Source organism: Acromyrmex echinatior, chromosome 18 (genome assembly GCF_024713525.1).
Source record: "Acromyrmex echinatior isolate Ae372 chromosome 18, ASM2471352v2, whole genome shotgun sequence".
In the NCBI taxonomy this organism is placed as follows: domain Eukaryota; kingdom Metazoa; phylum Arthropoda; class Insecta; order Hymenoptera; family Formicidae; genus Acromyrmex; species Acromyrmex echinatior.
Window position 1 is genome coordinate 5,282,786 of NC_141869.1, and position 72,089 is coordinate 5,354,874.

General features: G+C 30.0%; 3 protein-coding genes and 2 pseudogenes across 3 annotated transcripts in view; all 5 read left to right on the forward strand.

Annotated features, from left to right (window-relative positions):
- Positions 1 to 5,829: 5,829 nt before the first annotated feature.
- Positions 5,830 to 11,512, forward strand: LOC147906773 (uncharacterized; annotated as a pseudogene).
- Positions 11,513 to 13,612: 2,100 nt separating this feature from the next.
- On the forward strand, positions 13,613 to 24,017 carry LOC147906774 (luciferin 4-monooxygenase-like; annotated as a pseudogene).
- Positions 24,018 to 24,147: 130 nt separating this feature from the next.
- Positions 24,148 to 29,581, forward strand: LOC105144853 (luciferin 4-monooxygenase). The gene is made up of 8 exons (XM_011054064.2): positions 24,148 to 25,297; positions 25,824 to 25,970; positions 26,097 to 26,304; positions 26,691 to 27,184; positions 27,277 to 27,454; positions 27,934 to 28,155; positions 28,865 to 29,094; positions 29,216 to 29,581. The coding sequence occupies exons 1-8, from the start codon at positions 25,262 to 25,264 to the stop codon at positions 29,363 to 29,365; spliced, it is 1,665 nt and encodes a 554-aa protein (XP_011052366.2). The 5' UTR covers positions 24,148 to 25,261; the 3' UTR covers positions 29,366 to 29,581.
- An 889-nt stretch (positions 29,582 to 30,470) lies between these two features.
- LOC105144852 (luciferin 4-monooxygenase) lies at positions 30,471 to 35,273 on the forward strand. The gene is made up of 8 exons (XM_011054063.2): positions 30,471 to 30,659; positions 31,088 to 31,225; positions 31,311 to 31,518; positions 31,930 to 32,420; positions 32,528 to 32,705; positions 32,982 to 33,203; positions 34,280 to 34,509; positions 34,646 to 35,273. The coding sequence occupies exons 1-8, from the start codon at positions 30,624 to 30,626 to the stop codon at positions 34,793 to 34,795; spliced, it is 1,653 nt and encodes a 550-aa protein (XP_011052365.1). The 5' UTR covers positions 30,471 to 30,623; the 3' UTR covers positions 34,796 to 35,273.
- Positions 35,274 to 68,093: 32,820 nt separating this feature from the next.
- Positions 68,094 to 72,089, forward strand: part of LOC105144851 (nephrin) — a 275,992-nt gene continuing 271,996 nt past the window's right edge. The window contains exons 1-2 of the mRNA XM_087415783.1: positions 68,094 to 68,227; positions 68,757 to 68,796. The gene's annotated coding sequence lies outside the window, so the exon portion shown is untranslated. The remainder of the gene's footprint in view (positions 68,228 to 68,756; positions 68,797 to 72,089) is intronic.

The window sequence follows — 72,089 nt, forward strand, 5'->3', positions numbered from 1 at the left end:
GTCACAGACATCGCAAGCTTTCGAATCTTCGATTACTTTGTAGTCGATTCTGTTTCAATGACAAATTGTAATATGTATAATTTCTTCTTACAAGTATCTAATTTTATTAAAATAATTTTAATATTAAAATAATATTAACTCTAATAAAATAATAATAAAATATTAATATTAATTAAAGTATTATTAATTCTAAATATTTCTATTAATTATAGTTGTCATATATATATGTGTATATATATATATATATATATATATATATATACATATATATGTATATGACAACTATAATTAACAGAAATACTTAGTATTAATAATATTTTAATTTTAATATTTAATGTTATTTTTAATGTTAATATTTTATTATTAATATTATTTTAGTATTAAAATTATTTTAAAATTATATATATATATATATATTTCAAAGTTATATTAAAACTCTAATTTCTTCAATTAATTTCTTTGATGTAAAGATGTGCACAATTATAATAATAATACGCAAAAGAATTAATATCAATTTTTCAAATGAATTCTTATTTCATGTTTATAATCAAAAGCGCGTGACGATATTCAGAATACTTCGTCAGGATATCCTGATCCATCCCATAGTCGACAGTATTTCCATTATATCGATTACTCGTTGCAATTTAAAATTCGATTTATGTTACCGAGAGCATTGCTTGTTCGCCGACAAAGCGCGGCCGCGATAAACGAAACAGCAGCTTGATGAGACGAGGCGCTTGTGTAATCAAGAAAACGATTGAATTATAGCTGCTCGAAAAGTTGATTGCTCGCTCATAGAGAAATTACTTTTTCTTCGTTCGGTTGATACTTGGCGGCTTGGATCTTTAATTGATACTCGTATAATTAAGCGGTTCTATTTTTTCATTCGAATATACGCGATCATTTCTGAACGGCGTATATTGTGAAACAAAATAGAGATACAATTCTCAATATTTGCTTAAAAGAGATAATTCGCAACTTGGATTAAACAGGATCAAGACGTTGATTTATTGTGATATGTGGAGAAACACAATCTTATCTCAAATATCTCGTGAATCCACTGTCATCTTATTTACCAGAGCAAATCTTACTGTATCTCATATTTCATTATTGCTTCATATCAGAAGGAAAGCAGAAGTATCTATTTCAATAAATCAGTACATATTATCTTTAGCAAAATTAATGTGTTCTATAACGAAATATTTAGATATATATTTCTATCAGCATTTTCAGTATCTTAAATTTTATAATAATGCATTCAGGGAAATGAAGTTAATAGCGTGAAATAGTAAAGAACACAAAAAGAATTTCTATGAATTTGATACACTTATTAGTATACTATATATTATCGCGTCGTATTAATGAGTATGATATTTTCATGATATATAGTTAAAAGAAATGAAAGAATCTCGTTTCCAATTTCGCCTTACTGTTTCCGCTGTTATTTCGACTGTCGTCAGCCACAGACTGAATCTTTAAATTTATAGACGAGATCAATCAAAATTAATGATAATAAAGAGAAATTACAAAGACACAAGAGGAACTGATCAGAGATGACAAAGTTGAGAAATAGCATCGTCGCATTTCGTAAACAAATTCTAAAAGTATCCGAAAATTCCAAGTTTTCAATACGAATTATGCGTCATCCTCCAGTTACTTAGCAAATTGAACCATATGAATTCGAAGTTTAGGAAACATTTGATCAAGAGACGAACGAGACCATAAACTGGGTAAAGTGGTGCGGAGAATTTTATTTCTGGTCGTTTCTTTCAAATCAAACTGACGCATGTTCGCACTTCGTATATTAAAAATACTGTGTGGTTCGCGTAGATAACTACATGAAAATCAATAGTAGCGCAGCACTTTTAAGTATTGATAATTTAAAATCATATAGATAAAATTCATATAGATATAATTATCAATAAAAAATAATTCTTTTTGATTTTTCGTTCCAGTAATGCAGTATACAAAGTAATTTGAAAAAAAGTGAAAGAGAACATTTAGGAAACTTTAAATTTTTTAAATCTTTCTTTAAATCACTCCGTAAATATTTTAAAATTACGGTTATTACATTATATAATCATATTCATTCACGTTATCAACAGTTATCTTCTTATCTTTCTTTTTCCAACAAAATACATCCTACAATTTGCTTTCCGATAATCGACCAAACAATCACCGTCTATTCTGGACGAAAGGAAATTCTGTAGACATTGATTAGATAGATGTTAGTACGATAGAGCATCTATTTTCAGCTGCATGAATTATCGAATTTAACAGCGCAGAGCCTAAGTACATCCTCGTCTAATTAGCTGTCGTTGCGCGCGTCGCGTTGTCGTGTAAACATCTGAACATGCTTGTGTCGAACGAAGCGTGTCGCGACGATTAACAGCCTCGAATTGAATTCCGCCCTATCGCAGAGCTTCGAGGTAGGGACACGAATCAACTTGGATGGCCGCGGGATACGCAAGGACCATAATTACGGACCACGTAAGCGTACCGAAAGGGGCTGCGTATCGATAACAAGAGGAGAGGAAAGGGACGCGGAAGCAATTCCACGACCGTCAGCAAGCAGTAGTCCTAAGGCGGGTCAACTATTGGGCGGAAACGCATTTGATCGAAGGGAAATCCTAGATTTCCCCCGAGGACTTCTTCGGGAAACACCGATAGTCGGACAGATGCCTTGCACGAATCCCTTCCTCCTCGCTGCTTTCATGTCGCACCACATATACTATCCAATACTCAAATTCAATTTGAACCTGCGATAGTTTGCTTTGCTGCTTGCGCCGCTTGAAAATGATTCAAAGCAAGCGACTTATTTTCAAGGGTTAAAATTTAAAGGTATAGTGAATATAAAAGTCTCTACTTTTACGATACGTATTATTATATAATACGATATTATTATATAATATTATTATACATGTCTTGAGTGTGTTTTACATATAATTTAAATTTAAATTTAAACGTTTAAATTTATCGCGATTAAATTTTAGATATTGCTAATGTAACCAGCATTGCTTAGTTTATTGTTTTAGTATAGCTGCAATACGATTGTAGACAATAAAAAAATAAAGGAAAAAGCATGCTCTTTCCTTAAGTGCACTTAACAGATTTTTTAGTATAAAATTTTAACGTAAAATTTTAAGCGTAACATGTTAATTTATTAATTTATGAAGTACAGTAAGAGAAAACATTTGTATAAGAAAGTTTACATTTGTGTAAGAGTAAGTAATATAGGATGTACATGCATGGGTAATTCTGCCTGGAATTTTTTATTTCTCCGAGAAACGACCAAGTGCCGAATTTTCGTATCAGGAAAGTTTCCTCTACTGCAGAATGGGAGTTCGAGGCGCAGTATGATTATATAATAATGACAGCAAACAGGAAGGAAGTTTAAATGTGCAGCGCTGTATCATCAAGTTTTTGATTAAGCTTCAGAAATTTTATAAGTTTGCGCTTACAACCAAAACTTAATGAGAATATGCTTTTCAAATCTTAAATGTACATTCTAAAAAATATCGCATAGCTTTAACCATACGATGTCTATATGTTACAGTCAAAGTATATATTGTTAACTTTAAAATAAATGTATACACTTAATAGTCAATGTATATATTTACATAGTATATATATATATATATATATATATATATATATGTATAAATATATACATTGACTACAGTATAATAATATTATAAGACTACAATAAATGTATACATTTACCAAGTTAACACTTTGATTGTGACATATAATTATATGTATACATATAATTCTCACTGTGTTATTAATATTAACATTAATAAGTGAATTTAACACATGGATTTAAAATCCATGTGTTAAATTCATACCATAATGATGTTGACATAACCATTAAAAGTTATAAATCCACACTATTGGTGTTAATATCAACAACAATACAGTGAGAATTATATAAACACCGTTTAGTGTTAAATTCACAGATAGATATTTTTTAGAGTATGAATGGTGCAGAAGCCAGAAATGAGTCGGTAACTTTCATTAAACGATGGTTCTGCCAAAACTTCTTTGTTGCTCGTTAAATTCTTACTAGTAATTTAAATTACATGGAATATAAAAGCTCGAATGATTGTTGAAAGTGAAATCAATATTATCAAAGTTTTCAGTGAACGCAATAAATTCGCGCCGTTTTCTTGTTTGTTCTTCTTCAATATTGAAGAGTTGAAGCTTTTATCTTCCCACGAAGAACAGTTTGAAAATGCTTAGAAAAATTATTAAATGCGATTATATTGTTCTATAATCACACACCCAGAGAAAAGGTTGCTTCGATTTAAAGAAATTTCGGTTAAAGAAAAAAATTTCTTTGATTTAAAAATAAATTTTATTTGATTTAAAAAAATAATTTTTAAATCAAAGCAATTTTTTCACAAATCAAAGAAATTTTTTTCTTTAACCGAAATTTCTTTAAATCGAAGCGACTTTTTCTCTGGGTGCATACTGCATAGTTATCATAACACAGACACACTTATGGCGAATCAAGCAATGTTTACGCAAACACGATGTAGGTATAGCAGAATTACAGATTGTTACATACATTGACTTCTACCTGTAAGTTAATTTGCGTGTCGGAAAATATACTACGTATGTAAATTAAATATATTTATAGTATAAATACATTTATTGATTGTTGACAATCTTACTGCGTCATAAAATGTAAATTGATAAAGTTGATAAATGTTTTATAATATTTAATCATAAAAAAATTAATATTAGATAGAATATATTATTAAATTTTATTGCACACACTTATATAGTTAGAATGTTGATTTTAATTAATATAAGCGTTTTTGTTCCTTTCAAACAGTTGAATTATTTAATACAGCGTGCTTTTAATGCTGTTTAGAATTGTAAGGCGCATTAGCTTGTGCATAACTTAAATATAATAGCTTATACTTGTAAATACTGTTTTGCGTTAAAATATGTATAAATAGTTTATCTCTGAAACATTTTCCGATATCTAAATGAAACAGTACGAAGAATGAATTTGAATAATTAAATGGCTGTTCGTGAATTCGCAATATAATATTTTATTAAAAATACTATTCATCATAGGTAATAAAAATTATATTGAACACACAATTACAACGATGAATTATAATTTTCTGTTTAAATTATTTAAAAGACTGCAATCAACTCAATATTTTATAATATTAAAAATATTACAAAATTTTGATTAATTTACGAAAAAAAAATTATTTGTAAAAGATCATTATTATTATATTTTATCGTTATTAATTGTATAATGTATTATTATATGTATATATAATTTCTTTTAAGCTAAGAATTTTTAATTTTCCAGAAAATTTTTGCAAAATTGCCTGATTTTTCCTGATTTCTCCGACTTCCCGTTTTTAATATTCTTAACAATTCTCTAATTTTCCTAATTTCCAGTTTTGTAGCAACTCTGTACTGAGACCAACTATTGATGCAAAATTTTGATTACTTTTATGATCAAGCAGAGTAATTCGCAATATTCGTACCAAACAAAAATTGTAGCCATCAACTATTTTATTTAATTGTTGTTTGCTAAATAAAAATTTATTTAATACAATCAATCGATAAGAGCTGATCTTTCGTTCGATAAACATATTCATATTAGGATAACTAAATTTATATCTCTATCGCACGATTGGCATAAATTGAAATTTTATTATATTCTGAATGAGTTGTAATAATTAGCATCGAAATACTACTGTGTCTCCCGATATCTTTAAATATATATGGAAAAATATTTTCAACGACCGTCTCGAAATTGTGGGAATAGTTAAAGATTAATAGTAATGCCACGGATAAATGGACGAGAACTGGCAGAAGGACAATGATAAGATCAAGTGAGAACGAGAGATCGTCGATACCAAAGGAAAGTTCGAGAAACAGGAACATTCTCACCACCTTGAGTCGGTGACCGAATAGTGCACTCTCGTGTCACGCTGCCGCATTCATAAATTGGTTAGAACTTAGTGGAACTGACAACTAGTGCCATCCAATTAGTCCTCCAATGCCGTTCAATGTAATAATAAACTACGCTAAACTAATAAGTGAAAGAAAACAGAAGTGGATGATACGTAATTATTTAAAGCTTATATTAAATATATTTTAAACCTTATATGATCTAATTTTTGCCTCGTAATATATTGATCTAATTCTTATCAACATTTTGATTAATTAAATATAAATTTTAATTTTTGTAATAATTTTACAGTCAAGTGAGAAATTATATATTTAAGAGATAAATATATTCTTGAAATGTTTTTAAAAAATATTTAAATTATAAAGTAAAATAAATGTGATAGCGAGATTTAAATTCGTAAGTTCGTTAATAACAGCCCTTTAATGAATTTTTATCTTATATTGTTTATCTGTGTTTTATTATAATGATATTTTTTTAAAATACAGAATTTTTTCTAGAAATTTTAGAAAAAATAAAACTAGTTACATTAAATCAAAACTAGTTACATTAAATCTAACTGGTTAAGAGATGATTCAAATTCAGTATAAAGAGAGTAAACATTTGAGGATGACATTGTGTATTTGAGTTTGCATACAAATATTTGTCTTTTCCTAGTGACCATCACGACCGCGTTGTTTCACAATACAAACGAAGAATTCGCCTGCAATTTTTCACCTTAATAATATCAATTATAAGCTTATAAAAATATCAAATAATGACATTGAATATTTATCAATATGTTTGTATACCTATATAAATTTTTTATCAAATAACATAATAAGAATAAAAATAAATAATTTTGTATTTTAGGTTATCTTCAGTATATAAAATGAAATAATGATATTTCATAAGATTACCGTTGTATATGAGAATTTAAATTTTAATAATAAAATCGGAAAATTGAGGTGAAATGATTAATCAAATAATTAAAACTGTTGTGATAGATTATCCAATCGATCGTAAAATCATTGATATTTTTATATACTTATAATTTATATTATTTAGAGTCTGAACTTTTTCATATTACTTAATAATATTAACAGTACATAGACAGATGACCCACAGGTATAAAATTCATGACACGTGTAAAATTCTTTTTTGGCGGAGCCATTTATCTCTTTCTATCTACATGTAAGAATTGGATTTTTCCGTTATACGTTTTGCACATGTCTGGTATGTTATCGTAACTCATAATTGTATTAATAAATCATTGCAATCATTTCAGTAGTTCGCTGGATAACAAAACGATCAAAGTGAAAATTGATGGCTTAATTGGATTCACCTCAAACTTTACGCTATTAATTTTTCATGTGTATTAAATAAATTTCAACAATGGTAAACCTTGGAAGAACCAATGGAAATAAGGATATATTTGACGAGGTACATACATACAGTTGTAATAAATGTTGCTTTTAAAGATTTAGTATTTGTTCGTATTAAATTTAAATTCAAGATGCATTTAAAAATTTTTTAGACATTAATTAAAGCATGTTTATCGAAGCCTATTATTGCAATTAAAATAACACAGAAGAGAATCAAGTTTATTATCTTTCATTTATATTTGCATGCAATTTATTATCTGTAGAGCTTAAATTATCAATTTCCACTAGTCTTAGACTTATGCACTCGTCATACAATTTTCAGAAGAGCATGGTTCAAGATAGAGAACGACATTTTGATCGGCGAGGAGGTACCGATTTACAGGGAATGCACAAACGTCGGCGCGTTGGTACTGGAGAAGATGCGAAGTAGACCGGAGTTCGTCGCTCAAGTAAGTAGATACAGTCAATTTCGAAGATGTCGATAGAGACATCATCGAATCGATTTTAACATAAATGTCACCATGATTCGCCATTTAACCCTCGCTCGTTCGATCGTATAATCCTGTAGGTGGAGGCGGTTACTGGTACGGAGACCACTTTTGCAGAAATGATGGAGAAAAGTGTGAAGTGCACGCTGTGGCTAAAAGAGCAAGCTGTTCAGCCGGGCGATAACATAATCGACATTTGCACTCACTTGAAATCATACATACCATTGCTAGCGGCACTTTACATCGACGCCATTAGCAATCCCTGGGACAACGAACTTTCCCCAAGTATGTTACTTATCCTCCCGCTTTTCCAGCTTGTTTCTTTTTTTTTCGCGTCAAGCCACCGAACAAAATCGGATTTCCATTCACCGAGAGCTGTGTCGTTGCAAAGCATTCTGTTTTTATTTTCTATTTTTCTTACAATTTTTTTTAATCAACCAAAAAAAAGCATAATGGAAAAAGTATTTGTCGCAAAGTAGTAACGTTTTTCGGCTTTTGTCTTTTGCGAATCCAAAACGCCGTTGCAATTAATTCGCGTAAATATATTATAACAATCAACTCTCTAAATCTGAATCAGTGAATAGTCACTAATTACCCATGCAGTGGCATACTTGGCACTGATAATCAGTGAAGTTCAACTAAAAAAGAAAGAATGCTTGAGCATTATATAACTAAAATACTTTGCATGTTACTTTCAATCTTCCAACATCATATTTATTGAATTTAAGCACTAAAACAAGATTAGTTAAATCACATAAAATTAGCTAGGTTAGAAATCTCACATTTAATTCATTGATTACCAGTGGCACTGATATCAGTGATTATCCACTGATTCAGATTTAGAGAGAAGATAAGCACCGTTGAGTTTTTCATATACGAGAAATATTTGCGAATGTTTCCGTCGTTTCAGTGATCGCATGTTACTTCCTATTAACGAGGCCAAAAATAGTGAATGCCGAGTAGCCAAAATGTCTAGAGCAAGTTTATCAAAGAAAACAATTTAAACACCAAGCTGGTGATGTTCGGTAAATTGGCAGGATTTGAAAACGCGTCTCTGATGAGCATTCTGCGTTCTCAGAATATGGGGATCAACGAATTTGAGTGTTTAAAATTGTTAGCCCTGATCATGTCGCCACAATCATTTGCTTATCCGGTACCAGCGGTCTTCCGATACCGGGATCAGCCACGCGTTCATGACCAATTACATGGCTCATGTCAAGATTCACAACTTCCGAGGACACGTGTCATGTGGACGCCTCCCATGCGATGATCTATTCATCATTATTAAGGCTATCTTGATTGCTCAAAAAGGATCATAGTCCCAGATTGCGATGAAATCGAGGAGATATAATTTATGTCGTTTCATCAAAAAATACGAGGCGAGTGTCGACATAAATTAGCGGACATACATATATCGCTTAATTACATATTAATAACAAATCGGAATATCGTCTCTCTAACACGCATTGATAATAATAATAAATTAATTAATAATCGTCAGATATACACTCGTGATAGCAACAATTTTACGCGTATTTTTAGAGAACGATAGTTCAATAGCATGTATCGATTATTTAAAACTCTTTATAAAGCATTCATTTTTAATGACGTGCGCAGATATAGTTCTCGATGTAGAAATTAATTACGAGTTTATGCGATGGAGATAAAATTTAATATTTGGCGATATCACCTGATTTACCATGCATTTTTCATCACGTAGCATCCACGTTATTATTTTCATTTCGGAATTCTGCAACGGGAGTATTTTATACAATATTACGCTCGCGCGTTTGCGTTAATTTATGTTAATTTATGTCGCGCAGCGAATTTGCTAAAGGATAACACGGGCTTGAATTGAGGCGCATCTACAAACGGGCGTGATAGTTGTACCGCATGATTTATTGCTTCGCGCAGGTAATACCGCGGGAGTGTTCGAGTTTAACGGCGTCGTTTTGCATTCAGGTATCCTGGTTTAGATGCGATTCCTGCTTCCCTATTCGACTGGTAAAGTTCGGCATATTAAGCAAGTACTCACTACCAACATTGAAAATCCTTTTGTTTGGCGACGCGCATTTCCGGGAAGAGCTGCAGCAGAGTCTAGTAAAACTTTTGCCGCATACCAATGTCACATTCAACTACGATAGGTCCAATTTATTGAAATGATAAAATCGTGATTGCAGTCTTGTTATCATATTGATAATAATTAGTTATATGAGTTAATTATATTAATATTGTATAAGATTAACCATATTAATAATACAATGCTAGCTAATGTTTCAATTTAAAATACATACATTGACATGCAATGTGAAGAAAACCGATTTTTAAACTGCCCGTATTATAGGAATGACAGATTACGGTGGATTATGCCCGTCAAACGAAACACAGTAAACCGGGCAGTTGCGGATTTGTGTGCGAAACAGGAAGGCTGGAAGTAGTCGATCCTGATATGGGAAAGGTCTTGGGGGTCAATAAAACCGGAGAAATATGGGCCAAATCGTTGTACATGATGAATGAATACTACAACAACTCTGAGGCCACAAAGAACGCTATCGATTCGGATGGTAAGTATATGAAATATTTCGACATTTGCCGTCGTTTAGAGCAGACATAGAGATTTCAAATAATAGAATATAATAAAAAGATTTGTAACAATTGATAAATACTTTGTAGCATATTTTTTAAGACTGTAGAAATGAATGTTATAATTATTAATGATGCCATTATTTCGATTATTAATACAATTTTATAAACATTTAATAATTGATTTTAATATTAGAATTTACGTTAATTTGTATATATATAAAGAATTACGAAACTTCAATATGATCAATATGGCGCATTTTAGGATGATTGCATACTGGCGATCTTGGTTACTATGATGACGATGGCAAAATCTTCCTCGTCGACAGAATGTTGAAATTCATGAACTACAGAGCTATCAAGATATCGCCCGCGGAAATCGAAGTTTTGATTCAGCAGTCCTCGAAGTCGCCGTAATGGCGGTGCCACATGATGTTGGGGAGGAACACGCCATGGCTTTTATCGCGAAAGTACCCGGGAAAGAGGTAATCACTCTAACAAACATTCGTAATGCCTATTTAAACATTTGTCAATTGTTCTTATCTTATTTAATCTTAATTTGTTTATACAATTTTTGGACTGCTAAAAACAATACCTTTTTTCCAAATCCAACTAATATTAAAAACTATTTCCATCAAACTTAAATTTTTCTACATTAAACTATTAGCGAAATAACATTAAATACAACATTTTGTGAGCACAGTAACAAATTTAACATGATACTTTTTAAAGCGTATCTTTTTAAATTTTCTGTAAAGTTACTGAATATTTTATATAATATCCAAAGTAATTCACATATTGTTCTTTTTTTTCTAGGAAATTATACCATATAATTTCTTCATATTTATTTACATTCTACTAAAAAAATGAATTGACTTGCTTTTGTACGCGCAGCGTAATTTACTGCAGACCCTAAGTTTCACCGTCTTGCCCTACATACGTTACATTACAATTCCTCACGTAAATTTCAAGCGACGGAGCTCGACATAACCAACTTGGTTGAGCAGAACATGCCGTGGTACTGCAGGTTGCATGCGGGAGTTAAATTCATGCAGAGGCTTCCTCGTACAACCATGGGAAAGATCGCTAAGAAGGAACTCAAGCAAATCGCAAAGAATTACTTGACGAATTAAAATATTGTAATTATTGTCAAATTTAAAATATATATATGTATATAGTATTATAATAGTTATTGTTTTTTAAATCAATGCTTTAATTTCAATACTTTAAAAATGTCTAATAATGTTTCTGTAATAATTCCTTATAATATGTAACACAATATTATATAATGTATTACAAAATATCACGTAAAAAAATCTCTTTATACATATTACACTTTTAATAAATTAATTTGATATATAACCAGTGATATAGAATTATCCTTTATCAAATTTATAGAGCGGAGTATCGTTTTATCGCATACTCGTGGCTCATTTGTATTTGTTAGGTGATTATCGATAAAATATGATATTATGATAGTGTCATGATACATTAGGATATGTATCGCTATATACAGATTTATAATGAACCAATTGATAAAGCGATATCAGATAAACGATTTCAATAGAAATAAACAATTTCCTATGGGGATATATCTACATAAATCGATTACTATTGGCATATATAGGTAGGTATGGTATGATATACAACAAGATTTGATGAATGTTATGTGAAAATAAATATCACTTAATTAATATATAAATGACCTTATTGTCTTTCAAAATAATCTATATCAAAGATGACTTTTCGCACGAAATTTTTTTCAGGAAATTTTGTTTCCGAAAATTGTATGAACGTTGTCAGAAGTGTATTGTCTCTAGGAATGATTATGTTGAAGGACAATAAAAGTATACTAATTAAATAGTGTTTGTTTTGTCACATAAGATTAACAAATTTTATTGCCACACCACGTATATACATAATAAACAAAACGCTATTATCAAATGCGAATGTCAAATACAGTGGAATTAAAAAAATAGCTTTTACTCGTTTTTATTACTCATTGCAAAACACAAATGATCATTATAAAACGCCATTAGAAAATGCCAGATAAAATATCGTTACGTTCTTACAGTTCGAAGTAACGGTAAAAATCTTCGTGAAAACATTAAAACGAAACTCAAGAGATTTTTCCAAACGTCCTGCTCATCTATTTCGCTTGTCATTGTTGAGAGCGGATTTTCCTGTCGCAGGACATTCATGTTTGTCGTCCTTATTACGTACGTCTGAGTACCACGGTGTAGCTCGGTATATGCATTAAAAAGAGAAATTCGAACGAATCAAGAGGAGCTCCATGCACAATACTACAAAATACGTTGACTCTGATTGCTTCTAGTGTAAAGGGAAGAAAGAAATAAAATCAAAGTAAAGTTTCTTATTCGCGATGAGAAGTGGCAGTGTAAACATAGCTGATATAATTTTCAATTGCATAATAAATACATAAAGAATTACATTGTATTATAATTATACAAGCAATATAAAAATTTATATCGAGATACGATTAAAAGTCGAGAAATTATATTTACTATCACGCGCTTTTATAAACATAAATAGCTGAAAAACGTGGATTAAAGATCTTTATTAATGTATTTATAAAATTATTATCGGTCGAACATATTAAATAATTTGTTATTATATGTTTTAAAATATACATATATGAATTTAATTATCGTAATATCAAATTCACAATAATAAATAATATAATTAAAATAATTCATAGCTATGTGACGAAATTATGTGTAAGATAAAAATAATAAAAATTATGTATTCACAAAGATATAAGATTCATGTAAAATTAATTAGTCGAGATTGAAAAGATTGCTGAACTAATATATATATTTTAAGATCATAAATGAAATTAAATTATTTGAAATAATTTAATTTAATTTGAATATGATTAAGCAACATAAAAAATTATTATCACATTTCAAAATAAAAATCCGTAAAAAGAATAATTAAATTGAAATAATTTTATAATTCGTAATTTAGAAAGAGATTCTAATTATAATATAAAAAATTATATTTAAAATATATCTTATCAATATCGATACTGAATATCGATAATTGACTTCAATAACAGTACATATACTTCAGTGCATTTAACTTCTCGAGAAATATTCGAGAGAAAAATGCACGCAAAAAACGCAGAATGGCGATTTCTGTGGTTATACTTCCAGTAATCGTCTTCAAACGTAAAGTGCGCAAAACTGCAGCGAAATTTTAATATTTGCTTTATGACGTATTTAGTCCAACCACGTTTTCTCTACTTGAAGAAAACTCAACCAAGTGTTCGCAAGTAAGTAAATGCGCGAAGCTAAAAAAGTCGCGCGCTGAGATAATTTCGTTCTCTCGCGTAATCGCCAAGCTTTAAAATCAAAGTGATTCAGCGCACCGCAGCCGGATTAAATAGGTCGGATTTAATTAAGTTATTGCGTCCCGCGCGGAACTAAAACAACCGTAAAATAAGCTTCACGTCGCACAGTGGTCGTTCGTGATTAAGAGCAAAACGATTACAGGTACCGCGATTACGGCAAGAACGTGACACTTCGCGCAAAGAAATTGCACTGGTCGATCTTCTTTAAGATAAATTTATCGTTTGCAAATGACGGCCAAAGAATTGATGGAGCCGGTGCAAGGAAATCGGGAGAATTTTTCTGCAGACTTCGCGAGAACGTTAAATTCGTCAAGACATCAAATACGAAAAAATTGTTAAGAGAGATTTAAACAGCTTGCGGAAGGTTCATTGTCAAATTCAATAATCGTGCAAAGATATTACTATTATTAATTTTTTATAAGATCATATTTAAACAATGTGCAAAATGTTCAATTTTATTAATATAAAACTGCTATTATAATATCAATACTCGTAATTATGCAATAGGTATTCATTTATACAACAAAATACTCTTTCATATGCACAATATTCGTTTATACAAAATATCTGTTTATTATTAATTAATAAAGATGAGTGTCACCGGATATTTAGTAATATTTTTATCTTCATTCTTATAAATAATTAAAATATTCCGAATTTTATATATTATTGAATTAAATTGATATAATTTTTTTATTTCAATTAGAATTAATTTTAATTATACTGGAATAAAACAGATACATATATATTCAGAAATTTTTACTTTTATTTAATTGTTAATTCTTTTAAATGTATCTAAAACTCTTTAGAGAAAAATCAGAGTTTCTTCACTTATATTTTGAAAATGAGATGCTAAGTTCACAAAAATGTCATATAAAATATTAAATTAAAACGAACAGTTCAAATTATTTTAAAAATGTTATACATTTTGAGTAACGATGCTGCTATCGTAAAATTATGAGGAATTGCAATATATGCTTTATCTCCATTTAATATCGCTATTTAATTTAAGACAAATATTGATAATAAAATAATGCGATCGTTTAGTCGAGTGATCGAAATATTTGATACATGCAACGATAAATACATTGCCGCTTAAGAGTATTTATCTATTCTGTTTCTTAATAAAATGAAAAAGAGTGAACTTTAATCTTCTTCATTTCCTAATCTTCTAATAAATATTAAATTTAATAATAACGTTCAATTTATTCAAAGTTTTATATTTTATATAAAAAGAATAGTAGAATTATAACAGAATATAAAAAAGGCACATACACAAAAATCGGATAGACAAATACTTTTGAGCGGTAGTATATGTGACATCTGGTCTAAAAATTATCCGTTTCCTTGTCGCCGGATAGGAGGAAGAAGAAAGGAACGTTACAACTGTGCGAAGTAAGAAGAAGAAACTACGTCAACTACATAAGAATGAAGTTGAGGGAGGATGTGGTCACGAGAAACATGACATTTTACGGCAGTGCCATCAAGAAGAGATCCACGTCCAGCTGAACAAGAGACTCTTGCGAAATCGACTTTTTATGATCTCAGTGGAAATTTTACCAAATTATCTCAACAATACACATCGTACGAATCTATACCGACGATGACAAAAACAAACTAATTGTAAGATAAGATGTGAAAGAAATAATGATGAGGAAATGCAAACAGATAACTTGTCGATGTGTTCCATACATAAAAAGTGCATAGTGCCATATCAAAAACATTTGATAAAAATAAGATGTCTGATCATCGTCTATATATAATTTGCCAATCTATAATTAACATATGTAATTTCATGAATCATCAATAAAATATTAATTCAGAGTTCTTAAATTTTTTTGAAAAATAATATCATTTATAAAATAATTACAATGATAATGATATACAAATGTTATATAATGCGTTAAGAAAAGATATTCACACAAATATAAGCATAAAAGTAAAAGCATAATCATAAATCTTATTTGACCATGAGCGTCAAAAATTTTTACTTCTGACGTCACAGTAAATACATAATGTAATGTAAAGAAACATAACTCTATCAGATTAAAAATAAAATTTCATAAAAGAGAATGAGTGCGTTCAATAAAGTTGAGTGAATGCTACTGATAAATCCTTTTAAATATCATATGGATCTACTCCAATCACAGATAGTAAAATATTCATGTTGTGTTCGTTGAATATGTGTCCAATATTATATTACTTCAACAGATAGCTCTAGTTGTACGCAGACATACAAAAAAAAAGTTTACAAACTTTTAGACAGACAATACACCTATGTCTTAAGTTAAAGCAATGAAGTAAACAATTAATAACTAATAAATGTAAGTGACAAGTAAAAGTAGCTAATAAAATCTTATTGTGATATATGTATATGTATATATTAATTATATGATCAACATGTTTAAAATGATAGAAAAAAAACATTTTTTTAAATAACATTTATATATTCGTATTTTATTTATTGAATACAAAAACAAGTTTAAGAAATGAGAATGAATATATGATAATATAATGTCCTACGAAACAATTTCAACATTACTAAACCTTTTTAAGAGATATTATCGAATCTATCTATCTATTTTCTTAAAATTCAATAAAAAAATCAACTGTATCTCAAAAGTGCCACATTGAAGGTGGAGGATTAATTGCAAAAATTTTAAATGTTTAATTATATCAATAATAATTCTGGAGAATGTAATATGGAGAATATATACACAGTTAATATTTTGTTATTAATCTTTGACAAATACTACATGCTGTAAAGTAATTTATAATGAATTATCAGTTTGAGTATGACTAATAGTAAATATTGGAAAGCTGAATAAGATTTCGTTTCTTTCTTTGATTTTTCAATATAAAAAAGAACTGTGGTAATCAATATTTCCATAGCGATTCAAATTCAAAATATGTATTATCACGACTTCATCGAGCACACAATCATATCGATGATATATCCAAGAATTAAATAAATTATATCTGTGGATAATAAATCAAATTATTCGAATAGATTATCTAATAATTTTAATTACGTTTAAAATTCGTTTAACGTAAAAAAGTATTGATCATTATTGACCCGTAAAATTTATCGCATATTTTTAACGAATAAAATGAATGACGAATGAAAATATTAATACAATCGTATTAACATACAATTGTAAAAAAACGATATTTCTATAAAAACATAATATTATTCATACTAAATTCCGTAATTTTGACGTTGTATATATGATCTTATTAGGTATATACAAGTTTCTGCAATGTTGCAATTATCTCTCATTGCGTGTGTTGTGGAAAATAAGTAATGTAATTCATTAATTTCCATAGAACCATGAAATTATTATAGTAAGTTAATCTATTATTATTTACAATTATCTCGAGTAACTAATTAAATATTTTTCTCATAGCTTAGTTTGCTTCACGGATAGATAAGTGCGTATTATAATTATCAAATATTACGAAAAAGCACTTAAAAATTTTATATTTTTACTTATTTATATTTATATATCAGATAAAATGTCATTCGACAATAGACACGTACGATTCTACGAAGCATTCAAAACGACATTTGTCAACGTTGTTAGGACGGACAGTAGTAGCTCGCGAATGCAGAAAAATTTCACAACCGTTGAATACGGCTGCGATAAATTACCGTGGCGTCGAATCGGCGCGATGCATACAGCGCCCAAATGCAACTCCGTTTCGATAAGCGTATTTTTATCGTTCGGTGCAAATGCATTTTGCAAACCGCCGAATGGAATTCTCGCGACCTCATAAATTTATTATGCCTCTGAACAAAAATGTTCGAATAATTCGGTTCGTTCATATCTCTTGCAAACGGACGTATTTCAAAGTTAGATATTTATAAAAGATAATTGACATTAGTATGTGCTAATAATTTAATTTAGTTTAAGTAAAACAAATAAAACGATTTCACGTAAAATCAGACAGCATAAATGAGTATCTCTGAGTCTTTTGCGAATTTATTTGTCCTTGTATGTAATACGATGTTTTCTAAAATTTTATAGATTCGAAAATATTTTATTTACTTTATTTATTGCATATATTTAAAAACTATTTTTTCTTACAAATTCTCGAAAAGATTATGAAGTTTTGTTTAACACAAAAAATGTATTATGACAGTATAATAATATACAGTGAGTACAAAAAATATTCTATAAGGAAATTTTTTTATTAAAAAAAACATTTGTTGAAAATAAATGTTAATTAGCAATTTTATACAATGAATATGTTCTGTTCTAACATAAAACGAGCTTCACGTATATTTCTGATTTTAGAAGCTAAATTTCTCGAAAATTTTATGAGCGTCCAACAATAAAATTTTTTATTTTCGTTTATTTTTAAGATGATATGTTTTTTATATTTAAGATGATATGAGAAATATTTTCCGTATTTAATTTTATTATACAATTTGCACTGTCATTTTATTTTTAAATGTCGATTTAGGATATTATAAATAGGATATTTTGTGTAAACTTTATGATTCCTTTTATCAATACATACTATATTTTTTCTTTTTAACCCTCTACGGACCAAATTTTTTTCATAAAAAAAAATTTATGTAACGTGAAATCAGCAAATATCAACATATAAATACAAATTAACAATGAATTCAGCAGACAACTTTCAAAAGCATTTACTTTGATATCTCATAAGTTAAATAAAAGTTAAATAAAGTTGATAACCGCTACCAAAAATATTATTCATTACCAAGAAGACATTATATAACAAGATATATATACGCTAACTTGTGATAAAAAATAAATAAATAAATAAAATATCGATATATTAGTATGTGACTTGAAAGTTATACGGGCTCATAGAGAGTTAAAATTATTGTCGAAAAATGTAAATTTCTTATAGTTACCATGATTTTTAGTCGTGTTAAAATAGATATAAACATATTATATAGCTGCTGGTTTTGTATCACGATTGACCAAGAATTCAATTGCAGATTCAATTGTTAAAAATGGTGATTGATAAAATCTGATACAAAAGTATTTTGTTGTCGATACTACGTGACTATTAATGTGATTACAGCTGTTAAGATATTTTTGCAGACATGATGATGAGCAACGAAAAAGCCAATAAATAGGTAAGAATGCGTTATTGAAAAATAAATAATCAAAATAGAATTGCCTCGGTAAAATCATTGTCACGATGTATCCTCGCTTTTCTCCAGTACATACCGTCGTTCAGAATTGAGGATAACATATTGATTGGCGCCGAGCAAACTCATCCGAAATGCACGAACATCGGAGAACTGGTCCTCGATAGATTGAGGAATAAACCGGATTTTGTAGATAAGTATACCGTCACATGAAAATTTTATATGACTGATTAAATTTCATTGCGCTCATAACTTCTGGTAAGCTTTAATTAGTTCGGAAAAATTAAATAAATTTAGAAATGACAAGATAATAAAAAAAAGGAAAGAATTTTTTCTAATTTATTAATAATTGAACTATATTATTAATAATTGAAAATACTATTTATATAATACAATACCCGATAACGTTTAAGCATTTAAGACAAATTAAGAAAAAAGAACGTTTTATCAATAATATAATGTCAAATATAAAATAGATCCGATCGATGTAAAATTTACGTATGTGTCTAAAAATTGATCTACATTTTAAATTTTATGAAATGTTTAGATAGAAATTGCTTCAGAAAAACAGAGTACCTACACAGAAATGAAAGAACAAAATATTAAATGTGCTCTGTGATTAAGAAAGCATGGCATTCAAAAAGGTGATGGACTGGTAATCACATCGATCACTTACATACTAGTATTCGCAAGTTCATATGTTGCCGCAGTAATATGTTTATGGGATGAAAAAGTATTAAAAAGTATGTAATTTTATGTAAATTAGGGCTGATGATTGATTTCGAAAGCTTTGACATTCAAACTTCGAAACTTCGGCATTAAAATATTCGAAGACTCATAATTGTATAATTATTAATTTAATATAGTTAACAGTAACAAATATTTTTATTTAAAAAAATATACAAAAATGTTTACAAATATATTTTTTTCTAAATATTAGGTGTTGGAATTAATTCGTAGCGTTTTACAAGTGATGGGAAGTACTTTCATTAATGTATTTTTTAATGCTCATGTGAAATAAATAACATTCTTTCATTAAAAAACGCTACGAATTAATTCCAACACCTAATATATAATTTTTCAAAGTATTTTTCAAAGTATAGAAAAAAGTTTTGTGCAACAAAAAGATTGATATTAGTCACAATCAACAAAACTTTTTTCTGAATGTAGAAAGTCTTAATGTGTTTTAGCAAAATTTTGTAAACTAATATTATCGGCCAGCTAAATCTTTAACACAGCTATAAAAATGCAAAATATTTACTTATTAGAAAATGCAATTGTTGAATTGATTTTTGGAAAATTAACCATCAAATAATTAAAAATATATATAAATTTCTTTCTAACATCCGCGTGGTACTGTCTATTGTTAACATCCCGCAGATTCCGTTGAGAATCTGGTGGAAGCCACAAAGGAAGAAAATCTAGAAGTTAAAATCATAGTTATATTGGCAGTTTAACAGAATTCGTGTCTTTGACAGATATTCTTCAAGATCAAGTTAATCCGTCAGAGATCGATGACCTGTTCCGTTGTATCATAATCGATAACCTACATGCCATAGCGATGACCTGTGTTTCTTCCGGATAATACAATGGATATGCCAAAAGGAGCTGAACTATCTTATGTGTCCCTTTACAACAGTATTATTCCCATTGAAGAGGTTTACATAATCAACGAGGTGATATTGTCAATGCCTACGATATGATGGCACTACGGATTAATTCTGATATTCGAACTGGTTTTGTCAAACACAAAATGGATCATTACTTCAGCAGAAGTAGCTTTCAAAGATGAAACCAAAATATACAAAATTATTCAGGATTATTCAGGATGGGGTAAATTTAAAAAATAAAGCAGTACATTTAATAAATGTAGCAGTTCAAAACATGAAATAATTCAATTCTTTTAAACACGCAATTAATATAATTTCGCAAAACTGAATTCACTTCAATCAAAAAAATTGTGTTGTTTATGTTTATCAATTTTTAAACATGCACATTTAATTAAAAGTATTCCTATGCATTTTTTCAATCTTTTGTGAACATGTACACAGTATAATAATCACGGAATATTTTTTTATTATATTTATAAAGTCTAATACATAAATTTTATCCTTTAAAATGTGTTTAATATATAAATTCTATTGAAAACTTTTTCCAATTTTTTGCTTTTTTTAATATTGTTTTTAATTTATTTCTTCGTGTGTCCCTAAATTTTAAAACTAATTTACTTCCTTTTGTGTTTGTTCATATTAAAAATTAATTTGTTACTGTTATTGAATAAAAGTTTTAATAACTGTAATTTTTCAACTATTTCTCAGGTAACATGGCTTGGAGCTGATATTTCGTTTCCATACATTTTATTCAAATATAATATTTTACAAAAATATCCTATGCCATTTCTGAAAAAGCTCGTCATTATCGGTGGACTATTTTTAAAGAAAATATAAGAAGCTATCGCAAAAATGCCACATACCCAAATATTAAATATTGTTACGGTAAGAATCAAATTATTAAGTCAGCTGAGAGATTATTTGGTAATCAAAATACTGTGATATTTAAAAAAATATCGGACAAGTATCATAAATACCAAATAATGCTATAAAATCAAAAATATTTTAGATTTGTTTTTACAAAAGTATTCTAACAAAAATAAAATATTATTACGTCAAACATCTTTCTTTCTAAAAAATTGTTAATTATCTGAAAGTATTTCCCGAGGCTTGACTGATGCCGGATTGTGTGTAAGCCAAGCAAAAAATAGTAAGCTAGGTTCTTGCGGCTTTGTGACCAAGGGATTAAAAATAAAAATAGTGGATGAACAAACTGGGCAAGCTTTAGGATCTAACAAGACTGGTGAACTTTGTATAACATCGGAATTTATAATGAATGGTTATTACAAAAATCCAGAAGAAACTAAAAATGTCATCGATTCAAATGGTTAGTGTTGCAATAATAAAATAACATCTACTATTATAACGATATCTTTTAATATTTAATCTATAAAGATTATTTTTTATTTTACACGATCGCGTTTTACTGTAATAAAAATTGAAGTAAAGTAAAAATTGAAAATATTTTTTACAATTATTCTTATATTTACAAGTCTTTACTCTCTCTCTTCTTTCTCTCTAAAAGAATATATTTTTCTTTGTTATAATGAGATGACCAAAAAAAAAATATTAAAGAAAATAATTTTATACATATGTATAAATCTAAAATAAATCTGAATAAAACATATCTTATTTACGCACATAAGTTGGCTGCATATAAAAGACATAATGGACGACGAGGAAGGAGAAATTTATTTCGTTAGTAGGCTTTCGGATTTTATTAACTACAGAAGCATTAAGTTGTCATCCGCGGAAATAGAAAGTATTCTTGAAATTCATCCTTCAGTTCTCAAGGCCGCAGTGGTTTCAGTACCACATGAAACGGATATAGAACAGCAATGGCATTTATTCAAAAAGTAATCGGAAAAGAGGTAAATTACAATTGCATTTATTTTAAAAAATTAAGTTTCTTTTAGAAAATATATAAAAATCTTTCCAAAAAGGTTTCTTAAAAATAATTATATATAATAAAAACATAAAAAACATTGCTATTTATGATTAAAACCCTTCATCTTTTATTTTATTAAGTCTGTTAGTTTGTCATACCATGCGTGTATGAACCCAAATATAGTAATAAGTATTTTAATTTCGAGAAAGTGTAGAAAGATCAAGAAAATATTGATTTATTTTTCAGGTAACAGAGAAAGAATTGCATGATCTAGTAGCTAACAATTTACCAAACTATTGTAAGCTTAGGAGGAATCAAATTTGTGGACAAACTTCTACGTCTCACTACTGGGAAAATTGATAAAAAACAATTAAAACTATTAATAAAAAGTTACGCCAATTAAATTTAAAAAATATTATACATTTCTCACAAGTCAAGACATCAAGTAGATATAGTATAATATAAATTATCTTTGAAGTAATGATAACATTTGCAAAAGAAATATTACTATCGAAATATATCAATTAAAACGCTACAGATTTCTTTCTCCCACCTGCTAAAAAATTTCCGGCAATATCAGATTAAATTAGATTAGATTATTTTTGACTCATTTAATAAAAGTATTGATATTAAATATATACAAATATGGAACAATTAAAATTAAAAAAGCCAAAGATTAAATTGAAAGTCTAAATTTGATTATGTTTTTTTATGCTTCAATATTGGAGAAATTCAAAAGATATTTTAAAACAATCGAGCAATACATTTGGTCTACATATAGGATTTAATAAATTAAGTTCCTTTATAAGAGCACAAAAGAATAAATTATTTTCATTATTGCATTCTAGTCTTTGTCTACAAAATTAATTGTCAGAATTATGATGCGTCTTATATGCTAAACGAAACGGTTATTACAAACGTGTATTAATAAACATCATAATCATATAAACAAGAACATCATACAATAATAGTCACTTAGTGATCACAGAATTGAGCATAATCATGAGTTTGATTGGAACAAATAAAAAATTTAAATGAAAAACAAATATTCAATAAAAAATTAATGTCTGAAGCTATTCATATCAAACAACAAAAAATATATTCAACTGTGTCGGCTCTTATTGGCATTATTTTGTCCTTTACTGATATCAATATGGGTTTATGTACGACGTAATGAAATATATAAATTACATATAATAACAAATGAATAAAAAACGTTAAGACAGAGAAGAGAGAGAGAGAGAGAGATTCTCTCTCCGTTTAATAATATTTTTTGTGAATTTATACAATTGAACCGGAAATTGTACAAAAAATAATTAGGCACGAAGATCCGCCTTGACACGTTTTTCATTCACTTATGTATAACATTTCATTGATTGATTTTCGCTTAATTGTACATATAATGAATTATATACACTATAAGTGAAGCAGATTAATAATATTTGCATATTATGTTATGAAATGTATAAAATATATTAATTTTTCATTATATCGTCATTAATTAGTAAGTTCATTATAAACAAATATTCATAATGATTTTGCTTATACTGAGTATTATGACTGATTAAATTATTTCAAAATTTTGAAAATGTATTTCGACATATAAACTGTTAAAATTTGCATTGATAAATAATATATAAATCATTCTATAATCGTCCATTTTATTTGAAAATGAACAGAACATACCTCTGTTCCAAATAATAAAAAAATATTGTAAAAGTAATAAATAATTAGAAATTATTTAAGTACATTTTCAAATAAAGGGTGTTTTTTTAAGCCCGATAGAACTTGAAATTGTAAAAAATAAAAAAAAATTAAATTAAATAGCCGCGGTGGCCATATGCCCGAAATCATTTTCAAATGTTAATGCCATGCATTGATCTTTCGACTAAAAAAAATTTTTTGATTATAATTTAATTTTTGTGTTAGTTTTTACAATTTTAAGTTCTATCGGGCTTAAAAAAATCTATCGGGCTTAAAAAAACACCCTTTATTATTATCACCTTTAAGATTTTCTTCCTTTCAGAAAAAAAATGCTTCATTAATTGCCACTTATTATATAATTTTTCTTTAAAACAATTGCGTTAAATGTTGTATCTCTCTTCTCGAACTTGTGTTTTAGCTTTTAATTCCAAGTTTCTGATGTGATGCGCCAATTAATTAATTGATAATTGATCTAAACTGATAATTGATACATCTGTCAGATAAAATTTTCGCTTGTAAATATGTGTACATATATCATCATATCTTAATAGAAATACAATGATATAGATGCGCGTGAAAATTCATTTATTCATATCTTCCTTTAGAGAAGTTCCCTATATTAAAACAGTTGACCAAAAAAAATCAATATTTAACAAAATAAGATTGATCTCTGCCATTGAGCTCTTAAAAATCGCACAACAATCACACTTAACTACTCGAATCATAATTGGATTCGAATGTGTGGCGCTCAGTTCTAGAAATTGTACGAGTTGTTCAGAGATATATATTAGGTGTTGGAATTAATTCGTAGCGTTTTACAAGTGATGGGAAGTACTTTCATTAATGTATTTTTTAATGCTCATGTGAAATAAATAACATTCTTTCATTAAAAAACGCTACGAATTAATTCCAACACCTAATAATAAAATCTATTTTTACTTAAAAAATATTCAATTCATTTTCAAGAGTGCTATGGACGCCTCAGTGCAATAAAAAAGTCGCGTTCCTAATTCCTTCTCTCTCGGATGTCACATACTTCTCGTACATGAGTGGGAGAGATAATGTAACATAATAAAAAGCCTGATATCTCCGATTTGATTCATATATAGATTACGAATGTGATTCGACTATTAAAGTAAGTCAAAAAGAACAAAAATTATTAAAGAATTTATAAAGATGTGTGAACGAATGACAGCAATTGATAACAGCAAGGTAAGAAGATATTAAAAAAAATATTTAGTTCGTTCATAAAAAATCAGGGTTGGTAAAAACTAATGTTTTTTTTTAAGAATAAAATGTATTGTTTTTTCTTAAATATGTTTTTAATGCTTCAAATATTCTTTAAACAATATTATAAAAAAAAACATATTTAAAACATATTAAAAACATCAATTAAGCATGTTTTAAATTGTTTAAAACATGTTTAAAACAGTTTTTTACCAACCTTGTAAAAAATATACTTTTTGCTGCATTTATTAAGATTTTATAATTAAAAATTGCTAATACTTTTCAATTTTTGCATTTTTTTTTAAATTCTGTTTAACTGTGTTGCGTGGATTAATATATTATTGTATTAGGTGTTGGAATTAATTCGTAGCGTTTTACAAGTGATGGGAAGTACTTTCATTAATGTATTTTTTAATGCTCATGTGAAATAAATAACATTCTTTCATTAAAAAACGCTACGAATTAATTCCAACACCTAATAAGTAATATAATTTTATATCAAAAACTCCAGAAACTCCATTATCACGATGCTATTCGTGAATTCAGAATAGAAGACAATATTCTAACAGGAAAAGAAATACCAATAAATAGAGAACCTGTTAATATATCCGAAGTGCTACTTAAAACGTTGAAGAGCAAACCAAACTGCATCGGCCAGGTATTTTAACAATAATTTCCACTAAATCTATTAATGTAAAACAATTGTATCGCTAATTTCTAGAGTGTATAAAACTTTGCGTAAACAAGGATTTAAACATGCAGTTTAAAACCTTTTGCTCTATAGGTGGATGCACTTTCTGGTGAACAGGACACTTACGCCGATATGAGTGAACGCAGCATTAAATGCGCCCTTTGGTTACAGAAGCAAGGCGTTAAGCCTGGCGATATAATTGGTCTTTGCTGTGATAATGACATGAACGCAATCATAATTATGTTGGGCACTATGTACATAGGTGCTATATCTAATCCTTGGGACAACGAGTTATCTCCAAGTATGTATTTCCTATATATATATTCTATTTCATTGTAGGTATAATCGTGCTATATAAAATCATATGTAAGAATAAGTTAGGAAAAAGTTAAAGATTTTCAAGCAGTCGATGCGATTATTATTAATAATACACTTAACACTTGATTATATTTGCATAGTTAAAACATTTATAGTTATCCCAAAAAATGATTATAAATTATAATTAAATTATGTTAATTGCAATTACTTTTTCTCTCAGTGAAATGTATGCTTTGTATGATCAATGTAATAAATTTAATTTAATAATTTAATACTGAATTAATTGTTCGTTCAAGATTTATGAGCTATACAAGTAAACCTTACACACATTATTCATCCATTTAATTCTATTCATTTACATTTGTTTAGTGACAGCACGATATTTTCTTTCGTTAACATCACCAAAAATAGTTTTTGCGATGCCGTCATTGGTTCCGATTTTAGAAGAAGCAATGAAAGAGTTGCAAATGAATATGAAAATAGTAGTTTCCCATAAATTAAATGGATACACATCCGTGGAGGATATCTTGAGTGATCACGAGATTAACGAGATCATTGAATTTAAATGTGCCAAGATCAGCAGCCCCGACGATGTTGCTCTCCTCTCTCTCTCATCAGGTACTACGGGCATGCCAAAGGCTACCGAGATATCGCACTCATCTTTATATAATTGCTTACTTCCCGAAAAAGTCACGGAATTAGAAGGTCATACTGGTCTGTGGACACACACATTGCGTTGGCACTACGGGGTCCAATTAGCATTTCATGCCATCTTAGCGTATTCGACAAAAATTCTTGCACCCTGTAGCATAATACTTAATGACGACGATGAAGCAATATGTCGATTTATCGAAAAATATCGAGTAAGTTCTATCTAATGATTCCGCAATCTGTTATAAAACTAACTTTGCGAATAATAATTAAATGGAGATTAAGCTTGCACTTTAACTTTAAGGTAACATGGTTTTCCACCGAACCAGGCATGCTAATTCGATTTTATAAGAGCGATTTATTGGAGAAATATAAATTGCTGACTTTAAAAGAAGTAATGAGTACTGGTGCTAATTTAGGAAAGGAGCATCAAATAGCTTTGGCAAAGAAATTACCTCATGCTTTCATTACTACTGGTTATGGTATAAGTCAATTTGATTTAAAAGTATCATATGACATAAATACTTCATATCATGACACTAAATATTTCGTATCATTCTTCATTTCTCTTGGATTTATTACTATTATAGTAATATATCTTCGGAAATATTAATATCCACTTAATTGTATTAATATTATCTTCTATTATTTCAAAGCAACAATTAAAAATAAGTTTTAAAATGATCAAAAAATATTAATACTAAATTTTAATAAGTAAATAATACTTCTTTACTCAAATAATAAAAATAAAATAAAAATAAAGATATCAACAACAAATAATTATAAATTTATAATAAATAAATTTTTATAAATAAATTATTTATAAATCTAAATAAATTGACTTTTTACACTTATTTAAAATAATATTTAAGATAATATTTATAATAGCGTTTTCATGCGATGATTCTTGACGGTGTCATATTATATCATATTATATAGTTATTATAAATATCATTTTTAGGATCTACGGATGCAGGAGCTGATGTAACCGTTATGATCAAAGGTTGCAAACTAGGATCTATTGGTTTTGTCGTACCTAACGTTCGAATAAAAGTGACGGATGTAGAAACTGGGAAAACTTTGGGAGCTAATCAAAATGGAGAATTACGTTTGAAACTGCCTTGCATAATGAATGGTTATTATAAGAGACCTGAAGAGACTGAACGAGCTTTCGATTCTGAAGGTACGTAGTAAAAGAGGTGGATGGGTGGGACCATATCAGTCCTTATACGTCTGAACCTAGTCAAAGAGTCATCTAAATCTAAAGAGTTCTTCTATGTCTCCCGTTAAGTCAGTATGGATTGCGAAATTATCCTTATATATCCGGAATGCAGAGTTTGAACTTGTGACCCGTCAGTTACAAATCCGTCGCTCTCACATGGAGCTACATGATATTCTGATGATGTGTAATTAATCGGAATGTCACAAAATTGAGGAAATCATTTAGCAATTTTGACTCTAACAACAATATTGTAATGGAGAGCTATATGAATACAGAAATAAATATTATTGTATATATAAATAATAAATATTATAAATATTATTAATAATAATATTATAATAACACACTTATACAAGGAAAACATTAAGTTAAGAAAAAATGACTTTATTTTAATGTTAAGAATCAAAATAAGATGATTTAAATTTTTTTACCTTTGTGTGTTCTTTAGGTTAGACACTAAAATTTTTTATATAATTACAAAATATGAAATGTATAAAAAAAAATGCAAATATTAAAATTTGAAAATATTTATGAATATAAAAATGTTGAAGACAGCAGATTTGCAAATAAAAGAAATAATAATAATGCGCAGTTAAAATGACTTCGTGAAAACGCTTTTTTAAATACAGATAAAAATATAAATTATTAAACCTTAAACAAAACATTTCAGGTTGGTTACTTAGTGGCGACATAGGATATTATGATGATGACGGAAATGTTTTCCTCATCGATAGAATATCTCAATTTATCATCTTCCATGGTATTAATATTTCTACCGCAGAAATCGAGAACGTTTTGAAGACACATCCTGCGGTATCTCAAGTAGCGGTAATAGGAATACCACATGAAATTGCGGGTCAGCATCCAAAAGCTGTCGTTTCTCGAATGCCACATAAAACGGTAAAAATCGTAAAACGGTCATATCTATTCCATACAGTGAACATGAAAAGAACGATTATCATATTTAAAATTCATATTCATATAATTTCATTGTAATCGTAAAAAAATGTTTCAATTATAGGTAACGGAAGAGGAGCTCCATGATTTGGTAGCGACAAATCTACCAGAAGATTGTAAACTTCGCGGTGGAGTTACATTCCTCGATAAACTCCCACGCACAGCTACAGGCAAAATTGCGAAGAAGCAACTGCGAAATATGTTTGTGAATTAAAATACTACTGCACATATACAAATTACACACAATAGTAAATTGTTACATCATTTAAAAAAAATATTTAGATTGCTTAATAATAACAATATTGATTAGAAAGATAGAAATTTTCATAAAGATATGTTAAATAAACAAAAATGTACAAGTTTTTCTTATATTTTGATAACATATAAAATTATCTAATTTTTCTTAAATAAAAATTAAAAAATTAAAAAACTCAATATAATGTAAATTATATTATCACAAAATAAATAAAAATATCATTACACGTAAAAATATAAAATTAAAAGTGTTCTACTATAATAAAAATTAAAGTCGAAAATTAACAACTATCGAAAAATCTTCAGACGTTCGAAAAATGCATTCTGCTAGATGCAATAGACGATGAAAGATTTTATCCACGGACGATTACTTCTGACTTATACATTACTGACATATCCCCGATTTTACAAAGTGCCTCGTTTATATACAAATTTAATGTAATGCTCAATATTTGAATACGTTATTATTTTGTTGATACACTGAAGACAACGAAAATTATGGCCGAAATGTTTGTAACCGTCAATTATTGTTAATAATACGCACTACACACTACCATCCAGTGTCGGCTTACATTGGCTTGCATTTTTTCCTGATTTCGATTTATTTTTTTGAAGCTTTTTTTATTAAAGATATATATTATTAAATAATTTTGGCAAAAAAAAATATCTACCAGAATTTACAATACATAGAGAATTTTTCCTGTAGAAAAATCTCAATGAAAAATATTTCTAAAAATGTTTATTTAAGATCAGTAAAAACAGATAATAAAATATGTGATTTTCCTCTCTATATTTCAAATATTGTAAAATGCACTCCAAAGCACTTGGAATGTACTCTTTTCAGGTATTATTTCCTTCAAAAAAGATATCCCCTCTCCACGAGTTTTCATTAATAATCTTTCTACAAAAGGAATACATATATAGATAATATATCTTTATTTTCTGCACTCTTCTTATGATAAAACTCAGATAAGAAATGTATTTGTGCATTTTTTTCTTTTTACCCGTAAAATTTGTAGAAGCCTAATCTAAAACCCACTGTTTATATTGTTCCATGCAGTGGAAAGATAAAAATTAAGGCAAGAATCGGAGATGTTGATCAATTTTCTAACAGTGACAATTCAGCTGCCGTGGAAAGTACAACCAGTGATTACATATAATTATATATTATATATAGTACAGTGATATATTGCATAATCATTATATAATTTATAAAAATGTGTGAACGGAACATAGCAACTGATAAAAATGAGGTAATAATTTATATTTTCGTCTTGTATTTAAAAAAATCTTCTCAAAAAGTTAATTTAATTATGCATAATAAATTTTTTCTTTAAATTATTATTTCTTTTATTTTTTCTGTCTTCAACATTCATAACATAGGCTCTCTAAATCTGAATCAGTGGATAATCTCTAATATCAGTGCCAAATATGCTACTGCATAATTAGTAACTATCCATTCAGATTCAGATTTAGAGAGTACTTATATTCACAGATATTTTCAAATTTTAATGTTTACATTTTATTGTATATCATACATGTTATATATTGTAATTATATAAAAACTACAGTGCATCAAATTATCTAAACGAGTTATTATTATACTATTATAAATAAATATTAATATTTATTTATATCATTATTTTTAACAATAATTCATTAACGAAATTTTATCATAAAGGTAGAAGAATCAAAATTCAAGATCAGAATCAAAGACAACATCTTACTAGGTCCAGAATATCCAATACATAGAGAATCAGTCAATATAGCTGAAACGATTCTACAGAGCCTAAAAAGCAAACCTGATTGTATCGGCCAGGTATATTAAACAGTATTCACTGTATAACTCCATATTTTTCAATTGCATTAATTTTTCGTTACAAATGATTAATATATCAATTTAGATAGACGCTATTACGGATAAACAAACTACTTATGCCGAAATGAGTGAACGCAGTATTAAATGTGCACTTTGGTTAAAAAAGCAGGGTGTGAAATCAGGCGATATAATTAGCGTTTGCACCGATAATAATTTAGACGCAATTATAGCATTGTTGGGCATCATGTATTTAAATGGCAAATGCAACACATGGGATCATAAACTCTCCTTAAGTGTGTAATCTAATATATTAATGCTACTTCTATTACCATCATATGCTATGCAATATAAAAATATGTATAATTATTAACTGTATTTGTTTATTCAGACAATAGTTCTTTGTATTAAGTGGGTTTTTTGTATTCTTTGATAATTTGTTTTTAAGACAGTCAATAAATATAATCGTAAAATAAATCAATCACAAAGTTCAAAATTGTAAGTATAAAAATAATGATCTTGACATAAGAAAAAAAATACCGGTTAAAAACTTAAATATAGTACTATTTTAAAACTTAAATTTCGAAATTTATATTTTAGACAATTATTGGTTAAAAGCATAAAATTTATAAAAAATAAATAAGAAAAACAGATATAATAAAACTTTTAATATTATTCAATCATTTAATCATTTATTCATATTTCAGTGACGGCACGAAACTTTCTCTCAATGATGTCACCAATAATAATTTTTACGATTCCATTATCAGCCGCGAATTTAACAGAAGCAGCAAAGGAGTTAAAAATGAATGTAAAAATAGTGGTTTTTGGCAAGCTAGATGGATATGAATCAATAGACGATATTTTGAAGGGTCATGATAATCACGAAATTTTCGAATTCAAATGTACTCCGATCAGTAACCCGGACGAAGTTAGTATTATTGTTCTTACTTCAGGTACTACGGGTATACCAAAATGTACTGAACTCTCGCATTCTTCTCTACACAATTGTTTACTTCCTGTAAATATTGCCGAAATGAAAGGTCACGTTTGCATGTTTACACCGACAATACGTTGGCAATACGGCATTGCACTTGCATTTAAGATCATTTTAACATATTCAACCAGAATTATTGTACCAGACTATGCGATAGACGATAATACAAGTAATATGTACAACTTCATCGAGAAATATCGAGTAAGTAAGAAGAATTCCTAAACAAATTTCTGTCTAATTTAATATCTAATTTTAGAAATAGAAATAGAATTGAAGAAATGATTTTAATATTTAACTGTAACTTTTAGGTAACGTGGCTTGGTATTGATCCGTTCATTCTAATCGAAATGGTTAAAGCAAATATATTAGAGAAATATCGATTGACAACATTAAAGGTTATTGCTACTGCTGGTTCTAATTTCCCAAGACAATATCAAGAAACATTGATTAAAAAATTACCAAAAGTTTTAATTATGAACACTTATGGTAAGTTACTAAATTTAATTTAAAAAATTACGAAACAATCCTTTTTCCCCTCGAATCAGTTAATTTTTTAATTAGTCACATTAAAGTCTATGTAACTGGTTTTCTAGAAGTGTCTATTACGGATATAACATTTATGTTTTTTAATTAACTACGACATTAATTAATTAAATGTTAGAAATTAATTATTTATATTTAAAACTGATAAGTAAATAATACATTAAATACTTGTCTCCATTATCTTGTTAATATTATGAATGCATTAATGTTTCGTGCCAGGATCTACCGATTCAGGAGGTTCACTTTCCTGCCAAAACAAGGATAGTAAACCAGGATCTGTTGGTTTTCCTTTACCTAATGTTCAAATAAAGGTGACGGATACACAAACTGAAGAGGTCTTGGGGATTAATAAAGTTGGAGAACTACGTATTAAAGTTCCTTGTGTAATGAACGGTTACTACAAGAATCCCGAAGCTACCAAAAAAGCTTTCGATTCTGATGGTATGTCTTGAATGCTCGGTCAAAACTTTCAATTAGCAATACTAACATTTAGATAACTAAGAACTGTAATAAAAGAATAATAAAAATAAGAACAAAACAGGACCCTCAATATAAAAATAGTAAATATGTGTGACCTCAAGACAAATAGGAGTCCACGAATAAAATAACGTGTTATAACAATAAAATAGCATGTTATAACAATAGAAAAGCAAATGTTAGAATACAATTAATTGTTAATTATACCAAAATCTAATCGTAATCGCATTACATATTTCGGCTGCAAGTTCGAGCCCTCCTCAGTACAAAACACAATAGAAATACACTATAAGAAATATACAATGTGTAAAACGAAGCATAACTATAAAAAATCGTACTATCATATCGGTGTGAAATCCGTGATGGGTGAAATACTTGAATCAGAAGAAACAAAAATTGCTCGCCAATTGGTTGGAAGACTGATTAAAAAACTTTTTTTGTTGTGCTGTTGGAAAAAGAAAGGGAAAAGAAAAATTCAATGAAGGATAAAAATTCTTCACTCTCTTCTTCCCCCCCCCCCCCCCCACTCTCATTTTATCATGAACATAACTAAGAAACATAATTAAGAAATTATATGCAAAGCAAGCAATATCAACTCCCTTTGGTCAAAGACTCACCACAATCCAGGTGTCGATGATAAATATCCATGTAAATGTCGTCAGCAATAGTCAAAGAATATCCATAAGTCACAAAATAAATTAAAGAAACTCCATACATGATATAAAAAAGAAAGAAAATGGTTATGTAATGGTTATCTCCACTGATATGAAGACAAAATCATATGTCTAAGCTCTACGACGGATCAAACGATATTTACATACTGACTTTTTGTGGTTGCGTTTTACACATCGTATTTCTTATAGTGTAGTTCTATTGTACTGTACATTTGAGAAGGGCTCGAAAAGCAATCGAAACATGTAATGCGATTACGATTAGATTTTTTTATATTAACAGTTAATTATATTCTAATATTCGCTTTTCTATTTTTATTGTTATAACATCAAAAGAATAATAAATGATCAAAATGCACAATATTTCAGGTTGGTTACGCTCTGGCGATTTAGGATTTTATGACGATGACGGAGAACTCTTCATCACCAACAGAATATCGGATTTCATTCTTTTCAGAGCAATCAATGTCTTGCCCACTGAAATTGAAGCTGTTTTACAGACTCATCCTGCGATACTCCAAGTGGCGGTAATAGGAATGCCTCATGAAATCGATGAGCAGCATCCAATGGCTATTGTCTCAATCATACCAGGTAAAACGGTAGGTATCACTCATTTTCAATATATTTATATTATTTATATTAAATATAAAGCCAATAAAACAATAACTGCTTTTAAAATTTACATGAAATTTACGCAGCACATATTGTATTATTTATCAAATGTTTCATTTTCAGGTAACAGAGCAAGAGCTAATCAGTTTAGTGGAAACGAATCTGCCGGATCACTACAGAATTCGGGCTGGTGTCAAATTCGTAGATAAATTACCGCGTACAGCTACCGGCAAAATCGCGAAGAGACAGTTGCAAAGTATGTTCATGAATTAAATTATACAATGCGTATTAAAAGTTCCGGAATGGCTAATTAGAAAATAGCTCAGAAAATATTGGTTTATTGAAAAAGTGTTTCATACAAAAGTTGTAGGGCAACAAATGCATCAAACGGCAATACTTATTTGATCTTGAACGCAAGTATAGAGAAATTCTCAAAGTCAACTTTAAAATTTTTAATGGAAACTCTTACTTTTTCTTCAATAGTACAAGATTATATTTGTCGATCTGTTATATTATTGCTGATGTTTATCATTAATATCAAAAATTTCCGTTGTTTATTTGCCAGAAACGTAAAATTGGGGAATTGTTATAGATTATCTTATCATTATCTTATCATTACCTACTTATAATATCATTATCTACTTCTTGATTATAAAAGCAGATAAATAAATTCACATAATTTCAGAACGTGTTAAATAAATTAATAAAAATTTTTTTCAATAAAATCTACAATTTTTTATGAACAAAAAAATATCTATTATTTTACGTCTGCTTAGTTGGCCCCTGAGATCAATAATGATCATTATACACACCTCGTAAAGGGATGTACTTGTCGTTTAAATAAGTTCCTTTCCTTTTGTCTGTCCTATAAATCTCCCTCTCTGTCTTATTTTTCTTTCGACCTCTTCTCATTTCGTTTATTCGTTCCTTCCATTCTCCTCCACAGCATAACTCGACGGATTATCCATATTATTCAATGGGATTAATACTATGATATATTTTCATGAGATTATGCTTTTTATCACATCTTTTGTTTGGTTTATTCGGACAAAGTTACGATATTCGACAATTTTAATATATCAAGAATATTACTTATATATATTTCTAGAGGGGATATCTTAATACGTCATATCGCGAGCATTGTTATTAAGGTCAAATTCAATCAAGATCAATGAACAATTACAGCCGATATATAATATTGGTAACGTCAAATGATCTAACATATTGTACATTGTTTATTGTATTGTTAAAACATATTTCCTTTCTCCAATTATCTCGAGAATCTAAATGGGGCATCTTATAAGCGAATATAAAAATGCATCAGAGCAACAATACTTTCTCGATTAAACGCCGTGCATGTTTTTGCATTTTTCTAAAGGAAAGAGTTACTTCCCGCTAATGCCAGCTCTCCAGTGGTATGCATATTTATTATTCGAAAGCCGAGAAATGGAGATTCACCTTCTTTCAAATTTCAGCGTTTCTCTCGTCCGATACCTATACACGATGTATCTCTTTTCGTCTAATTTTTAACAATATTGGAGATTCAATAGTGAACCTTTCAGAATGCAACAATTTTTTATGAAAATATTAGCTTGAGTCGCAATGAGTTTTGATGATGGATCGGATATAACTCGCTCGAACGAAGCTAGCGCGATGGATTTTTAATCCGAATGTTTCTTTTACAAATACGCGTACTTGTGGAAGGCAATATCTTTCATATCTTTTGATGAGCAAGAGGAAGAGCTCGTTCCTGAAGAATTGAATTATCGCTCGTTTAATATAGTTTTTATCTGGCACACGCACTACGGATATCAAGACACGTTCTTGGGTCTGTGTTGAATTATCTTTTTCGATTAAATTCTTTTATGACGTTCTTATGCGGACGGGCGCACGTTGTAAGAACTGTGAGCTGAAGGCGCGAAGGTTTTACAGAACATAACGGAGACGTAATGGAAACAGCTGGCAGAAGCTTACAGCGATTTCCATAAAATCGAGCCATTAAGATCTTGTACAGCTGCAAGCCCGCAGAGAATAGTCGGGGCGAGGAATCAATATTTCAAAAAATAGAAAATGTAAGGTAATAACGCGTCAGTATCTCGATTTAATTTTGCGCATACAATATGTTTTTTTATCTATGAAAAATTTATTGTTATCCAATTGTGAGTTAATCAAAATTCCAATATACCAATAAAAATTGAATTGTAAAAAAGTCATGTATATCGCCTTGCTTTCCCTTTACTTTATAAAAAAAAATCAAGATCCGACGACAGTCTCACAGTCTATATCGGGGTGATTTTTTTCAAACGCTTCGATGTAAATTTTCGCGTGCATGTGCAATTACATAAACAGAACGAAAGAGACGGAGAAAAATAGGGGAAAAAAATGAAAAAGAGAGAGAAATAGACATTGGAACAGAGATGAAGCAATTGCATGCGCAAAATGTTTTTCAATAAATCTGCACACGTTAGCGTGTTCTCTTCATATCTTTGATTTATTCTCCCAAAGCACATTTTCGCTCTTTTATTGATACGCAAACGAATCAAACGCAAGTTTCAGTTCTTCTCTCTGTTTTTACTCTTGTACGAATAGCATATTTTGACGAAGCTACAAATGCAACGCGGAAAATGCGACAGAACAAACATTTGATATGACCAATAGAACATTTTTCTAATATTTTGGAATTGTTTCTTATGTTTCTGAGAATCAGATGTCAGGACAAATTTTTGTTCTTCAAATATTATAAAAATAATAGAAAAATATAAGATATATCTATTTGTTTTGCCAAACATCATAAGATAGACTTAAAAGATTAATGTGTGTATACTCTCTTTAAATCTTTTCTATTCTAATAGATATATCCGTCAATAATTCGCATAAGTTAATGAAATGATGAACGAGAATAAAACCCAATAAACGCTTTATGTCATGCATGATTTCATAAAATTGCGTAATACTTTCGATATATGTCATAAAGACTTCGTTGTTCAATGTTTAATTTCCGGCTTTCCAATTGTTAAAGCACTCAAACTTCTTTCAACACTAGCTGCTTTCACGGTAAAGTCAAAAAAAGCTATCAGTGTATTCATAATAGAAGAGAAAAAAATATAAGTAGACGCGTTAATTAAAAGTATAACTTTATATTTTTGCCTATCATGGAGATACTACGAGCATGATGATAAAATGAAAATCTTCAAAGATAATAAAATGTTAAATGCACGCGGAATTTGTGATTGCAGAGCAATATATGTATATCTAGATAGTTTAAAGAAAATGGAATCTACGATTGTTAATATCAGTTTCTAATAATGCAAATTATTGGTATTTATTAAAATATCAGATATTATAAATATAAATATACGTAAATATAAAAGTATAAGTAGTGCAGTTCAATAATGCTTTTGATATAAAAACGATCTGTTTTGAATGCCAAAACTATAATTTAAAAAAAGACATCTCTCTAGTATATAATTTTTCATTATAATTTATAGAATTATAAAAGATTTTGTATTATTTATCAAAATATAAAATCGAACAAAAAATTGAAAAATAGATAAACATCGTACATATGCACATGTAAAATTGAATGTTACGAAATATTTTTATTGTTACGATTTTTAGAAAAGCCACAAGTCAATGAATCAAAATCAAACTTGGTTAACGGTTTCTCATTCGTGCCAAAATAGTTATTCTATCGAACTAAGGCAAGAACGTTTGTGGCATTAAATTGGATTATTCTTTTACCGAAATCTCTGGAGTCATAAACCTCTCGGAGATATCCATTTCCTATAATCCACGGGACCCAAAAAGCTAAGGCGACGTTATAAAAAATATGTAATCACACCAAGCTATATTTTCGGCCTATAAACGCTTTGATTCTCTACGTGACTGCCGTAAAGTCTTATTCGAGAACTATTTTTATCCGAGGTATACCATTTTTTCACATGAATTACACAGTTCAATTTTTATTTTCGCTATTAATTCATAGCAATAATATCAAGTAATACAACTTCATTAGAATTTTGATATGTTCATTATTAATTTTGATATGTCATTTCTGAAATGTTCTTACTTATAAATGCATTTTAATTAATAGATATATTAATTAACCATTATATTTTATCACATCGAATTTAATATTAAAATAGTCCATCATTCATTAATATCATTATATAATTTCAATATCATTATATAATAATTTAATAATAATTGTTGACTGATAAGATATCAAATCGTTTCATATAATCACTTTAAACGTAAACTAGATTATTATATATGTCGTAACAAATATCACAATTGCAAAGTTCTTAGTTTCAAAGTATACACGGGTCGCCAAGAAACTAAGCGTTTGCTGTTAAATATTCATATAGATTCCGTCTAAGACGCCATTATAATATAGTTTTAGCTAATTCGGCTCGTTATCGCTGGGAACCAGTTCGAAGTACCTAATTCTGGCTCAGAATACCAAGATGATTTCGGCGGCTCTTACAGCTAGCTTCAAAAACTGAGAGAGATCCCAGACGTTTATTTCAACGAATTGAAAAAAGCGCAATTTCAAACTTAAAATTTGACATTTGAAAAAAAACCAAATATGTGATCGCAAAATATTTTTTACAATCAAAATATTTTTTAAGTAAATAATTAATATCAATACTAATTATTCGTGTATGAAACATGTGTTTTACATTATATAATGAATATAAACAATTTGATCATGATTAGATTATTAGTATAAAAATTAAAGAGCTGTTTAAATATAAATTAATTTATGTACTGATGATAACGTAAACGTGAAAATGTTTACATAATTCATTAAATTGTAAAATAAACTTGTCATATATCTACATTAGTGTCAGCTCGTGTTGGTATTAATTATTTATTTGATTTACACATATATTCGTTAAAGCCTTTCAGTATTAAAATATATCTTGTTATATTTAATTAATTCGTCTTGCTCTCATTCGACTCATATAAAATAAAGCTCAACGATGGTTGAAGTTACGGAAATATTTTTTGGCCTGATAATGTTACGGGTTTATATTTTCGATGAGATTCCCGTAATAATGTGGAAATATATTTTGGGGGCATCGTGAAATTACGAAGCAAGATTTCTGCTCATGATCATCCGGTATATGCGGATTTAATCTTATATTTGTGAACATATATGAAATTATCTTATCCTCATAATTAAAACCTTGTCCCAATTCTAGAATTTTCGATATTGTAAATAATACTGTAATACTTTTTTAAGGGTACAAATATAAGTTTAAAAGTATATTATCCCAAATTAATAAAAGTAAATATAAAAATTAAAATAATAACTCTTTAATATTTATCATTATTTGTGTGTGTGTATGCGTGCGTGTGCACGTGTTATGTTCTTTTCATTATATTATATCGCAATTACATTACAATCAATGTAATTTTTCTGTTAATTTTTCTTACTTACGTTTTTTTATTATTTATTATTATATGTATAATAATCAATTTTATTTGTTATTATACATCAAAGACAGTTAATTAATTAATTAATTACATATATTCAACGTTAATTGGGGTCTCAAATAAAATTTTAATATATTTCGTAGTTACAACCCCCGTGGAATAAAAATAATTTTTTCTGATTTATGGAAAGAAACTGTTTTCTAGTTATATATAATAATAGCAAGTATATAGATCTTATTTTACAAGAAAAAACGTATAATCATAATTTTATACGTAACGCTTTGACAAAAGCATTAAATTTGCGAGCACAATGTTTATTCGATTTATGCAAGTTTCATAAAGGATAGAATTTGTATGATTAATAATCTATATTGCAAACAGTCTGTTATTAACCATGCATCATTAATGAGTTACAAATAAAATTGGAATTTATGGAGCTTTGCTGAGAGCTCAGGATGAATGAAAAACACGTTTTGAAAAATACCATCTAACAAGAATCGTACGTATTATCGTATATAATGAAAACATTTAATTCAAAATTATATTCGCTATATTAAAGACAAAGAATGATCTACGTAAAGTTTCTCAAAGGACCGTGCTTCTACACGTGCGTTCTACATAACTGATGCATTTGAACTAATGAAACTGACTGAATGCAATTCCGGATTATGAATCCCTTTGCAACGTTAAGCCTCGACTATGATTAGGATCAAACTCTTGCGTTCTCAGTACTTTAAGGTACGTTTATATAGATCATAGCCAGACATGCCCAATGTTCCGTAACCTAGACATTCTCTGTTCAAAATTTAAAGCTGACGTTTCCATAATAAAAAACATATTAGAAATTCGTATTTCGATTTGTTAATTTACAATAAATATTTCAAAAATATTCGTTTGCATTTCACTCAAGAAAAATCAATTAGAGAACAAATTTTGTCATGTATTTTAATAAAAGAATGCAGAAGTCTCTAAAAATTTAGCTAAATGCAGTTCTGAAAATAATTTTGTTGTATCAAGAAATAATTATTACAGAATTAGGCACTGATGACAATATGTTGCAAAAAGTTTTAACATTTTAGTAATTATAAATGAGAGCGTTCTACATAATTATTTAGTGGTCCGAACAAAATTATTTTCAAATCTGTATCTAGTTAATTTTTAAATACTTTAGCAAAATCGTTCTTTCTCCATGTGTTATTTAAATTTACAAAATTTTACAAAATCAAATTTCAAAGAAGTAATAAACGTGCAAGATGTGAAAGAAATGTATAGCACAGCTTATATTGTATTAACATGATTCAATATCTATGGACAAGTATGTAAATGTCATGTTTCGACATAAGTGAAATCGATTCGATTCGATATTACGAAGCTTGGAAGGAAATGAGGCGCCACGAGTAGCACTGCCTATAACCAAGCTTGATCGATGACTGTATTACAATCTGGTCCCTTGGTATACGAGGCACTTGCGCGTCATAGATTGCCTAATCTCTCACTACGAATTCACGCTTCTCGTGACTAATGCCAACAGCCAATTCAGTTTCGTGGAATTGTGGCTAATTACGATTTTACGCGGCTAGATATATTACTATGCCACGCAGGTGGATTTCGTTAAGCAGACCAGACAAACGGAATATTAATCGGAAATACGTGCTTCCGTCCGACATCACAAGGTGCGCCTCGTGCTATCGCGGCCTCTACTAATAAATCTCATTTCCTCTCGGTACGAATTGGCGAATGCATCATCAAGTTTGCGGTTTTGAAGAAATATTTGAATGCAGAAATATACAGTGAATGATAATAAAATAAATTATAAGATAAATATGTCATTTATAAATTTATGGCATTCATTTTAAATTCAATGTCGCAATATTTCATTTTTTTATCATTTTTTTCTTACAAAAAAATGTAATTACTCTTTTTAATTATTTTCTCTTAAAAAAATTAAAAGTTATTAATAAATGATAGACAAATTACATACTTTTATTAATATGAAAAAGAAATTTGATGCTATAACAAATATTTACAATATATAACTGTTCATCGAAATATTAATTATATCAAGATACACTGCACGACAAATCTAACATAATTGAAACGGCTATAAATTCTATTTTATTTCGAACGTATTGCACCATACTTTAAAAGACTCTACAGCAGTTGTAACAGTAATATGCTTCTCCCAGTATTTTCTTCCTTGATTCCTGAATGTAACAAGGTAATGGACCCTCCCGTGAGACATGAGTGTCCTTGTCGAGGAGCGAAATTTATGATTGGATCGCACTCCCGAAGCAGCACGGGGTACATAGTGCGTGTTTATCCGTCGCGGACGCTGGTAAGTCTAATGGGGTGTAAAAGGGCCGAAGGTGTATATATGGCGAATGGACGAATGAGTCAACGAGCCGTGTACCGAAGGAGAAACAGGGCGAGAAAATGTGCCGGACCGAGCGAGGAAAAAGCGCTCGTGCACCAATCAAATAAATCACTCATACTACTACCTGGTCTTCCTCGCGGCTTTTTCTTCCCTACGCATTTTCAGCCGTGTGTCTCTTTCCACCTGCGCAATGTAAATTACGACGTAAACTTTGGTTTCACGAGAATTCTACCCAGTAGAACTGATTTTTCCTGTAATTGAGTTTATATTTTTCACGTATTTTAATTGCTTTGCTCTGTAATCAAAGTCGGTAAAAGAGTGAGTAGATATCTTTAGCATGCTCGAAGAAGTGTACAAGCGACGAACAAATTTTTGTTTTCTAAGTAAAAAGCAAAAAAATTTAAAACACACGATCTAATATAGATAAATCTAAAAAGTCGGTAAATTTTAATATTTCGCGATGATGTCTACAGCCTTTCGTAAGTACATTAACCGGAGATGCTGGGTTTTTATTTCGCTTCTTCGAGAAGGATATACGGATGTTACGTCAGGGGCAGCGGTCCTGGTGAAATTAATTACAGGCCGTTCCCTATACGGAACATGGAAATAAACTTACTCGATGTTGTTAACGGATTGTTTTGCGCAGCAAGGAATTGCTTAAAAAAAATCTTCCGCACACGAAAGTAATGGACTGGTTTCTACATTAAATTAAAAAACTATCGTTACAGAATTCCTAATTTGGTGTCTCAAATTAAATACGGTAAAAAAGATTTCTTACGAAACACAGCAAGCTATTTTACAGTTGTATAATCGAGATTTCTGATTTTAAAAAATTTATTAAATTGCATTTAAAATTTGAATTGCATTTAAACCTCGAAAGAAAACAATTATTGTTGCAATTCAAATCGTATTACAAAGATCAATTTCCATAAAAAAAATTCTGTGAAAAGCTTTTGTAGTGCTTTAATTGAATCTACATGGTCCAGTTAAAAAAAAGTCTGTTAATCGTTGATATACACAATTGAGTCATTCGCATCCTGCGCGTTTCTTTTCTTCAAAAAATCAGCAGCATCAAGTAATTATACATAGATAATTTTTTTAGATACACAATTTTACATTACTTTCTAAAGATGTTAAAACATATGTAAGAATCATTTAATAATTTTGTATATTTGTTAAAGTAATGAAAATTAATCTGGGACATAAATAATCTATCGCATTAAATAGTAAAGGGTCGGAAAATCATCGTGTATACTAAGAGTTAAGGATTATTAGATGTACTGGCCATCTCCAAAAAAAAGAAATACAAAAATTTTTCTAAGAATTTATTATGCAATGGCTTCCTTTTGTAAATTTCATTTTTTAATTAAGAGATAAATAAAAAAGAGAACTTTAGTTTTTGATTTATTTATATATTCTATATCAAACAAGTAATAAATTTTTTTATTAAATTTTATTATTCCCAAATATTTACAATATTATTGTTATTCGTAAAACCGTGTGTATGATATTTAAATATGAGTGCAATGTATTGAGTTAAAGTTCACAGATATCGTTAATAGTAAGCCCAAATAATTGCGGATCAGTTCCTTGCGAGAATATAAAGACTCAAGTTAGAACAGCTTTACGCATAATTGGTATAACTAGCGAGAAATGATTCATCAAAATGAATATCGAATCGACATCGATACGATGATTTCGAAATCAATTAAAATTAAATTAGACATCGATTCGACATTAATTGCTTACATTTATTGTTGAATGATTATCCACAATTACCATATTAGAATTCGATAACAATTGTTACCTAGTTATTGAATTAACCTCTTATTGTTACCTCAAATTTAAAATTTATTTGGTATGTAAGACTATGTCATTAATTATTTGTTTCTTTTAAATTGTTAATTGATAAAGATTTTGTGAGCCAAAACATATTAGGTATATTTACTTTCATTAGATTATGAAATGTATTTTAATCGTTTTAACATCTAATTTGCTCGTCTCTTGATCGCTTTAATTAAGTTATCATTGCTTTGCAAATTAAAGATCATTATTTTATTTTTGTTTATTAATTGACGATTATTTTTCGCTAAGTATCGTGAGACAAATTGATGTAGATAAGTAACTTACTCGGACGGTTTTACTGTTTTCTTGAAGGAGTATCGAAAGTTAGTGTGCGCAGCAATGCGGCGCCGCGAAAACAAGCGACAGCCATCAGTATAAGTTCGGACAACCCAATTATATGAAAATTATGTTGCGAAAATCAGTTTTCTCATAAGTCGATGTAACGGATAAAGTCGCCGGCACTTTCGGTTGATTTTACATGGCAAGGACATTACTCCGTTAACTAAAATCCCGTTAAAACATTGTCAAGCCAAGTAGAAACTCCCCAGAAGCGACGCTTTCATCAAAATCAGAGACACGTACGACATTTCAGAACAAGAAATACGACATGGTTTTCGGACTTTCATGCTTTCCAGCCACGAATAAACAGAATCGTAGAAAGAAGCTCGCGTTCATGAGCAATGAAATACATGGTCAGTTTAATGTCATTGTTTTTATAGTTGCAAACTTGAAAGCGTTTTAAACAACAAAGAAAGTGCATTTAAAATTATACAGACTTTAAATCTTAAGGTTTAGAAGTTATAATTTCATATCAAATGCAGATTATTTAGAGAGTTACAAAATACCTAGCTAAAAACAATAGTCGACTAAAAACACGTTAAAACAATGCTGATTCTTTCGGTTTTATTTGAATGAACAAGTTACAAAGACTTCTCGGATGCCTTTCGTAATTAAACACGGAAAATTGGAAAGGAGAATATGAGGACAAGTAATAAAGAAATTTTTGATAGAATCGATAAAAATAGTTCAGATAGTAACGTGCAAGGTTTCGGCGAGACCTTAAAAGCTGAAGAATTGATGATGGCTATGGCATAAAATGAGAACATGGAAGAGTCGAGAAATGCAGAGAAATGTCATTCTCATGACAGTAGATAAATTTTACGACGCATAGACTACGACCTCGTAAAAATGGTAGCAACATTAATTCGGCGGTGAAGCACTGAATGTTAAAACGTATTAACAGTCCGTATTAAGTCTGCTCGTGTATATCGCATTCGTATATATATATATATATATATATACGAATATATATATGTATGTATGTATGCGTGCATCGTGTCGTCACGAAATTTTTCGATTTTAATTAAAGCTGAGAAGCAATAGTCGTATCTTGAACGAGAAATTATTCCGATGTGTATTTTTATCATATTACTTTCAATTATTTCAACATATATGCAATATCTTTGAATCTTTAACATAGAATAGTATGTTAAATGCTATTGAACTTATTAAAAAACATGTAAGTTTAGTATAATACGTAATATAATCATAAGTATATATTTTAAATTTAATAATAAAACACTAAGTAACAATAAGGCAATTTAAATAATTTTGGCATCATTGCTCCAATTAATATAATTTAAAATTTAAAAAGAAGCAACATTCGATACATACATTCATACTTTTAAAGAAATATTCATTATTTCCTTAACCAGTAAGTTCAATATTATAGCTATTACAAAATAGCAAGTATTAAGAGACTAATTAATTAATATCATCATCAAAAATTGCAGTATCACATTTAATAGAAATATTAGATCTCTAAATAAACCACAGACAGTAACTACTACTTATTGCCTGTCTATTTCAACTATGAGGTAGTTTAGATGTGGAAACTAAATGGAAACTATCCGCGTAGACATTCGATATTGGCGGAAAGCCACGGGAGTCGATTAACGAACGAGACCTCATCGTTCCGAGTTACATAGGAAGCTATCAGGTGATCCTGTTTTCTAGAGTATTGTCGTTTATTATTAAGTGACATAATTTTCTGCCTTGAAAAACGTCCAAATACGATAAAGAAAAACGTATCACAAATAATAATCTCTTTGATTTATAAATATATAAGTAGATATTAAATGCAGATTCCACGAATAAAAATTCTAGACTTTTGTGTGGAAAAATGTACGATTGGACCTCCATGAAACTTGATAAAGTATAAAGTTATAGATAGAATACGTTATATATTTTTGCAACAAAGAGTACATATTATATCCGATATCATTTCCGAATGCATAAAATATGAATAAAATAACATTATAGACATCATATTATAATTTATATTAGCAAAAATATAATTTTGCATATTTAAAAAACTTCATATTTTTCTTAAAATATAAACCTTGTTCAATTTTCATGTATGTATTCTAATTCTAAAAATTATTAGAATAACAATTAATACAAAGTTAATTAATTTTAGTCAAATTAGAACTGCCGAATATGTATGTGTATACATAAAATTTATAATAAATCAGCTATCAGATCATTGTACAATATTTATCTATCTTATCTCAGGTGATATAAATAAAAAATGTCCTATATGTAATCATAAAAGAATTCATAAGTCAACAATCAGTATACTACTAATAATATTCATATGTACCACCCACTTTTCCTATTTATTAGTGTTCAATTTCAATTATCTTGTTTTCTTCAAATTAAGTAGATATTATAAAATAAAATAGGTGTAAAATAAATACATTAAAAATTTCATTTACTGTTCTTGCAACAATTATTTTTATCTCTTAAAGTTAATGTTAGTTAGCAATGGGAAAATTATTCTCAGATGTTCATAAAAACTTTAGCAACTTATTGTATAAACAGTACATGTCTGTGCCTAGTAAGTTTTAAATGACTTGTCCAAATGACATTTATTTCTGTTAATTAGTTTCATAATTTTTTCTCTACTTTAATTTTCTCTTGCTTTAGATTATAGGAATAATAGATTGCAAGATAACAGATTGGTATATTATCCATATGATCGTTTAGTTTTCAAAAGAATTTCCATCAAGATTGAACGTAAACGTAGCGAAATATATACATTGAACTGTCAATCAAAAAAAGAACAGAATGCGTTTTTCACTTGAAAGGTCAATTTTGTAAAAATGAATCATTCTTCTTTTATCATCTTGTCTGAAATTTATTAAATAAAGAATATGATACGTTTTATTGATAAGATTTAAAAGTTCGTTGCACAATAAAATTACAGTCAGATTAAATTACATCAATGATAAAGAAAAATTTGTAAAATAATATTGATCTTGACAGACATCAATTCATGGTACAGATATTATAACAATAATATCAAATGTAAATTCTTAATTTATCTGCATTGTAAATAATAGTAGAAATTCAAAGTTAAAACTCTTCTATGTATAAATTATCTTCTATGTATAAATCATTATACATAATATTTTAAAAATTTAATTACATATCTTCATTCAATGTTAATACTAATGTAACTACTGAACTTGCTTCTAAGTGCTTGAATTTTAAAGTTCTTCGCTAATTAAATTATTTACATGCAAACTTAATAGAAGATATATACTGTTTGTACAGGTCATTAATCTTTTTGAATATTGAAAAAGAAAGATGGAGAAGAACGAGGAGAAGAAAAAGGAGGAGAGATTTTGTCCAAACATCTCTCGGATAAAGCTGTTGTCTAGGAGAAAAGTGATCGTGGCAATCGATTTTCGGACGCTTCTCGTGATTCAAATTTCGACCTGACAATGAGGAAAAGTTATCGTTCGCGTATTGCATTAAGCGGTATTTACTCTCTGCACCGTGGCTATAAATTTCTGATGAGAAGCCAAGAGAATGAAGCCATAGTAATGAACCCATTACCTTGGCATTATCTTATATTTGTAAGCATTCAAAGTTGTACTAAATTTAATATCGACCATAAGTGCATTTAAATCATACACAAAAATATCAGACGTCAACTATTTCATCCAAACGCATTCTCTTTCGTTCTCTATAAATACGATTTATTTCATCTATTCATTTACTACATCATAGATGTCCAGTCAAATTCGGTATGAATTTTTTGCGTAAAGAAATATTTATATCCGATAAAAATATTATATATTCAATGTATTTAATTTTTAACATTGAAAGAATTAAGCTGCTAAACTGGAAGTATCAAATAGATGAAAAAATACATTAATTAATATTTTATTTATAATACCTATTGTTTCTCTCTTTTTCTCTTTACTATATTTTTTAACAAAAAGTTCTAATATAGCTCCCTTGTTACAAAATTTTAATTCAATCTCTAAGTTCTTAGACATAAATAAATGTAACACAACCATCAAGACTATCAATTCGCGTACAGTTTCCCAATCAAATCAATCTCTCGGAATACATGCAACCTGCGTTTGCATTGCCATACAATCGGAGATCTCTCTTGCGTTTGCTGGTCGTAACAATTACGTCTTTATTAACCACGGGGACCGGCAGAAACGCTGGCCGCCAGCGGCTCTAATTAGCCTTACTACAGCGAATTACTGGCGTGCGGAATTTCGCCGCTAAAACGCGCCCAGGAAAACACGGAACGGCACTTTTCCGAGAGATCCCAAAACGCCTGCAGCGGTGATACGACTGAAATCGCGTTGCGCAGCAAAAAATTACCCCCCGACAATTCGTGGCAATCGTACTTCGTTCTCCTCCTCGTTCTTTTTGTCACGTCCGTGTGTTCATGATTATCTCCTGGCGTCTCCATATCGCAGTTGCTTTTTATGTAATAGCGCGTAGATTAATGACGACAACTTTGTTGTCTGTTAATTACATTCTTTACTTTTTCCAAAATTATTGAATATGGATCGACGTATAATGAAGATATAATGATAACTTTATTGAATAAATATTTCAGAAGTAAAATTGCATTTTAGTATTAATTTTGAAAATTAAAATTGTTTTTCACGATAAATATTCGATTAATTAATAAAATATTAATTGTGTTTTTAATGTGTAAATCATATAATGCAAATCAAAATTACATGTTAAAAATAGCATCTTATTTCAATATTAATGGGACATTAATCTAATTTTCAATATTTAAAAATTAATTTCCTTGTAAATAACTTATTCAACACAAATTAAAAGTAATGCAACGTCAATTTTACAATTTTGCACTCAATACAAATGTAAAATAACACATGGTGTTACATAACAGTTACATCATTGAGTAAAATAATAATGTTATGTTAATTTTAGTTAGTGTCAACTAAGTATTTAATTTCATTAGCTCATTGATTTCTAAAAGAAAATTATGAAAGTTTTCAGATTTTACACAACAAATATCAATTTAGATTTATCTTTTTTCATTCAATTATATAATAACAACATGTATAAGTGTATATGTCTGATAAAATGATTAAATTTATGAGCATATATAGAAATAATTTGATTTATGTAAAGCTTAAAAAAATTTCTTTAAAATTTTCATGAAAATGTCATAAATTTTAGAAAAATATAGAAACTGTTGTGTAAAATTGGTAATAGCAATATGCATCATTCAACAGTTTGAAAGCTAGTATTATATGTATACCTTCTAAGGACATTATTAAGATACTCATTGATAAACGATGTAACTAAACTCACGTGTCGACTAGAATTATATCAGTTTCAATTAAATTAACATCATAAATAAAAATGAGACTCACCATAGAATACCTCATAGAATAAAACCTCATAGAATAAAACAGCATTTCGAAAAACTGTAAATACAAGAAAAGCTATTTAAGATGTATTACATACATTTACGAGAAAATACCTAGTTATTATAATCTCAACACTTTCAGTAATTAGCAGGCATTTCTACAACCTTCTGTTATTATAATGCTTACAATTTCAGTACAGACGATGATAGTTCGTCATCACCGAAGAGAAAGACAAATTAAAACCGAATAAGCGATTTATTTATGCGATTTATTCATTATTATTTATTCATCTTTACTCAGCATTTATGAAATATTATTCGACTTCCGAGATTTTATTCGACATTTCGGTTATGGTGGAAAGTTCGCGAAAGATCTCGGAGCAACTTCATACTGTCAATGAAAAGACGGATTCGATCGAGCGACTTTACATCGATCGCGTACATTAATTAGCGCATAATGACGGTTACCTGTGATCTCATTTGATGTTCCTGAGACATTATTCGATGTTAGCAGCACTTATTCGCCCGAACGAATCGCTTGGACACGTAAAATCAACGGAAAACACGGAGCTATGACGTTCCACCTAATGACCGCCGCGGCGCGAAACTATTACAAGATGGCGAGCAATTGGCGGGAAACGAGATAGCTGGAGGCGGGAAGCGAACCTAAAGGCTGACATTGATAGTCAATGCTTATAGGTATTCAAGGTGATCTTCAGTACAATTTTGATATGTCATAAATCAATCACAGAGCTGTATTAGCGTCATAAGACATTTATTAATAGACTGTCTACAACAGTACTATCGTGTAGTAATGTCTGTATGAAATTGACCAATCATAGTCGATTATTCTCTTACACTCTCTAACATTTGACTGTGATTGGTCAATTTCTTACGGCTTACAACTTATTACACCATGGATACGTTTGTGAAGACGCTATTAACGCTATTTGCGTCATTCTATCTTCATCGTTCATTAAATCTAAAACAAAGATAGAATTATGTAAATAGCACTAATAACGTCTCTTCGAACGCATCCCATATTTTACTTCAATTGTAGACAGTTCTTAATTTACAACTTAAAATAAGAACGGATTAAACGGCCAATTAAAATGAGAATGTAAGGCAATAATCTTATGTGATCCTCTACTGTGATTGGCCGATTCGCTTCCTGCTTACGTTTTAAGATACAATCAACGATGCTGCAAATGTTTTAAAGCATTTTTTGCGATAGTCAATTTGTAAAATTCTTTCTTCTGATTGGTCAATCAAACACTTCAAAGCATTTATAACGAGATTTTGGCTGATATTCATGTCGGATTTTATATTTAAGATCGTCTTAAGTACAGTACTTGATGTATTACGTATCAATCATCGCATCTTAAAACATTATTTAAGATAATCTTGAAATGAGAACCGATTATGAATACCGGTCAGAGAATCATATCGACATCTTAAGACATTACTTAAGATGATCTTAAAATAAGAATGCATTGTAAATATCACTCTTTCATCAGCAGTCTTACGTTTTTCATGTTTCTGGCTTATGAATATCAACTTAGGAGACAGAGACAATAATTGGTCACTTGAACATGCAATTGTTGTCTCTGCTCTCTTAGATTGGTATTCATAAAGCCAGAAACACATAGACCCGCGGTTTTTCATTATCTGGTTAACTTGTGGAACTTTTGTAACTGTTGGAAGTTGCGTTAATTGGATTGTACTTTGAAATCTGGAGAAATGGTCCTATCTCAGATCTCAACAGACAATGGCTACGTTCAGCAGAAAAAGCAGTTGTAACTGTTGTAAAATTCTTTAATATGATTGATTTTGCTCTTACTTCCTCATTGGATCTAAATGTATAAACTGATTATATTCAAGAATTTTACAACAGTTGTAAAGCTGCTTTTTTTGCTCAATACAGTCAATAATAAAATGGTTGCAAAACCGTTCCAAATAGATCTATCTGATTCATGAGCATCAATATGAGCAATCAATCACAGCTTACGTGATCATAGTTGTCGCCTCTCTCCTATAGGCTCTCTAACTCTAGCGCGAGATACTCAATCGATTGTACATTGATGCTATGCCAAGGGCTCTACTCTTCGAGAATGATTAGCGTTCTGTATGTTCTGTACTTAATATAATACAGACTCACGTATGTACAGGATATAAGATATCTTTTGCTAAAACGTCTTATGTCTCGTTTTTAGACATGTGTTATGTCTGGGTTGAGGTGCAGAACGCTAATCGTTCTCTTAAAGAGTTCTTGCATCTTTTCCATGTCTTTAAAATGTTTTATAATTTTAGAATTGTGTTATCTGAGAATATTGTGCAGGTATACTATTTATAATTATTGTTTTTCCCATTGACGAATTATCATGTTAATAATTGCGGCTATTTAACTTTTCATCAATAAAATGAATTTAAACTCTTCCGTCAATAATAAGAAACTTTGAAAAATAGAGAAAATTTATTTTATTATTCCGGGTTATAAAAATCTAAAAAGGATCCTGATATACTTGACTAAACTTTAAAAATAAAAGAGAGATTAAATTAAGATATAATTGAGAAAAATCTGATATAACTTTCATGATTATTCACGATATTTAAGCAACGATATTTTTTGATATCGTTAATAAGAGCGTTTATGATGCAGATGGAAACGTACATGCCTACCTAAAACGTTAGTGGCGGATCTAGACAGCACTTCCGGCAAACAACGGAGCAGCAACTTGGTATAAACGCGAAGCGACTTTGCAACAATACATTCGGCTTAATCGGGCACAACAGCGCGTTTCGCATAGGGACCTGTATATATCCAACAGTGAGCTTAACTGTACGTTCGTGAACGTCGAATATACTCTCAGTTCCCTCTCTTCCTTCCATATAAAATCGTGAAAGACGAGCCACTTTAATCCTTTGCAATCTTGCCACATAATAAATATGACATGATATAATTGAAAGATGTAGAAATCTTCCATTTGTCAAGACTTGTGGAATGAAAACGTTCCTCATATTTGCGGATTTGTATGAATTTCCTGGATTTCTTTAATAGAAATGAAAATATTTTCAATTCTTTCACATTAAGTTTCATTTTTTTCACATTAATTTTGAAAAATAAACAAGATAAGATGGCTATATAGACGCATGTTGAATAACAATTACGAGATCAAATGGAAATTCTGGCTCGATCCTTTAAGCTTTCTACATGATACAGGATCCACAATGATTCATTATCAAACAATAGAGTGGCGAATGGAAGAGAAAGCGATTTGAAGGGTGTGACGTACATTAGGGAGACACAACTCCTATTCGCGGGACTTCGATTACTAGATTTACCGAATGCTCTATTCTATGAGATTCTAATGTCTAGCTTTCAACTGGGTTACCCTATTCCCGTGAAATCCAATTCGATCATTGTTCAGTTACAGAACGCAGAAACAGTAGCAGTATGGTATATTCCCATGTTCTGGTACTCTAATTAGTATTGTTAGACTGCAAAAGAGTTTCAATAGGCTCATGATTTTCAGAAATATCTTAAAATTCGCTTTATTTAACTCTTCATCTGTAATCTGGTTCTTTCTTTACCACAATCAAACATTCTCAAATTAATCTTAATTTACTTTCATTTTGTTCAAATATTCATTTACATTAAACGTATTAGTTAAAAGCGGTAATAGAGATATTAAAAGATAATTTTTTTTTAAACTTGAAACAGCAAAACACTAGGCTACTGAACAAAAATGTTCAAATGGAGAAAGATATGTTTACAGAGAATGTTGAAAGATTAATATAATTTTTATTCGTAAATTAAAAAATTTTATTGAAAAATCTAGCTTTGCTAAGTCATTGCAGCTTTTTTATTAAAAATATCGAAAGCTTAGATACTTTTATTGTAATGCTTTCTAAGAGAATCGATTTTTGTTTGGCTATCAATATGTCCATTAATATAACCATATTTTCCAATCATTAAGCGATATTCATAGTTCGTTCTTATTTCAAAACTGTCTTAAGTAATATTTTAAGATGCTAATACGATCATTTGGACGATATTCATAAGGTCGCAGTATTCATAGTTGGACCTTGTATTTAAAACCTTGTATTAAAATTTGTTGCGACAGTCAATATGAAACATTGATTTCAAAATGCAAGCTTCAGATTGGCTTGCAGGCAACAAACTTGCGATCAGTTTGCAACTAATGTAGAACCGGTTTTAAACAGTCTTAAGTATAGTTTTAAGAAGTGTCACAAACCAATCAGAGGGTGTATTAACATCTTAAGACATTACTTAGGACAGTTTTGAAATAAGAACGGATTATGAATATCACCCTCTGATTGATTTGTGACATCTTAAGACCATACCTAAGACTTTCAAATACAAGAATCGACTATAAGTCTGTTTTTGAATTGCTGCATTTCCTAAATTGATACACACAGTGCAATAAGATGAAATGAAACAAACATATATTTAGGCTTGTTTTTTTAGCTGAACTTTTGCACTTCCTTTTCTCTTCAGGAGGAAAGAAGAAAAAGAAAGATGAACTGATGCAAAAAGTTCAGCCTAAAGAACAGACCTTTTGTTTCACTTCAACTTATTGCACCCGTTCAGAGTGCAGCAATAATAATCTTCGGTTGGCAGCGTCGGAAGTAAAAAACAGACATATGAATACCGGCCATTATTAAGCTAACCTTTCTTATTTTCACGCGCCCTTAACCAATCAGGGTGCACAATTCGGACTGACTCCTTTCTAGTTCGTTGCGAATTAATGGCGTGAATTGTTTATCGGTCGACCGACGCCGTCAGCCATTTTAGCAAATTCATTTCCGATCTTGTCGCGTCAAAGCCGTATCGTGAATCGTGAATTGTGAATGCCGAAAACATGAAAAAGCGAGGAAACATTCGGGATCATCTTCATTACAGTAAGCTGCCATTCGCTTTGAATTGAGAAGAGCAAGGAAACACATTTTGGTCGGATAGCCGATTTCGGTCGCAAGTGAAGTTGAATCGTGTCGGAATCGCGATGATCTCTTTCAGATTCGTTATCGAAAATATTATGTCGTCGCGTTGCGAACCGAAAAAAAAACCCAAACGCGGAAATTATGCGATCGGGAAATTCGCATCGTCACGAAGTTATACGACGTTTCCGGAACGAAGTATTTCGGGTAATAAGCCGAGTAAGATCGCCGGCAAGTATATCTTCGCTTTTGTGCAATGTCACTTCGAAGGGAATGTGGCAGAATATGGGATGTGGAAAACGACTACCGATAAAAATTTCCCGGTCTCGTTGGACATCGCTCCAAAATGAGAATAACTTCGTGGACATGGACGTGAACGTCAAACACGATCGACGAGAGACTCGTATGTTGCACGGCATCCCAGTTGCAATTGTCACGTCAACGATGAGTGTCAATTCCGAACAAAAATGGTTCAATTTAATGGAGTACGTAGCAAACATCAAGTCACATTGAAAAAAAATGTTATATCAGCAACGTTATTTCAATAGAAAATTATCTTGCTAACATAAAATTTTATTAAATCAAGAGAATGGAGTATATGTTTCATTTACCCTTAGTTTATACAATGATTTTCTGGTCTTTTATTACACATGATGTAAAAGAGTTATTCATGTCTCAAATTAATTTTCATCATTTTAACAAATATACAAAATTATTAAATGATGCTTACATATACCTCAACATCTTTAGAAAATATTTTTAAGATTTCGTATTTAAAAAAAAAATTGTAAAAATTTATAACTAATTTCTTAGTGTTCCTAGTTTTTTGAAAAAAAGACGTGCTATAGTCAAATAGCTCAATTGTGTATTAAAGGTTAATAGTTGTTACTGAACTAATAAAATTATTTTCAATTAGAATAATGCTAATCAGAATACTAATATAACATCATTTTTTTTCAGCGCATGTAATGTACTTCTTATCAGTATAATTTCCTATTTAACAATATAACTGTAATATATCACGTTTGTCACATTATTGTTGTATTGTAGAGAGGAAAATTAGGAGTATAACAGTTACGTATAACTTTGGTATTTGCTAGATACCAACGCTTTGCTTTAATTTGTTTACTGCCTTAATTTGTTTAGCGAACATTCGCAAGCATCAGTATTATCCGCTTTGTTGATTTATTGAGAATATCACAAGAAAAAGATATTTTTATAAAGTTATTAACGAACAAGCTAAGTTCTATTAAAACAAGCAATTTATTTTTCTATAGGAATCCAGCATTTCCTATGTAGAATAGCCTGAGATGGAATTGTACGAAAAATAACGGATTAAAATGAAAAATGCTCAATATGACGAAAATGATCAGATCCACAAATAATACTTATAATGGAAACTTTTAGGATTTCAAACGGTATGTATATAAAAACACCTGTTGCTCTTGCTGAATTAATAGTTGATTTTGAATCTGAATATTAAAGATGCATTGAAAAGCTGTGAGTGAAATAGTAATTATTTTTAATAATTGTTAGTCTTAATGATGCTAATCGGTTTCTTCAAAAGAATCTCTCTAATTTGGCATAATTTCAATTTAATATAGTGTTTAACGAGAGAGAAATTATAGGTCTTTATGGATTGTAAATTATTTATGTATCTCCATTAAAAAATTAAAGTATTAATATAAGTATATAGCAATATATTTAATAAATTGATTCGAAATATATAATTGCAATATTTGAAAGAATATAGGTATGGATTAACATCATGCAGTATTTACAGTGAATACAAGAAGTATTCATAGAGAGAGTGAGAGAGATTTTTTTATTAAAAAAGCCTTATTTATATGTGTAGAAAATAAACATAAATTAGTAATTTATTAATAATGAGTATGTTCTGACTTAATATAAACAAAAGAATTTTGTGAAAATAATCATGTTCATGATCTTAGGAGCTAAATTTCTAGATTATATAAATACTATTTATGCGTTCAAATAATTTCTTTATTTTCGCTTATTAAGATAATATATTTTAATTATTATGCATCTTTTTATATAAAATAATTGTAAGAAATTCATTTTATTTTTTCAATCTATTTATTCTTGTTAATAAAATAATTAATATTTATTTTCTAAAATTTATTTTCTAAGGTTTTTAAAAAAGAAATCTTTTCTGTATGAGTACTTTTTGCACTCACTTATAATTTTTACCATGTTGGTGTTGATATAAGCATGTATAAACACACATAGCATGATATTAAATTTACATACCCATATTTTTTAGAGTAAACACATAAATATAGTATTTCATTTTAATATTCACGTATAATTCTAAGAATTTCACTTTTGCTGTTATTTCATCTATCTTTTACTCATGCTTGAATTTCCTTTTTGCAAAGAAAAGAGTTATGAAGAAATAAAAGATAGAACCGCAACTATATATGAAGAGGAAAGATGAGGAGGAAGGAGGAGGCCGGAAGAGGCGAAATACCTTAAGCTTGCGCATCCACCCGCCGACGAGTGCGACTGCTTCATCCATATTCAGTGATCACTGAGGAAACGAGCGGAAAGAACGGATGCTTCGACAGCGAAGAGAGAGAGAGAGAGAGAGAGAGAGAGAGAGAAAAAGAGAGACGAACGTTACTCGTTTGCGATACCTTCCTCAAAGCGCGCCGTGTATATGATCTATATTCCATTCCGCAACCCATTCGGAATGCCGTCTGCGTTCTTTCTTTCTCTTTTTTCTTATTTTTTATCTGCTTCCACTCACCGAGCTGTCCTTCCCGATTTCCTTTAACGCGCGCGTTTCCGGCTAAAGATTTATTTTTTTCCGCTATCATCGCGCGACAAAGGCCATTTTCTTTCAATATGCGTGCTTAATTTGTTATCATTTTTCTCCATTCTATTGTTGTTTAAACAAGCAATTGAAGAGTTTATACTGCAATAATGCACCAATTCACAATGTAACTGAATTCTTATTCACTTGTTATTCTTTTCATATTATATTTCTATTCATGAAATTTGTAATAATCTTTCAGATACATAATATTGAATACAAATATTGAAAATATGAATTTTGTTATCAATATTAAATATATATTTTCATCACTTTAATTTTAAAGTTTATTTTCTCTGTTTTTAGATGTGAATTATCCCATTGTTGCTACAAGGTCTTCAATTGAGAAATAAAGATTGGTCGCGCAGCGAATATACGAAATATCTTTTTTGGAAAGATATTAAAACTACGCGTACATATAGAAAATCTGTACGTAATAGATATTCAGTGTTATATCAGGAGAAATATTGATGTCAATTTTTTAAATTCTTACATCAGAGTATCTTTGGAAGAAAACAATTTTACACTCGAGGTTGTTGCAGTAAGAAAACTCCGAGCCGGTCGGGAATTTATGGGCTATTATAGTTCAGATTTGTCTTCAGACGACAGAAATGGACATCCCAAGTATCCTCGAAATGAATGCGATCTATTTTCTATTCCGGTCTTCTTTTGGCGGAAAGTTTGTTCGTTATTCAACATCTTTATAGTACATGCACGTCTTGTTTTAATTGCTGCTATTAATTCCCTTTATCGTCATCGAAGATTTATTTCGCGATTATCCTCGAATTATAATAACAAGAGGAATACTGTATTAGACAATTCCGAGCATAATTATCTTATGGAACAACTCGATAGTTTGAAATTACAACGAGCAGGCCGGAGGCAAATATTTGCTTTTAAAGTATGCGTTCCTTATAATTCGATATAATTTCATTTCTGAAATATACGAAAGATTAATTTATCACGTTATACATTTATCGATTTTAAATATCCGTGCGGAATTTCTAATTTATAACATATTATGTTTCTGAATTTTTGTAATCAAAAGTAATGAATATCTGCATAATTTAATGTCCCTTTTGTATTTGAAAAATTGATTTCAAATCCGTCAAAGAGTATCATTAAAATACTTTTCAATAATGGTGAGACCTGCAGGAGTGCGCTGATAATACATGGATGAAAGAAAAATCTGCAACGTACGGAATGGGAAGGGGAAAGGGAAAACTTCGTCAAATGTAGAATCGACGAAGGGATATAGATAGATCGCGTCTGCTTTGAGGCTGTTCGCAACATCTCGGACGACTTTATTCGTTCTTCCGCGACTTAGAGGTATTTTCGTCTTTTCACGTTTGTCGTTTGATCACTGAATATGGATGAGAAGCCCTGAATGTGAAGCACTCGTATGCCAGCCATCGGCAAAAGGCAAATAAGTTCGAAGCGCGAATAACGCGCATGATTGTATCGATATTCACGTCGTCTTACGCAAAGCTCGTTATTTTCTAGAAGAAATGTAAAGACTGAAAAATGTCCAGGATATTAGGTGTTTCTCAACGTCTCATCGGCTAATGCTTTTTTGCAACTAATGTCGAGGTGATACACGTTTTAATATTTAACATTTAAAAGTTACTTTTTAGTAAAGTATTATAAATATATCGTTTATTTGTATATATGGTATATAAGCGAATTTTCAAAAATTAATCTTAACTCTTCCTTTGCAAGCTGTATCTTTTTGTCTAGAGTCCTTTTTTGTTGAAGTTTTTTTTTCACTCTTCTAAGTTTTCAGAAATATCTTTAGGTATTACATTACTAAATAGATTTTTAACTCAAATGTTAAAACTTTTCTATTAAAATTGGAGCAAAAATGAGAAAGAAATTTTAAAATAAAATTTTGCTTACATCAAAAAAGATCTAGATTGCAAATAGAGGATTGAATCATTGTACAAAGTTGTACAAAAAGAAAATTTGGGAAATGTATCGAGATTTTCAATTTAAATTAGCTATAAGAAATATTCGGGTTTATTCAAAATGTATATGTTTTTTTCAGACTCGAAGGGATGAAGCGCATAGTCATTATTCTATTCGTATTATGTGCACTGTGCTGCTTTAAGAGCGCGCGTGTTCTGTCTGGGTATATATTTAAATGCAGTCAGGTGTGACTTGCTTTGACCGGATTGAACACGACCACGTGAAAAGTTTGGCTCGAAGACGTACAATCGCTTTAGCGGCGGAAGAGCTGAAATAGCAATCTCCATGCATCGCCTCGGGAGGCTTCCGAGTCTACTCTCCAAAACTCGAAATCGGAGTGGCGGTGCCTCGAAAGCGATTGGACAGCGAAACTCCCCGATGGGCTTCGGCATGGCGTATAACCGCGGATTAACCCCGTAATGCATCTCATGCTTTAACTTTACATACTAACTCGCAATACAACGCATGTAAACTTGCTGCGGCTGTCCAGTCCGCGAGTGTTGACGACAGGTAAAGTCTATCGCGTGCGAATTTACATAATAGGTAAAGCGTGGCATATAGATACCAATGATACATTTTGATATCAGCTTCATAGAGAGAGTAATGTGGCAGCGAGCGTGTATCAATGACTCGACGCGTGTAAACTTGTTCTGATCTAACTATCCAGTTTCCACGTGACGGATGGAGAACATCACATACAAATTTACATAAACCGAGCATGGTTAATTCGATCAGTGGAAACTCCAGCATAAGCTTCGCAAGAACAAAATATCGACTTACGCCTACCGCTTCATTGATTGGTATTTCTATACTGTTCCCGTGTCCACTTGATGTATAACGGACCTAACGCGTGGTTGTATTGATTTGGGAACATTACAATATGACCTCAAGATAAATAATGTGATGCAAACAGCGCAGCAGTGAAGGCCTGTTGAAGCAAATTTCAATGTGCCTGATTGAAGCAAGTTCCGATAGTTCAAATTAATATCAGTGCTTTCGTGAATCAGAAATTCCAATAGCAATACTAAGCGTACAGAGCGGACCAATATGGACAAAAGCCTCAATTAATTTATTTAGTAATATAAAATAGAAAGAATTAATATTTAAATATTAGTACCAATATTTAATTAGTGCTATAAAAAGAGCTAAATGGGCAATACATATAACTATTTTTGAAGAATAAAAATCGCTATATGTGTATACATATATAAGTAAAGAGAAACGATATGCGAGGAATAAATATATTTCCGACAGAAACGAAAGAAAATAAATTCGTCGTTATGTATACTGCATTTATAAAAATTTTACTTTTGTTATTTATATTTCACATAGGAGAGTAAATTTATTGTACGATTGTTATGTACATTGTAGCAACTTGCATTATGACTGTACCATAGTTTTAATATAGCATCATGTTAGGACACATGAGATATCGTGCCGTAACGTTATATGACGCTATCATGTTTTCAAATATTTGTATATCTCGGAAGTTATTTAACGAAGATATGTATTTAGGGATACACTAAGGACCATATCTATAGTTCTCTCGTTTCTGTAGAGAAATTCAGTAGAAATTATCTATCTTGAGGTATGATACAACTAATAAATAGATCTTGAAAATAAAAAAAATAAAATTAAATTTTATAAATTTTATAATCTCATTTTAAAGCAATAGATCTGCGAGATAATATTTTTAGTCGTTTTTACGAGATAATATTTTTGTGTTGAATAATGTATTACAATTATATCGTAAATTGATATGTATTTACCAAGATACATTTTCTCTATATTTGATATAATTTTTTTTTATTGGAGATCCATTGCTTTAACAAAAAAATACTGACTCACCGATCCGGTGCGCAACAAGCGGAGTTATTTAATTATGTAGCTGCGATGATGCTGTAACACAAACATAAGATTCAGATTAAAATAATGTTCAAATCGATCAATTTTAAAAGAAAATTTTTACGCGTATCAAACTTCAATTTTTTAAAATCTTTTTCTTAAAAACATTCAACTAGATATCTATCAATATATATAATTATTTATTTTCCGAAAAAGATTCATCAAGAATGAACTTTAATACAATTTTAAATTATTCTTTCTCTTATTATAATAATTATTTATAAATTTACGACATAAATGATTAAAATAAATGAACTGTTAATTTTTTATAGGTAAAAGATGATACTTACCCCAAGGTTGCTCTGCTGGCACCCGATGCCTCTCCTAGACCTCCTCCTCCTCTCAGGTAACTGTTTGGATTTCCAACTTCACAAGACACTCACAAAAAGAACTCGTGGAAAATATATTATAATCGCACGCGAATTAATTATCAATAAAAACAATTCACGCGACACTGCGTATTAATTATCGATAAAAATTTTTCGCATTCCACGTGTTTATAAAATTTATAATAACAATACTTGTACTTCGACCGATTAAACCATCTTTCGAATAAGGAATAAACGAATATATTTAGGATATACGGTGGGTACTAAACAAGAATTAAGCTCTATGCAGAAGAAAACAAAATTTATCATATAAAAACCGACATCTCTGATGTAAAAATTATGTCTAAAATTGTTTTAATCATACGGTTTTCTGCATATCATTAATCTGGAAAAGATAATAGATAAATTACATATGCAAAAATGCGAACATTAAGAAAATAATTATAGCCTATAGATATTTCGCAACGACAGTAATTTATTTTCTGTTGTACTTCGATTCTCGTTTTAAGTATATAAATCGCTGAAAATTTCGAAGGACATATGCATTACATCCAACTGCTTTAACTATAAATCTGTAATTGTGAATTAATTAATTGTACACGGTTTTATAATATCAACTGATCGCGTTTTAATTTAAGAAATGGTAACGAGATTGCAGGATCGAAGCTTTCTCGTATCAGTAGCTTTCCGCTCGCACGTTTCTGCCCGAATGATTTTTCGGATTGTTTTAACGGTTGCGGGTATTACGCACAACAACACAATGACACGCGGACGCGGCATGATAGGGCGTGCTATACACATTACCAGTTACGATTCAAAACGATTATTTTTTGCAATTTTTAAGATATGAACTTCTTGCTTGTATCGTATTATCATAATTTTAAAATTCTGATAAAGTGGCCGTGTTCAAATCAGACGAAATAGCTAGTGTGCTATTTCGAGCAGTTAAATGTGATTGGATTTACAAGTAAGAATTATAATTAAAAATTAATTAATGCTAGCTAATATCCGGAAATGATAATAGATAAATTACATATTTGATATGCAAAAATGCGAACATTAAGAAAATAATTATTGCCCATAGACATATCGAAATAGTAATTTATTCCTGTTATATTTCGATTTTTGTTTTATGTATATAAATCGCGAAAAATTTCGAATGAACAGTTATTATATTCAACTTTTTTAACTATATATGAATCTGTAATCGTGAATATTAATTGGTTTTATAATTGCTAGTTGATCGCGTTTTAATTTAAGAAATGATTACGAGATGTACGATCAGAGCTTTCACGCGTCAATACCGTTCCACTCGCACGTCTCTACCCGAATGATCGCTTGGAGTCTTTGCAAAATACGCAGAACACAATGACGTGTGACCGCAGTATAGTGGGGCGTATTATACGTTACCGGTTACGATTCAAACGACAAACAATTATTTTTAAGATGAATATATATATAGATTTCTCTCTTGTATCCGCGAATCATGTTATCACAAATGAGTATCAAAAATTTGATAGTGTGTTCAAATCAGACGAAATAGCGAGTCTACTATTTCAAGCAATTAACGTGATTGGATTTACAAGTAAGAATTTTAATTAAAAATCAATTAATGTCAACTAAAATGTTCAATCGCTTGGCGAATAAGCTAACACGATTTAGCAGTGTTAAACCAGATAAAGTAATTATAGCCTTTGAACATTTTAATTAGCATTTATTGACTTAATTATAATTTTTACTTGTAAATCTAATCATCACAATCAACTGCTCGAAGTAGCAGACTCACTATTTCGTTCAAGTTGAACACACTTTATCAAAATTTTAATATCCATTTGTGATAATATGATTTGCGGATACAAGAGAGAAGTCCATATTCATCTTAAAAATCACAAAAAATAATCGTTTGTCGTTTGAATCGTAATATATATAGCACGCCCGATACAATCTCGTTATCATTTCTAAAATTAAAACGCGATCAACCGATAATTGGAAAATCGTACAATTAAACTCGCAAGAACTCGCAATCATAATTTTTCAAAAAACTCGCACTCCGTCCAGATTATACTGTTTGCAAATGAAAAAATTTATACGCTTACACTTCCTAGACACTCGTCATGACATCCGATGCTTCTTTGCGCTCGTATGATATACTTGGAACGAATCAAAAGTCGCGAAAATCGCGGAAAATGTCATGCGTCTTACCGATATTGCGCCGCTCACTAAACCGGCGGTGTGACTCAAGTGCTACGGGGGTCACACATCCAAGCGCAGGGACTTGCGGCCGTAACGGTTTTTCGAAAAATCGCACTCTGTCCAGATCATACTTTTCGCGAAGCGTCCCGAATGGAGAAACATGAACGTTTATACTTCTTAGACACTCGTCATGGCACTCGCGACAGTAATCGCTTCTCGAAAAACTCGCACTCCGTCCAGATTACACTCTTTGCAAGTGAAAAAATTTGCACGCTTACACTTCCTAGACACTCGTCACGACACCCGATGCTTCTTTGCGTTCGTATGATATACTTGGAATGAATCAAAAGTCGCGAAAATCGCGGAAAATGTCGCGCATCTTACCGATACTGCGTCACTCACACAACTGAAGTACTGGTGGTGTGACTTAAACGCTCCGGGGGTCACAAATCCAAGCGCAGGGACTTGCGGCCGTAACTGTTTTTCGAAATATCGCTTTCCATCCAGATTATACTGTTCGCGAAGCGTCTCAAATGAAGAAACATGAACGCTTACACTTCCTAGACACTCGTCACGGCACTCGATGCTTTTTCGCATTCGTATGATATACTTTGCACAAATCAAAAATCGCGGAAAGTGTCGCGCATCTTACGCCGTATTACGCCGCCCACTCAACTGAAGTGTGGCGATGTGACGTCATTCGACCGCTGCGGGGTTCAAAAAGTACGGTCGCGAGTACAGTCCCTGCGCTTGAATTTGTGACCCCCGGAGCGGTCGAGTGATGTCACACTGCCACTAGTTCAGTTGAGTGTGCGGCGCAATACCGTTAAGACGCGCGACATTTTCCGCGATTTTCGCAACTTTTGATTCGTTCCAAGTATATCATACGAACGCAAAGAAGCATCAGGTGTCGTGACGAGTATCTAGGAAGTGTAAGCGTGTAAATTTTTTCACTTGTAAAGAGTATAATTTGGACGGGGTGCGAGTTTTTCGAGAAACGATTACCGTCGCGAGTGCCGTGATGAGTATCTAAGAAGTATAAACGTTCATGTTCCTCCATTCGGGATACTTCGCGAACAGTATAATCTGGACGGAGCGCGATTTTTCGAAAAACCGTTACGGCCGCAATTCCCTGCGCTTGGATTTGTGACCCCCGGAGCGGTCGAGTGACGATCACACTGCCATTAGTTCAGTTGAGTGTGCGGCGCAATACCGTTAAGAGGCGCGGCATTTTCCGTGATTTTCGCGACTTTTGATTCGTTCCAAGTATATCATACGAACGCAAAGAAGCATCGGATGTCGTGACGAGTGTCTAGAAAGCGTAAGCGTGCAAATTTTTTCACTTGCAAAGAGTGTAATCTGGACGGAGTGCGAGTTTTTCGAGAAGCGATTACTGTCGCGAGTGCCGTGACGAGTGTCTAAGAAGTATAAACGTTCATGTTTCTCCATTCGGGACGCTTCGCGAACAGTACAATCTGGACGGAGTACGATTTTTCGAAAAACCGTTACGGCCGCAAGTCCCTGCGCTTGGATTTGTGACCCCCGGAGCGCTTGAGTGACGTCACACCGGCAGACTTCAGTTGAGTGAGTGGCGCAGTACCGTTAAGACGCGCGACATTTTCCGCGATTTTCGCGACTTTTGATTTCAAGTATACATATATTATACGAACGCAAAGAAGCATCGAGTGTCGTGACGAGTGTCTAGGAAGTGTAAACGTGCAAATTTTTTCACTTGCAAACAGTATAATCTAGAGTGTAAGTTTTTTGAGAAACGATTATGGTTGTGAGTCCCTGCGAGTTTAATTGTACGGTTTTGCAATTATCGGTTGATCGCGTTTTAATTTTAGAAATGATAATGAGATTGTAGGATCGGAGCTTTCACGCATTAGTACTTTTCCACTCTCACGCCGAATGATCTAGAATGATTCGGAGTCCTTGCGAATTACGCAGAACACAATATGACGCGCGGCATGATGGGACGTGCTATACATTATGATTCAAACGACAAACGATTATTTTTTGTGATTTTTAAGATGAATATGGACTTCTCTCTTGTATCCGCAAATCATATTATCACAAATGGATATTAAAATTTTGATACAGTATGTTCACTCGAACGAAATAGCGAATCTACTACTTCGAACAGTTGAATGTGACGATTAGATTTACAAGTAAGAATTAAGTCAATAAATGCTAATTAAAATGTTCAATCAAAGTAAGCTATATTACTTTATCCGGTTTAAACACTGATAAATCGTGTTAGCTTATTCGCCGAGCGATTGAACATTTTAGTTGGCATTAATTGATTTTTAATTAAAATTCTTACTTGTAAATTCAATCACGTTAATTGCTTGAAATAGTAGACTCGCTATTTCGTCTAATTTGGACACACTATCAAATTTTTGATACTCATTTGTGATAATATGATTTGCGGATACAAGAGAGAAATCCATATTCATCTTAAAAATAATTGTTTGTCGTTTGAATCGTAACCGGTAACGTATAACACGCCCCACTATGCTGCGGTCACACGTCATTGTGTTCTGCGTATTTTGCAAAGACTCCAAGCGATCATTCGGGTAGAGACGTGTGAGTGGTATTGATGCGTGAAAGCTCTGATCGTACATCTCGTTATCATTTCTTAAATTAAAACGCGATCAACTGGCAATTATAAAACCGTACAATTAATATTCACGATTATAGAATCATATATAGTTAAAAAATTTTTCGCGATTTATATACGTAAAACAAAAATCGAAGTATAACAGGAATAAATTACTATTTCGATATATCTATAGGCAATAATTATTTTCTTAATGCTCTTAATGTTCTCTCTCTCTATTTTCTTAATTTTTGCATATCAAATATATAATTTATCAATTATCATTTTCGGATTAATGATACTGTAGAAAATGTCTGATTGAAGTAATTTTAAACAATTTTAGACAAAAGAAGAAAAAAGGACTCTTTTTCCAAAAAAGTGTAAGTAAAAGAATGTTTTTTGTAAATTTTGACTTTCTGAATATAATAAAATTATTAAAAAGTTTATGGCGTTTGAAAAATATCTCGAAAATTGAGCAAGAGCACTGAAATTTGAATAAATAGGCCATGTTCATGTTTCTTTTTTTAAATATATATCTCAAACGTTACGAACTTTTTAATAATTTTATCATATCCAGAAGATCAAAATCTACAAATAGCACTTTCTTTTATTATTACATCTTTTTTTCTGTAGCCTAAAAGATCGCTCCTTTTTTAATCCTTTTGATATTCAGTTACAATAAGACGCGGATGTGCAAAAAATTATACGCCACATCGTATAAGAAATAATCGCTTTCGTCATTTCTTGGTATTTGCCGGAATCGGTCTCGATGCGGGAATTATAAACATAGTGTATACACTGCATAGCCAAGTGTATACACTATACAACGTTCAACGGTTTTGGGAGAGGTCATTTGCTAATTGCCTGTATTGTAACGTTAGCGCCCCTTCCCCCTCCATGTCGTTGCGTAGTGCGTACACAGTAGAGCCGTCTAAGGATCCTCGACCCAAAGATAGTTGTAATTGAGTCGTGAACCGTGTCGTAATCGTCAGTCAACGCACAACGTTTTACTTAACTTACGACTACGACTTACATTCCACTCGCAAGTTACGGTTATCTTTGTACTTAGCCCCTAAGGCCATCATTCGAACAGAAACGTGCGAGTGGAGAATTACTGGCGTGAAAAGCTCTGTGTCTCGCAACCTTTGTCGTTCCTTGAAATGCAATTTCGGGAACAGTTAACAATTATAAGATCGTGCGATTAATTAAATTCACGATTCAAAATTTATAGGCCGAAAAATATAATCTTTTCTCGTTTCACAAGACCGTCTTAATGTTTTAAGGCGCTAATAAACTCGTTGCGTATTCCCGTATTGTATGTTGAAATTTTAATACAATAATACGTAAGTAGGGATTGTTAGTTAAAGATAATGATTAATATCGAATCTGTGAATAATCGAAAATGCCGTACAACAAAGTGTTGTGCAAGTATAATAAACTGCGTTTTCGCGAGTGTAGTGTTTTGTGCAGTCGGCAACTATGGAATCTGAGAAAAGGACGCCAGGAGGCATCGGGCGTCGGCGGAGCAACTATTGAGTAAGCAAAAATTCATTATTTCGTCTTATATTGTACTTGTAGATTTAATTGAGGAGCAGACTTTCAAAATGCGTTTTACAAAATTTAATTTTTTTTAATTAGAGTAACATAATATTCACTGTTGAAGACTTACATTATAAACTACTCTGAGATATTCAGGAAAGCATTTTTTCGTCGTTAATTTATATACCGAAAAAGCATAGATATTTCGAAGTGCATTATGTTTTTTTTTATTAACTAGAAACGAATAAAATGCATTTGTTGCAATTGTAAAATAATATTTGTAGCAATTGTTAAGCAATTCTGTTTATAATATTTCACATTCTACTGATTAACATTGTAAAGTGCATAGTTTTCTTGTGTGCATTGTTTCTTTCTTTCTTGTTTTTTGAAAAATTTTGAACATAACGCATTTTGAAAATCTGCTCCTAAATTGTTGATGATTGATTATATTATATTTGTATAAAATGATAATTTTTCGGAAATTTATTTTAAATATTGCTATAAATTGTCTATTTGTGTTTTACAGATCGACATAGTGCTGTAACTCCACTGCTCCGCATCGTTTGGTGAGTCAGAATACTTTTTATTTTAATGAGATAATGGATTTGTGAAGAGGGAGGAATTACAGATCAATGTAACACTTCATAAATTCATTACTTTAAAATGGATGAGCTAGAACAAATTAATATTATTATTTAATCCTGAAATATGTAAAAGCAATTGATGTATGTTTATGCATACTATAATGGGATATACTATAATGAACTCATAAAATAGAGTTTATTATAATGATGCATCATTTATTGGAACATTACGTATACAATTTGGTATATCACAAACAGAATGATTACCAAATAATCGCATGAAATTGATACAAACATAATGCAGACAGTACAGAAAATACAGAAATGATGGGAAATATTTCAAGATTAAATATAATGTAAACCTCTCTATACAAAGAAAGATATATATACATTTAATTTTTTTTACATATATATATATTATATATATATATATATATATATATATATATATATATGTATGTGTGTCACAAGTACAAATTAAAACAATAGAAAATAGAAATATTTTCTAATTACATGGCATATTCTAATTTGTAGAATAAAAAAGTTGAATCTATTGATCTATTAATCTATTAATCAAATTATTAATTGATCTATTAATCAAACTAATTGATCTATTAATCAAATTATTAATTGTTTTTATTACTATAATGGACTAATTTTAATCTAGTCTATTATAGCATAATTATTCATAAATATTTATTAACATTTTATTAACGCTTTATTTGTCATTACTTGAAACAAAACAAAATAAAATAAAGGCAAAATAAATATTTCATCACGAAATATAATTTTTTAAATGTATATTATCTTAAAGTTGATTAATTACATGTCTTTTTGCAAATAAATTATGCTTTTCTTACCAATATACAATATCTGTTTTATTTTTTATTTATTTAATATACTGATATCGTATTTTATCGTATTATATTTAAAATAATGATTAATAATTGTAAATATGAAATGTAACTATAAAATATGCAAATATAAAATATGTGTTCTTGACAATATCAGGACAATAACGTAACAAAAATCTATTTATGCTTTTGCATAAATAGACGATACTAGGTTTCATAGTTGCAAACTCCTGGGGAACGCCGCGCATATAGTTATTAACGCAAATGTGATGCAAATGTATTTGTACTCGCTTCAATATAGATCTAATGGTATTAAAATCAGTAGAATCGATGAAATCGTTTGTTATAGATATACACACATAGTTTCCTTGATAACTTGTTAATCAGTAAAATCTATTATTTTGCATCAATTGAAATGCATTTCGTAATGCCATTGCATTTCTGTTTCAAAAATTATGCTAAAGGATGTGCATCGATAATATGATGTTCTTTTTTATCATTTTTAATCAGTGCAATGTCATGTAGTTGAAATAATAATTTTATATAAATCAGGTTTTACAAGTTTTATATAAAGGTGATGTTAAAAAATATTAAATTTTTAAAAACGTTGACACCTGCAGTAAAATATTGGGAAATTATATATTTTATTATTGTTAATTAATCGCGATAAATTTATAAAAATGATTAAATCATCAAATTATCCATCAAATTATGTAAGTAATTTGAATTATAAATTTCGAAAAATGTTGTCAAGGTTTACATTTGTAAATTGAGTTTTCTTAGAATTATTTCTTTGAAAAATAAATTTAAGATAGAGATAATATTAAATATTACATTTTCGTAAACAAGCTTCTTCAAACATGAATTATTTAATTTGCACTTTTGCCAGATGCAACAATTATCGATATTAAAAAAAGATTCGTTATTATGAAGTGATGATAAGCGAGAATAGACCGAAAGAGCCCGCGATGAGAGTGAGAGTAATACTTAACTTATAAATCTTTCACTAGGAATTATGCTTGAAGAGAATGCCTCATTATTAAGAAAATTGCATTATTAATACCATAACGTGAATAATAAACACTCAATTATTTTTTCGTGTTTCCTTCTAAGCATTTTGCATATTTATCGCAGATATCTGTGTTTGACCTCTGCAGAACTGCTTAAACTTGTTTAACACTTTAGTGTTGAGAATTATTAATTTGTGCATTCTGCGTCTATTCAGATAGAACGTAGTTACGGAAGCTTAAGGGAGGAGCAAACGGCTCAAGTGGGATTTGATGCCGTCGTTGTGTTACAACGGGAATAGGATGCGATTGTTAAGCAGTAATAATAATGTCGATCTTGTCTGCGATGAGAGCGATAATGAGTCCGTGTCGGGCTTGCGAAAACTGAAAGAGCGTCAATTAACAGAGAACAATTAAAGTGAAATGTAATCCAGCTAAAATGCCGACATCTAGTCAGGAAAATCTGGGTTGTCTGTATTAATAATAAGAATCGAAAATTGGGAACTTATTGTTAGCGCGACAGTTATAAGAATAATCGTTATAGAAATTTACTTTAATAAAATACACTAAAAAAAAATTTATTAAATGTTTGTTTGAATAATTCTAATAAAAATAATTACTTACAGTAAATAAACATTTATTTAAAATAAAAGAATTATGAATTTTAAATAAATACATGTTTACATTTGGTAAATATTTCTTTAGTACTATTCAAATTTAATAAAATTTAGTAAATTTTTCTTCAGTGTATGATTATTTGTTATTAATTGATATAAAAATATGTTGTATAGAATAATAATGAAACTAGAAGTTTATTCTTTTTAAATTAGCTTATCCATTTTGAAAAATAAAAAATGTAGGTAAGAAGCTTATTCTTTATTGCTTCATCGGAGTACACTATAAAAGAAGAGTACAACTTCCACTTTGTCGTAACCATTTGGGGATCATTTTATTTCTGCATTATCTTATATATTTTTCTTCATGGAAATTGAAAATTAATGACACTACACTGTTAAATCTATAATAGGTCTGTTTTTTTTATTGCTGCACTTTCCGAATTGATGCACACGGTACAAAAAGCTGAAGTGAAACATATATTTGTTTCACTTCAGCTTATTGCATCATGTGTACCTAATTACAAATTTAATATATCGTTACTATACAGTGTCAAATTTAATCTAATTTGAATTCTCTATTTTAAACTGTTTAACTCTATTGATTCAGTATGGAACAATGATATATTGAGTAGAAGCAGTAACAATTCAAATTAGATTAAATTTGACATTATATTATAGATTTAATAGTGTACACTCTGGAAAAATTAGTTGAAATAAAGAATAAAATTTTTATTTATATCACTGTCATGAAATTACTATCAATCATCTGAAAATTAATTCAGAGTTGTTAATAGATT

Coding starts and splice junctions, on each gene's coding strand:
- LOC105144853 (XM_011054064.2), top strand. CDS start 25,262: ATGTGTGAACGAATGACAGCAATTGATAACAGCAAG. Junction 25,298..25,823: donor CAGCAATTGATAACAGCAAG/GTAAGAAGATAT, acceptor CAAAAACTCCAG/AAACTCCATTATCACGATGC. Junction 27,185..27,276: donor GATTTATCGAAAAATATCGA/GTAAGTTCTATC, acceptor TTTAACTTTAAG/GTAACATGGTTTTCCACCGA.
- LOC105144852 (XM_011054063.2), top strand. CDS start 30,624: ATGTGTGAACGGAACATAGCAACTGATAAAAATGAG. Junction 32,706..32,981: donor TTTAATTATGAACACTTATG/GTAAGTTACTAA, acceptor GTTTCGTGCCAG/GATCTACCGATTCAGGAGGT. Junction 33,204..34,279: donor AAAAGCTTTCGATTCTGATG/GTATGTCTTGAA, acceptor ACAATATTTCAG/GTTGGTTACGCTCTGGCGAT.